General features: G+C 32.8%; 2 protein-coding genes across 3 annotated transcripts; both read left to right on the top strand.

Annotated features, from left to right (window-relative positions):
* The first annotated feature begins 31,786 nt into the window (after positions 1-31,786).
* On the top strand, positions 31,787-34,840 carry LOC108486185 (nucleosome assembly protein 1;2). 2 transcript variants are annotated; one of them, XM_017790078.2, is made up of 13 exons: positions 31,787-31,976; positions 32,114-32,173; positions 32,256-32,299; positions 32,382-32,477; positions 32,821-32,913; positions 32,996-33,083; positions 33,166-33,227; positions 33,323-33,507; positions 33,622-33,799; positions 33,888-33,931; positions 34,040-34,241; positions 34,358-34,369; positions 34,462-34,840. In XM_017790078.2, the coding sequence occupies exons 2-13, from the start codon at positions 32,128-32,130 to the stop codon at positions 34,525-34,527; spliced, it is 1,116 nt and encodes a 371-aa protein (XP_017645567.1). In that variant the 5' UTR covers positions 31,787-31,976; positions 32,114-32,127; the 3' UTR covers positions 34,528-34,840. The 2 variants fall into 2 exon arrangements, with proteins under 2 accessions (XP_017645567.1, XP_017645566.1); XM_017790077.2 differs by having other exon boundaries at positions 31,880-32,173.
* A 500-nt stretch (positions 34,841-35,340) lies between these two features.
* On the top strand, positions 35,341-39,494 carry LOC108486184 (DNA repair protein recA homolog 3, mitochondrial-like). The gene is made up of 8 exons (XM_017790076.2): positions 35,341-35,729; positions 35,919-35,976; positions 36,429-36,646; positions 36,763-36,850; positions 37,123-37,295; positions 37,627-37,773; positions 38,114-38,245; positions 38,499-39,494. Exons 1-8 carry the CDS (start codon positions 35,673-35,675, stop codon positions 38,883-38,885), a joined length of 1,260 nt encoding a protein of 419 aa, XP_017645565.1. The 5' UTR covers positions 35,341-35,672; the 3' UTR covers positions 38,886-39,494.
* The last annotated feature ends 32,595 nt before the right edge of the window (positions 39,495-72,089 follow it).

Genomic DNA, 72,089 nt, shown 5'->3' on the forward strand with positions numbered 1-72,089 from the left:
TTAGCCTCATTCCTCAACGAAAAGGGAAACAGCCAAAAGCGAATGGCATCATCAAAAATGCCATTGATTTTAAAAGTGTCACAAAACTTTAAAAAATTTGCCAAGTAAGCATTGGGATCCTCGTCCTGCAAACCATCAAACTGAACAAATTGTTGTATCATCTGAATTGTGTTAGGTTTCAGTTCAAAATTATTTGCAGCAACAGCAGGCCTAACTATACTTGACTCAGTTTCTATTAAAGTAGGCTTAGCATAATCATACATAGTGCGTGGAGCAGGATTATGATTAGCTGCAATTGCAAGAGGTAGCGGGTTTTCTTGGTTTTCAGTCATCTCATCGGTTGTGGTTAAAGTATCGTCCTCTTGCTCTTCCTCTGTGTATCGTAAGCTTCACCTTATTTTTCTTCGGTTTCTGTAAACTGTGCGATCGATCCCACTATCAAACAGTAATGGTCCCGACGGGTTTCTTCTAGTCATACACTATAAAAACCTACCAGGAACGTATAAAAGAAAAATTTAGAAAATAAAATAAAAATTTAAATTGCAAATAAAGTAAAATGGCTAAAGTAATAAAAATCGAGTGTTCCTAATATCTTCGTTCCCCGGCAACGGCGCCAAAAACTTGATACGTGATATTCACGACAGGTTTTAAAAATTTATAATTAATCGTTCTTGAAACTAACTATTATCACGATGAAGGCAAGTGTATCTATCGAACAGTAGTATAGCTTTAGCAAGACGGGATTGTCGAACCCAAAGGAACCAAGAGTACTAGTAATTACTTCCTTTTTATTATCTAGCCTAAAAATTAAGGGATTTGTTTATCTAAACTAATTAACTAAACTAAGAGTGCACAGAGAGAAATTGGGGAAAAGCTTTTGGGAAAATTCGATTGATTAAGACAATACCCAAGGAAAAATCCACCTAGACTTCACTTGTTATTTGACTCTGAATCAGATGATTTATTCATTTGACTTGATCCGTAGAAATCCCTAAGTTATATTATTATCTCTCTCGAGACTAATAACGTCTAACCCTAGGTTGATTAATTGAAATCTCTTTCTAATTAACGCCTTAGTGTTGCATTAACTCGATCTATGGATCCCCTTATTAGGTTTCACCCTAATCCGGTAAAATCTTATCACCCTATCTCTAGACGTGCAATCAACTCCACCTAATTATGACAAATTTACTCTTAAACAGACTCTATTCCTCCCCTAAATAAGAGCATTAACTTGAATCAATATCCTGGAATATTAAAACAAGAATTAAGAACACATAATTAAGAACAAGTTAAATATTTATCACACAATTCAGATAATAATAACAAGATCTGTCTTAGGTTTCATTCCCATTAGGTATTTAAGGGGTTTAGTTCATAACAAAGAAAGAAAACATCTCAAAAGAATAAAGATAAAAAAAAACATAAAGAAATCCCAAAACCCTTGAATGGAAATTAAAGGGAGATCTTCAGTCTTGACGATGAATCCGGCTTCTGAGATGGACCAATCGGCTTCCCTTGAGTAATTCATTGCTTCCTACTCCGTGTCTCCCTCCTAAGTGCCTCTTCCAGTGTTTAAATAGGCTTTAGAATGCCTAAGAGCCCTCAAAAATGGCCTTTTCCTAATAGGACTATACTTAGTCTCGGCAGGGACACGCCCGTGTGTCACGCCCGTGTGCGATTACTCCAACCCGTGGTCAAGGCTGTTGAATAGGCACGGGCGTGTAGTCTACCCGTGTAAGTCGTGCTTCGATCCTGCCAAATGGACACAATCGTGTGCCACGCCCGTGTCAGGAAGTCCAGGCCGTGTTGATTTCCCACGTGGGTCCATTTTCTCTATTTTTGGCCCGTTTCTCGCTCTTTTTACACTCCTATGCTCACTTAAGTATAAAACATGAAATTAAAGAATTAGGAACATCGAATTCACCAAATCTAAGGAGAAATCATCCATAAATGTGCTAAGCATGGGATAAAAATATGTATAAATTATGGTTTATCAACAACCATGATATAAATTACAGTTTATCAACAACCATGATTCATTTTCTTCCATAAAATTTCAGAAAATAACATGAATACGCTCATGGCAAAACCCTAAACTTTTAACCATCTTGCAATATAGTCCCCTCATTAGCTATCTCATGCTACAAGGGTTCTAAAAATGCAAAAATCATCAATAAAAACTATCTAAATCACTTACTTGCAAGGATGAGAAGTTGCTGAAATTTTGAGCTTCTAAAACCACTAGAATGGTTGAAAATTTCGGTGGAGAGGTAAGGAAGATGATAGCCTTTTTTCTTTTATTTTATTTTAATTTATTAAGTCACCAAATGTCACCTAACTTTGACATTTTGACCAATCTTGTCCTCTATGGTCAGCCAATTCTATTTAAAAGAGTCTAATTACCCTTTAAAGGCCTTAAATTTTGGTTCTCTAGCTATTTAACACATTTGGGTAGTAAAACAAAATTTTTGCCCTTTATGCGATTTAGTCCTTTTTCACAATTAAGCATGAAATATGTAAAATTATCTCACCAAAATTTTCATGCATTCATATAATCATGCCATAACACATAAAATAATAATAAAAATAATTTCTCTGGCTTCAAAATAGTGGTTTTCGAAACCACTATTTTGACTAGCCCTAAAATCGGGTTGTTATAATTTCCCCCTTAGGAATTTTCGTCCCCGAAAATCTTACCGGTGAATAATTTCGGGTGTTGATCTCTCATAGTCCCTCAGTTTCCCACGTGGCCTTTTCGACTCCATGTCTCTACCATAACACTTTCACAAGGGGGATGCTCTATTCCTTAATCGCTTAACTTCTCGAGCTAGAATCTTAACAGGTTCCTCACAATAAGACATGTCTGATCTAATCTCCACTTCAGTCAGAGAAATCACATGTGAAGGGTCAGAGCTGTATCGACATAACATGGACACATGGAACACGTCTTGGATCTTTTCCAATTCTGATGATAAGGCTAACCGATAAGCTATCAGCCCTATTTTCTCTATCACCTCATAAGGTCCGATAAAACGCGGACTCAATTTACCCTTTTTACCGAATCTGAGAACGTTTTTCCAAGGAGATACTCTCAAAAATACTTTATTGCCGACCTGAAATTTGATTTCCTTTCGTTTCAAATCCGCGTAGGACTTCTGTCTATCCGAAGCAGCCTTTAAACAAATCACGAATCACCTTAACTTTTTCTTCAGTCTCCTTGACTAAGTCGACCTCATGAATCCAACTCTCTCTAAGCTCGATCCAATACAAAGGTGTTCAGCACTAATGCCCATACAAAGCTTCATAAGGTGCCACTTTCAAACTCAACTGATAGCTATTGTTGTAGGCAAATTCGACTAGCGGTAGATACTTTTCCCAATTGCCTTGGAATTCTAGAACACAACAACGCAACATATCCTCAAGGATCTGAATTACTCTCTCCGATTGACCGTCGGTTTGCGGGTGGAAAGCTGTGCTAAAATTCAACTTTGTCCCCAAAGCTTCTTGCAAGTTCTTCCAAAACCTCGAAGTAAACCTTGGGTCCCTATCTGAAACAATCGACAAGGGTACTCCATAAAGCCTCACAATCTCAGAAATGTATAAGTCAGCTAACTTATCAAGTGAAAAGTCCGTTCGTATCGGGATAAAGTGAGCCGACTTTGTCAGTCGATCTACCACAACCCATACTGCATCTTTCTTCCTTAGAGTTACCGGTAAACCCATCAAAAATTCCATAGTAATCCAATCCCATTTCCACTTGAGGACTATGATAGGCTGAAGTAAACCTGAAGGTACTTGGTGTTCGACTTTCACTTGTTGGCATACTAAGCATTTTGACACAAACTCCGAAATGTTCCTTTTCAACCCCGGTCACCAATACATTTTCTTCATATCATTATACATTTTCGTACTTCCGGGGTGTACTGACAAACAACCACTATGTGCCTCAAGTAAAATTTTTCAAATCAACCCAGTGTCCTTAGGAATGCAAATCCTAACATGGAACCTCAAGCAACCATCGGAATCAATCTGAAAATCTGACTCAACACCCGATTCATACTATGTTCTTTTGGCTAGCAATTCAATGTCACTCATCTGAACTTCACAAATTTCTTGGAGAAACGTCGGTCTAGCTTTTAACTCAACTAGAATCGAACCATCATCTAACAAGGCCAATTGGGCATTCATTACTCTCAGTGCAAATAATGATTTTCTACTCAATGCATCTGCAACCACGTTCGCCTTACTCGGATGGTAGTTGATAATCAACTCATATTCTTTTAATAGTTCCAACCACCACCATTGTCTCAGATTTAAACCCTTCTGAGTCATCAAGCACTTAAGACTTTTATGATCGGTGTATACATGGCATATCTCTCTGAACAAATAATGCCGCCAGATCTTCAGGGCAAACACTATGGCGGCCAACTCTAGGTCATGTGTCAGATAATTCTTCTCGTGAGGTTTCAATTGTCTCGAGGCATAAGCTACAACCTTGCCTTCCTGCATAAGTACGCATCGCAAGCCATTTAGAGAAGCATCGCTATAAATCACGAACTCTTCTCCTGATTCAGGTTGTACTAATACTGGAGCCTCAGTTAACAATTTCTTCAACTTCTCGAAACTCTGTTGACACTTATCTGACCATTCAAACTTAACTTATTTTTGCAGTAACCTCGTCATGGGAGTAGTAATCATGGAGAAGTCCTTTACAAATAGCCTGTAATAACCAGCCAAACCCAAAAAGCTTCTAACCTTGGTCACATTCTTTGGTGGTTTCCATTCAACAATAGCAAAACATTGATGGGATCAACCCTAATGCCATCATTCGAGACAATGTGACCCAAAAATCTAACTTCTCGAAGCCAAAACACACTCTTACTAAACTTGGCATACAACTGATTGGCTCACAGAGTCTGCAGAACAGTTCTCAAGTTTTCAGCATGTTCTACCTTATCTCTAGAATAGATTAGAATATCATTGATAAATACAACCACAAACTTATCTAAATATGGCCGAAATAGTCTATTTATTAAATCCATAAACACGGCGGGAGTATTTATTAAGCCAAAAGGCATGACGAGGAACTCGTAGTGACCATACCTCATCCTAAAAGTAGTTTTACGCACATCTGACTCTTTAACTTTCAATTGATAATAGTCGGATCTCAAGTCTACCTTAGAAAACCATGCTGCTCCTTTCAATTGATCAAACAAGTCGTCAATCTGTGGCAACGGATATTTATTCTTGATTGTCATCTTATTTAACTGTCGGTAATCTATGCACAACCTCATGGATCCATCTTTCTTTTTCACAAATAGCATCGGAGCACCCGACGGTGAAAAGCTTGGTCTCACAAAACCTTTTTAGGTCAAATCTTACAATTGTGACTTTAATTATTTCAACTCAGTCGGAGCCATTCAATACGGAGCAATTGAAATAAGCGTTGTCCCTGGCATTAGCTCTATACCAAATTCAACTTCTCTATTAAGGGGTAAACCAGCCAATTCTTTTGGAAATACATTCACATATTCACCTACAACTGGCACTGACTCAACCCTCAACTCAGACCCTTTAGTATTCATTACAAAAGCCAAATAAGCCTCACAACCTTTTCTTAAACATTTCTGGGCAGACTTTGAGGATATTACAATAGGCAAGTTCTCCGGTTCATCTGATTTAACCCAAATAGTTTCACCATTTTCACATTTCAATTTAATAACCTTTTGCCTACAATTTACTACAGCATCATGGAGTGTCAACTAGTCCATACCTAAAATGACATCAAACTTATTGAATGGTAACAACATCAAATCGGTCGGAAAACAGTGACCTCTAACTATCAAAGGACATCTTGCATACCTCATCGACTATCACATGCTTGCCTAGAGGGTATGACACTTTAATCATAAACTCCGTAGACTCAACAGGTATGTTCATGCTAGACACCAATTTTATGCACACATACGAATGAGTAGATCCAGGGTCAATCAAAGCAATAACAATATTATCATAGAGAGAAAATGTACCGGTGATCACATCGGGAGAAGATGCATTTTCAAACGCACGTATGGCGTAGGTTTTAGCCGGAGTTCTAGCTTCTGATCTCACTGTGGTGTCTTTCGTCACATTCTTGTTGCTAGCCCCAATTCTGATGTTCTTCTAAGGTCTTCCTATAGAATTTGTGCCACTTGGCCTTGCACTTTGAAATTTTTCTTTCTCGTTTATCTCGGGGTAATCCTTGATAAAATGGTCATGAGAACCACATCAAAAATAGGATCCATCGTTCATTCTACACTTGCCGAAATGACTTCTACAACAGTGCTAGCACTCTGGTCTAGAAGATCTAACATTACCCACACTAGCCACTAATGTAGCCCAATATTTAAAACTCGAATCTTGCCTCTTACGATCTCTGTACGAGTGTCCGGCTAACACATGAGAATGAGAGTAAACGTCTCTAGGTTTCTTAGACTGGGACGAAAATGATTTGCTTGCATGCCTCTTCCTTGCATCTCTAGTCTCAGTCTCAGTCTCAGTTTTCTTCTTTTCCATGATCAACTCCTCGGCTTTACATGCCCAATTAACAAGCACTACAAACTCCTTCAATTCAAGGACGCCCACTGACAACCTAATATCCTCATAAAGTCTGTCCTCAAACCTTCGACACATCGTAGCTTTAAAGGACACACACTCCCGAGCATACTTACTAAGTCAGACGAAGTCCTTTTCATATTCAGTAACCGTCATGCAGCCCTACTTCAAGTCAATAAACTCCTTACGCTTTTGATCCATGAATCTCTCACTAATATATTTCTTCCGAAATTCTTCTTGGAAGAATTCCCATGTGACTCTCTTGCGAGGTACCACTGAAACTAACGTTTTCCACCAGTGGTATGCTAAGTCCCTCAACAAAGATATGGTACACTTCAAGCATTCTTCGGAAGTACAAGATAATTCATTGAATACACTGATGGTATTCTCAAGCCAGAAGTCTGCCTTTTCGGGATCATCATCTTTATTAGCACGGAACTCCTCAGCTCCATGCTTTCAAATCTTATCCACTAGAGGTCTATTCACAAAATCCATACCCTAGGGTACTACAGTGACAGGTTGAGGAATAGGGGGAGGTGGAGAGGGTTGAGCATTCGAGTTCGCTTAGACAAACTCCGTGTACCATTCATTCATCATGTGGAGAAAGGTTTTCCGGGCCCCTTCTCCCCCTCCCTGACTAACTATGGGGGTCGATTATCAGATGGCACTGCCCCTTCAGTAGGAGTCAGTGCTCAGTCATAGTTCAATCAGGATCCATTACTATAAGAAAACATAATAACAAGATCAGGAGCCATCACACTATCACAATTTATCTATAGCATGTATGGCTAGACTCATACACACGCTAGGTTAGTCCAAAAACTGACTAAACCACAGCTCTGATACCACTAAATGTAACACCCCACACCCATGCCCTACACCGAGACGAAATACGAGGCATTACTAAACTTAAACACATGCATTTCCAACGTTTTTAAATATCAAGGCTTGGTCAAATTTAAAAAAATTTTAAACTTTATCTAAACTCCTTAATATGGGCCTACTAGGCCCCAAACGTCCATTGGAATCCATTCGGAACAAATTCGGGTCCTTAACCAACTTAAGAAAAATGGCCTTTGAAATAGGACACACGTCCGTGAGGAAAGGCAACACGTCCGTGTGACTATTAAAACATGGCCGTGTTGATGGCCTGTGTAGTTCACACGACCTAGGCAAAGGGGAACACGCCCGTGCCCATACCTGTGTGAAATAAATTCTAATTTCGAACCTACAGGGGTTTTCACACGACCAGGCACACGCCCGTATCTATGGCCCGTGTCTCGCACACGGTCATGCCACTCCCATGTCTTAGCCCGTGTAAAAAAAAACTTGACATTTTGTTTCTGATGTCAGCAACCCTTAAGGGTTACACGGCCAAGGCACACGCCCGTATGCTAAGCCGTGCCCTTCACACGGCTGAGACACACAGTTGTGTCTCTGCCCGTGTATTTACTACCATGCATATTGACTTGTAAAATTTACGTGCAGGGACACACGGCCATGTAACACACCCATGGGGTTGACCATGTGTCACACACGGCCTAGACACAAGCCCATGTGTCTACTCGTATGGATAATATAAAGCTATTTATCAAGCCCTATGCCACCCTGAAACAAAATTTTATACCAACCAACATATCAAAGTCTAACTTAATATGATTTCTCAACCAACAGCCATAGCTAAGGCCTATATACATTTCATTTATTCAACCATGCCAACAATTTCACATTCATGAAAGACTATCTTGCATTTATATAATGACTTTCAAAATTAGCCATTTTCATGGCCTTATACAAAATGAGTCAAATACTAAAACACATTTGGCCCCAAAACAATGTGACACCAAAATAAAATCAAAAGTTCCTATACATGCCATAATCAAAATGATAAAACTAGTTATACCAAATGCTTCAAGGATAGTGTGGATGGCTTCCCCGATGTAGGTGATGATCTACAAGCTACTTTGGCGGCACTATAAGAAAATGGAAAGGAAAGAGGGTAAGCACGGGAGCTTAGTAAGTACATATATGTAAATAAGTGTAATAAAAAAAAACATATTCATCAAACAATGGCTTATCATACTTAAATGATATATCATTTTAAGCTCACTCTCTTACTCTTCACTTCCTTTATGCATACTTACTACGTCTCATCACACACTAAGGTCTTGTTCATGGGGTTTAGTAGACATACCTGTAATCATCCGTAAAATATCTCAATTTCATTCTTTCTAATAACATACCTCAATGAAATTTTCCCCAACTCGTTCTTTAAACTACCCGTTGAACACTCAAAATACTAATGGATACACAGAAAGTCTACACTTAAGTGCCATATAAGTAGTCAGAGCTACCTCGTACTTTGTAATGCTCACATTTTGAGTTACTCACTGGCTTTTTTGCCATGTCAGTACCCGGACCCCATAACTCTATCATGTAATGCCCGCTCATTGAGCTACTCACGGGTCTGCACTCAAGGTCAATACCCGGACCCACATTACATATAACATTTATCTCATGAACCCAGTGAGTTCAGACCATATAGTTCCTCATGACATACCTTTTGTATCCTATACTATTTCTGAGGTTCAATGGGATTTCATATTTAACCTGATGTTGTCGTACTTATGCATCATGTAGATGACTCTTACATTACAATATTTATGCTTCTATGGAAACAAGTAAGATTATAATACATGATAACGGTAAGACATTTAAAACTAAGCTACAATGACACATTATTTACATATGTACTTACCTCGGCACAAAATGATGGGAACGAGCCTAATCCTCGTAAACTTTATTCTTCCCTCAATCAAGACTCGAATCATGTTTGTCTTTATCTAAAACATCAGAATTTAGCTTATTTAATACACAAATCATTCAATTCAACTTGAGACTCATACTTTGGTAAAATGACCATTTTGCCCTTAAACTTCGCAAAAATTATGATTTTACCCTTAGGCCTAAAAATCGATTTTTATCGAATTTCCTTATTAGCCAAGCCTAACCGAATTCGTTTTATAACTATAGCATCTCAAAATTCTCATTATTTCACACATTTATCACTTATTTCATAGCTTATGCAAAATGGTCCTTAGTTAGGGTTTCCATGAAAACAACTTCACAAAAGTTGTTTATTTCACAACCACGATTCATTTTCTTCTATAAAATTTTAGAAAAAAATGAATACTCTCATGGAAAAACCCTATACTTTTAACCATCTTGCAATATAGTCCCTTCATTAGCTAGCTCATGCTACAAGAGTCCTAAAAATGCAAAAATCATCAATAAAAACTATCTAAATCACTTACTTGCAAGGATGAGAAGTTGCTGAAATTTTGAGCTTATAAAACCTCTAGAATGGCTAAAAAATTCGGTGGAGAGGTGAAGAAGATGATAGCCCTTTTTCTTTTGTTTTATTTTAATCAATTAAGTCACCAAATGTCACCTAACTTTGACATTTTAACCAATCTTATCCCCTGTGGCCGGCCAATTCTATTTAAAAGATTATAATTGCCTTTAAAGGCCTTAAATTTTGGTTCTCTAGCTATTTAACACATTTGGGTAGTAAAACACAACTTTTTCCCTTTATGCGATTTAGTCCTTTTTCGCAATTAAGCATGAAATATCTAAAATTATCTCACCAAAATTTTCATGCATTCATATAATCATGCCATAACACATAAAATAATAATAAAAATAATTTCTCCGTCTTCAAAATAGTGGTTTTTGAAACCACTGTTTTGACTAGCCCTAAAATTGGGCTGTTACAATAGTTCTGACAAGCTTCCAACCCAAACGAGCTTCCGATTCACTAAAATCACGGAAAAATAAAACAGAGTAAGCATTTAAGCTTAGTAAGTTCGTATAACATAGAATTTAACTTACCATTTATTCACGTAAAAGGTCAGTAAACAAAGCATATCCCAACTTATATTGGCCAAATACCTAAACATATATACATCAACCATGTTAGTCATGTAAACACATATATAAATCAAGTCATGGATGAGCTCAACAATTAATCAAATTCCATATACATGTATCATCCATTTTATAAACCTATATACCATGTAATATCATTTTCCATGTAATTCATATGTATACCTGTAATAGTTCGTATCGAACTCATGTCTTATCGTATTAGAACATTTCCCATTGAACCATTTAGAATATCATTGGATACTCGGGATAGCTCACACATAGTGTGCTAAACTGTAATCTTCCAATTCCTGTACATATATGCTCATACGAGCTATGACCGGTAAGCTTTCACGAGCTATAAATTAGTAAGCTCATGCAAGCTGAGAATCGGTAAGCACTCGCGAGCTTCAAATCGGTAAGCTCATAAGGGATGTGGTGTGTCTACAAGACATGCAAGACCTCAACCAAATCGGTAACCCTAATGACATGTCATTTGTATCCTACGAATTTCTAAGGTTCAAACGAGGTTTGGTAATCGTCGTATGTCATCGGATATGCAATCTACATGACAATTACATAAATTACATACATATAATTCAATTAAAACTTATAAATACTCAATTTTGATTACACGAACTTACCTTGACGAGTGTACATAGATATGGAGGTGATTAATCTAAGATTTTCTCTTTGCCTCGATCTAACTTCGTACAAGGTTTGACTAGACGGATAAATTTAACTCAATTTAATATATATTCCATTCAATTATATTTTTGGCCAAATTATTATTTCACCCCTATACTTTTAATTTCTTTACAATTTAGTCCCTAGTTCATAAAAATATAAAGTTACAAAATTTCACCACAACCCGCCATGGCTGAATACCAAGTAGGTCCTTAGCATGTATTATACTTCAATTATTTCATAATTTCACCATGTAATATTTCATATTTTTCAATTTAGTCCCTATTTAACAATTTTACTAAAATTTCCTTTACAAAAGTTGTTATTTAACAGCAACCATTCATTTTCTAACATCAAACTTCAAAACTCAAGCATGTTCATCAATAGTAAAACCCTAATAGTTTAATAGTTTCACAAATTAGACCTCGGGCTAGCTAGATTAAGCTACAACGATCTCGAAAACATAAAAATCATTAAAAATAGATTAAAAATACATACCTAATTGGACCACTTAAGCTTGCCGAAACCTAGCTTTACAAAAAGGGCTTTCTTTTTCTTCACAATCGGTTGAAAAAATGAATTAAAGATGAAAGCTTTATTTAATTAAATTTATTTTATCATTAATTTACTTATTTACTTAATCAACCTTCATAAAATTTATTAATTACAAAATTGCCAAGCCATTATCATCCACTATACTTCCACTTTAAAATTCTATAAACTATTTAATACCATTAGCTATTCAAACTCAACTTTTGCACTTTATGTGATTTAGTCCTTTATATCAAATTAAGTATGTAAACGGTAAAATTTCTTAACGAAATTTATATACAGTAATACTATCATGCTGTAGACCATAAAATAATAATAAAATAAATTTTCTAACTTCGAATTTTTGGTCGTGAAACCACTGTTTCGATTTCACTAAAAACAGGCTACTATAACTCTTGTAGTAGACAGTTATATTGCTAACCAGATTGGTAGATTACGATATGAAAACAAGTGTAAGGCCACGAGTTTGAGATCTATGGCATCATAATATGATATGAATCACTCACGGTGTAGTGTCCAGTAAGATAGAGACTGGCTTGGCAGATCACGATAAATGAATATGAGAAAGACCATGTGGTTGAGACCCATGGCAAGATAAATTTGCATGTATGTTCATAGTGTAGCCTTCGATATGGTATGGATCGAATTGGCAAATCACAATAAATGATTTATGTATAAGTCCATAAGGGAGAAATCCATGACACATTCTGTAAAAGCCTATTGGGACAGTAAAAACGTGATTTTGTTTAATACCTTTATGGCGTATTCTGTTTGGCCCTGGTGGCATACTTTGTAACACCCAAAACCCGTTTCCATCGCCGATATAGGGTCATAGAGTATTACCATACAAGTCAGAACATTGCATAACAAATAGTATTCAATTATCAATTTAATTTCATAATTACATATAATATTCATAATGAAATAAACATTCTATTATGCCATTAAAGTCAGGATTTCAAAACCCTAAAAATAAGTTATGGACATTTAAAGACCAAATCGAAACAAACCAAAACTTTCAAGACAAATTCAAAAATTTTCAAATAAAGGGTTACACAGCTGTGTGTCTAGGCCATGTGACAGAGTCCAACCCGTGTGGCTCCAAACATGGTCGTGTGGCTATCCTACACGTCCATGTGTGACCCCACACGCCCATATGCATGGACCGTATAACTCTCTGGTTTAGATCACACAGCCATGTCATAGGCCATGTGCTAGTCCGTGACACTCGAAATGCCCTCACGTAGCTGTGTCATAGGCCTTGTGTTAGCCCATGTGAAAACTGCACCTATATTATTTTTAAACATATTATGGGCACACGTCCATATAGCCTACCCATGTGTATCACATGGCCATGTGGCAGCCCATGTCCCAGACCTTGTGTGCCCAAAAATGACCAATTTCAAGCTTGATTTCCAACCATATGCATAGGTACTTATACCAATTCATATTACATGTTCACAATGCTGTAACCACAAATAAAAGCAACAAAACCATACCAATTGCAATCACCTAATACCGAAATAAGATGTCATGCTTGAAATCACAAAATGTTATCTATTCCAAACCACTATCATATATAACATCTACAAATCATAACTCATACATCAAATTTATCATGCCATATTCCTTCAACTTACCATTTCTTGAATGAACTCGGGATGAAACATGCATTCTTCATTTAATTACTTCTTTCACAACATCAAATACCCAACGCACACACATTTCAGATACTATGAGTCATAAAAAAACTAATCATATGTTCCTATTACATGCCATATAACCAAGTTATTAGAAATATACCAAAAGAGTCTCTGAGATAGTGTGTTTTTTTTTAACTTGATCCGATCTCCCAACTACAAAACGAAATCTACAAAACAAAGGACAAATAGAGGTAAGCTTACTTGAAGCTTAGTAAGTTCGTAAAAATAATAGTAGAGCTTACCACAATTCAACTTAACAACACAGTTGAATAACTAATAAGGTAATTCCTTGCTGTTCACAATCCACCACAGGTAAGAACTACACGTTTCATTAAATCAATTTTCTCATATGTTATTAGCTTGTCATTTCATAAATGTAGGGTATCGCTCATTCGAGCTAGTTTCTAGAACATTGACAATTTCACAATGTTGCTCACACAAGCTAACAAGGATTTGCAATATATGTAGGACCTAAGCCGTAGCTACAGTTTATTCACTAGAATAGAGTATTCAGTCATTTCACTAGTTCTTAATGTTGCTCACACAAGCTGTCGAAAATATGTAACTTATGTAGGATTCTTAGCCATTGGAATGATCTATACCATCAGAACAAAATATTTAATCATTTTATCATTTCATATCCCGGCCCAAGGCCGAATCACCTTAATCGTTTGCATCACCAACTCTCAATTGATCAAGTATGCTTAGAAATTCCACATCTCAAATATAGAAAATGTATGGAAAGAAACACTAATTATAAAAATTAGAAATACGAACTTACAAGACTGATTTGTAGTAACGGTCCAAAATAGCTCAATCAATGATCGACGTTATGTCAATTTATTATTTTAATTTTCAATTAACATCCATCAATATAATCAAAAAATTATACAATTAAAGCATATAATACATTTAATAATGTACTAAATTTAAACTGTATGAACCTACTAAACTAAATTGTAGTAAAGACAAAGTATAGGAGCTATTTGATAATTTTCTCTTTTCCTCGGTTTTCCACTCGTTTAGGATTTAAAATATTAATTCCATTCAATTCACTAAATTTAACAGAAATATTAATTCATTTTATGCAATTAAGTCATTTTTATATTTTTACAAAATTGCCATAAACATTTCACTTTTATTCAATTTAATCCTAAAGCCCCAAACATGTAAATTAACCATTTTTATTTAAAACCCACCTTGATTGATTATTCAAAGGTCTCCATACAGCCCCTATTTGCAATTATTTCACACCAAGTACAAGTAATTTTACCACATTAACAATTTAGTCCTTAAACGTTAAAGTCAAAAACTACTTTACAAAAAAGTCCTAACTAACAACAAAACTCAATAATCTTTCATAAAACTTCATAAACATCTCAATTTCATCAATGGCATAATCATCAACATTTGATAATTTTAAAAATCCCCAGGTTAGCCAGGTTAAGCTAATACGAGCTCAAAAACATAAAAATTACTAAAACAAAGCAAGAATTACCTACCCAATCAAGGTGCCCTAGCTTGGTCGAAGGTTTCCCCATGTCTCCCATGCCCATTCAGCTTGTCCAACAACAAGAAGAAAGAAAATTGATAATATCATCCTTTAAATCTTTTAATTTAACTTATTCTTTAATTATTTACAAAATTAACCCTTAATTTATACCTTATAAATCACTAAAACAAGTCAAAAAATGTACAATATAAATAAACATGGTATAATTACCATTTAAGGAAGGTTTAATTGCACAATTAGTCCTTTAATTAAATTAAATTCCAACTAAATAAATTAATTACAATTTAATCCTAACCTAATTAGGACTAAATGAGCAAATAGCCAAAAAGTTAGTGGATTTAATCATGCCACCACCTCTTCAACTTTTTGGCCATGGTTTGATTACCATATTGGTCCCTTTACTATTTTAAATCTATAGCAATTAACTTTTACCTCTTTTACAATTTAATCCTTTTACCTTTATTAAGCAATCAGTCGTCAAAATTACTGAACCAAACTTCAATTCACCTATTATACGACTCTGTAAATATTTAATAAAATGGCATTAAATTCCAGAAATGAGGTCCTAATACCTCATTTTAAATAACCACTTGACTTTTGAACCAAACCACTTATATTAACTTTTAATTCAATTGCTTAAAATGATCAAATCTAATTCAATAAAAAAATTATTATTGACTCGTATAATTTAAATACTAATTATACGAACTTACTCATCGGATTTGTGGTCCTAAAACCACTGTTTCTGACACTACTGAAAAACGAGCTATCTCTCCCCCTTAGGAAATTTCGTCCTTGAAATTTTTACCATGCAGTACATGTTTATTCTGAAATTTACCTTACAAACAAAATCATCGCTCATCAGAATATGAAAAATAACAATCCCATAACCATCTCGAATAAAGTGAACTTTATCTTCAGTTTCACTACTCAGGTTTGTTTCATTATTTAGTTTTCGCTCAATTCAAACAGTATAACAGGGTCCTACATTTCCCAGTTATCATTAAACTCGAGTATGCAACATCATAACATGTCCTCCAGAATTTGTATTTCCCACTCTGATAGCCCATTTGCCTGTAGATGAAATTTGTACTAAAATTAATTTTTAATGCTTAGAGCCTTGCAAAGTTTACCTTAAATTTTAGAATTAAGTCTCGGATTGATATAAAAAATAAACAATGATACTCCTTATAATCTAATAATCTCTGTCACATATGACTCGGCTCTTTTTTAAGTGAATAACCAATTCTGATTGGAGTAAATGAGCTGACTTTTTCAATCTATCAATCGTAACCCAGTTCAAATATTTCTTTCTTGGTGATACAGGAATACCATATACAAAATCCCTCGTGACTCGCTCCCCTTTCTACTCAGGAACCATGTCAGGCTGTAATAATTCTGACAGTACTTGGTATTCAGTTTTTATCCGAAAGAATAGAATATGTGTTACTCTAAGTCTTAAATAAAATGTCTTGTTTAGCTCCAGATTATTCAGAACACACATTCTATTACTAAAATTCATCATATTATCGGTATCCACTGAAATTCCTATAGACAGCTCACTCTGGATTTGCTCTCGTTAGGTCACAGCTTTGGCTGTCATCCCAAAATTTTCGGATTCCCTGAAGAAACAATGGTCTTGTTTTTAATTCAGTAAATACAGAATTATTTCTATAATCATCTCTTTCCTTCCCAGATTCAGGATAAGTTGATACAAGAACTCCTAAAATATTTTTTGAAGTTTTCCATATAGCAATAGAAAGATTTTTACCCAAATCTTCATGAAATTCATCTACCAGATTTACATAACCAAGAAAACCAACCTTATTGAATCAAAACTCACCTTTGTTATTTTTCTTATAAATTATTTCTCATACAAAGTCTGTAGTAATATTCTCAAATATTAAACATGCACAGGTTCTATTTGAAGTAGATCAAAATACCATCAATAAACATAACTACGACTATATATAAGTATCCAGATATAGCTGAACAATCTGACTCATCATATTCATAAATTAACAGAAGCATTAGTTAGTCCAGACAATATTACCAGAATTCATAATAATCACCTAAGTTCGAAAATCAGTTTCCAACATATCACAATTTCTCACTAGCAACTGAATAGTTGAATCTGTATTAATCTTCGCGAATACAGATACACCCTTTTAACCGATCAAATAAGTCAGTTATACGAGATAAAAATATATTTATTTTTTGTCTCGAATTTATTCAATTTACACATTTAGACAGAAATCCCAGAAATTCTTCAAGACCATATCAAGAAATCTACTAGCAACCAGCACATGATAAATCTTTGATCCTAATTCTTAAGTATCAAGTAAACAGATATATGAATATACCAAAAATATTTTACAATCGTTCTAAATCATTTATTTGTAAAGATAACTGAAATAACTTTGGTTGTACTATCTAGATTAATCGAACTCAACCATAATCCATTCACCATCTTGACAGTACAGATCAATTTATTTCAGATAGCAATTCACTACAGCATCATATGAACTTTGCCATCTTATTCCTAGACTAATATCACATTCATGAAAAGTCACAGTCATAGATTTTCAATAGATAGTTTTGACATACCAAAATAACCATTGTACTTTAACCCACTGGATTATGACTCTAATATCAACTCAGTTAATTCAAGAAATAGGTCTTTATCCGTTACTAATGCAGTGCGACAGATGAGTAAGTTGATCTAATACCACTCAGTCCATGTACGATAAATAACATCAAAGAGATAGAACATCCCAGGAATATTATCAGGCGCAGTAGCTCCAGATCTACCAATTGTGTCTTTGGTCCCACTACATTTAATTCTAGTGTTATTACTCTGTATATGCTCCTGTCTAAATGACATTTGATGACATTTCTCTTTCTGAATGCAAACTTGAAGAAATCCCAGTTAATTCTATCTCTATATACCACCACTGTTAATGTCAACTACCAATTATAAACCCTGTCTATTTATCAAAGACATAACGCCTGAAATAATCATCAAGGAAGAAAGTCGTATTTTCAAAATTCCCTGGGTGATTTCAAAATAGTATCCAACTCTAGTTGGGTGTTCATCTATTTACTTCTAAATTCTTCATTATTGTGCTTTTTAATCATTAAATAAAAACCATTTAACTTTTTAAATCAGTTAAGGACCCAAATATACCATAGGAAACATAACATGGGGGTAGCGGCTATAAGGTCACTGAATTAGTTTGCACCAGTTCTATAAACTACTGACTCATTAAATTAAAATACATTATGACTTCATTATCAAACATTTACGAAACCAGTAAACTATAGCTTACTTCCTATTCGGAAGCCAAAAATTTACTATCAAGCATTTGCAGAACCAGTAATCTATAATTTACTTCTAGTTTAGAAGTCGTAATTTTACCATTTACCTTTTACCTCATCAAGTTCAATATGATCAGATTCTATTAACATTCAAAATCTATAAGAAAAACAAGGGTTAGATCAGATCAATCAATATCACACTATCTCTGGTTTATATGGCATGTAATTTCAAGACTTCAAACACGCTACGTTCAGTCCGAGAACCGACTAAACTATAGCTTTGATACCACTAAATATAACACCTAAAACCTATTTCCATCACCAGAATAGGGTTACAGAGTATTACCGTATAAGATGGAACATTACATAACAAATAGTATTCAATTATCAATTTAATTCCATAATTACATATAATATTCATAATGAAATAAAACATTTTATTATGGCATTAAAGTCAAGCTTTCAAAACCCTAAAAATAAGTTACGGATATTCAAGGACCAAATTGGAATAAATCAAAACTTTTAGGAAAAATTTGAAAATTTTCAAATTAAGGGTCACACGATCGTGTGTTCAGGCCGTGTGATAGAGCCCATCTCGTGTGGCTCCAAACATGGCCGTGCGGCTATGCTACACACTTGTGTGCATGGACCGTGTAACTCTCTGATTCGGATCACACAGTCATGTCGCAGGCAATGTGCAAGTCCGTGTGACACTCAAAATGCCCTTACACAGCTGTGTCGCAGGCCGTGTGTCAACCCATGTGAAAATTGTACCCATACTATTTTTAAACACGTTCTGGGCAACATCTGTATGGCCTACCCGTGTGTATCATACGACCGTGTGATAGCCCATGTCCCAAATCGTTTGTGCCCAAAAATAACCAATTTCAAGCTTGATTTCCAACCATATGCATAGGTACATATACCAATTCATATTACATGCTCACAAGGCTGTAACCACAAATAAAAGCAACCAAATCATACCAATTTCAATCACCTAATACTGAAACAAGATGTCATGCTTGAAATCACAAAATGTTATCCATTCCAAACCACTATCATATATAACACCTACAAATCATAAGTCACACACCAAATTTATCATGCCATATCCCTTCAACTTACCATTTCTTGAATAAACTTGGGATGAAACGTGCATACTTCATTTAATTACTTTTTTCACAACATTTAATATCCAACGTACACGCATTTCAGATACTATGAGTCATAACAAAACTAACTAGATGTTCTTATTACATGCCATATAACTAACTTATTAGAAATATACCAAAAGAGTCCTTGAGATAGTGTGTTTCTCTGAGCCTGATCCGATCTCCCAACTGCAAAACGAAATCTAAAAAACAAAGGACAAATAGAAGTAAGCTTACTTGAAACTTAGTAAGTTCGTAAAAATAAAAGTAGAGCTTACCACAATTCAACTTAACAACACAATTGAATAAATAATAAGGTAATTCATTGTCGTTCACAATCCACCACAGGTAAGAGCTACATGTTTCATTAAATCAATTTTCTCGGATGTCATTAGCTCGTCATTTCATAAATGTAGGGTATCACTCATTCGAGCTAGTTTCCAGAACATTGATCGTTTCACAATGCTACTCACACAAGCTTACGAGGATTTGCAACGTATGCAAGACCTCAGCTATAGCTACAATTCATTCACTAGAATAGAGTATTCAATCATTTCACTAGTTCTCGATGCTGCTTACACAAGCTGTCAAAAATATGCAACTTATGCAAGATTCTCAGCCACCAGAATGGTCTATACCATTAGAACAAAATATTTAATCATTTAATCATTTCACATCTCGGCCCAAGGCCGAATCACCTTAATCGTTCGTATCACCAACTATCAATTGATCAAGTATGCTTAGAAATTCCACATCTCAAATACAGAAAATGTATGGAAAGAAACACTAATTATAAGATGTGATGCAATAGATCTTCATAAATCTTTTACTTTTACTCCTTTACCTATGTATATAAAACACGTGTTAAGCTATTGAAAACTTAATAAGTACAACCAGAGTTTAATTAACATTTTTTCCACTATAGAAACTTATTATTTTATGATCATTTCCATAAATTTATTCAAAACTTGTACTCATAATTAACTTTAAACTTACCATTCAATTATCACATTTTTTCATCTGTTGCTATTATTTATCAAGTCTCAATTTTGTCCCATTTCAATACATTTAATTTTTTTATTTCTTTATTTAACAGATACGGTATTTCAACATTTAACAGAGGTCCAGTAGACTAAACAGAACATATAAGATATACAAAATAGAACCGGATAGCGCCGAGGCACGTAACGGGATAGCACTGAAGTGCGTAATAGAACAACATTGAAGTGTGCGGCAGAACGCGCGCTAAATCTTCCTTAATAACATGCCATCTATATACAACTAGTTCTTATTTTGTCTACTTGGGCAAGTATATCATAATCAATTTCTTTATCTTATTTCAGAACAAAATCTCAATACTTTAGAATTATTTCAATTTATTTCACTTGTAAAAACTCAAAGACAACATTTCCAACTTTCCTTAATTCATATGAAATATTTCACTACTTAGTATTATTTCCATAAATCACTATTAATTCTTATTATAACGTTCACACGTCACTTTTACATATTTTATAATTTAATCATTTTCTTTCTCATAATTCATCAAGTATTATCATAACAGTTCCATCTCATTTCACATATCACTTATTAACATATTTCACTTCATTTAGTCATATACTCATTATAATTACAATTTCATCAATTTTTACAACTTTTACAATTTAGGGTGGGTTTGGATAGGCAGTGTGTTTACCTGTGGTTAGTGTAAAAACAACGGTGGCTATGAGATTAGATATTGTAGCATGAGACAAAAAGTAAGCTAAACACACCGCACCGCACCGCACCGCACCGCACCTCACCCAACCAAACCCACCCTTAGTCTTTTTTATCACTTTCAAGTTTTCTCACTTTTCTTTCTTTTTCTCTTAATTTAACTACTGAGTAAACAAAATTAAATCATCACTTTCTTATTCTTAATCATTATCATATCTTATTCTTCATTTATGTAACGTGTAAGCTTATATTTAAATATCATGTAAAGACTTTTACTCATCTAATTAAACTTAACAATCAACAACTTATTTAAAGTAAGTAGAATTCTAGTTGTACTTACAACCAAAGCTTTGAAATCAAACTCTTTTCTTCTTCTTCTTCTTCCTTTGGCTCCTCTTTTTGCTTTAATTCTCCACTTGTTTAATCATAATAAAATATCATAATATATGTTCTTCAATTAAAACTAACATGAATTCCAAGAAAACTTTTTCTTACCTTAATCACTTATATTCACTACTAATCCTTATTTTCTCTCTCCTCCAAGACAAGCATGGATTCACTTCTTATGACATTTAGGTAGTTACTACACTTCTCTATTGATTTTACTCACTAATCATGAAAGAAATTGGAGGATTAAGCTTAATTGGCTTGATAATGGTGGAAATGACCTATTTGTAAAGAAAACAATAGTTGGAAATGGTGATTCTGGATGGTGATGTGAAAGACATAAAAAGATGGATAGATTTTCTCTATCTTTCTTCATTTTTCTACACATTTCTACATAATTATCTATTAAATTAATTATTTACATTTTGACCCTCCAATCATTATTTGACACAATTTAGTCCATAATCATTACACTTTCCATAATTATCTATTTCAAATAATTACCATTTTACCCTTTAGCTTTTTCTATAGTACCATTTATGAGTCACAATTTCTTTTGGTAAAATTTCACTTCTAGTCCCTCCACATTTTTCCTTTAATTCAATTTAATCATTTCAACTCTTACTTTATTATTTTGGCTCCAATACTTTTCACTTCCTTGCAATCTAGTCAATATCCCATATTTATTTTTCTCAATATACAAGCCTTTCCAAATGCCTTTAGTATAAGCCTTTCCCAGATTCAATATTGATTTGACACCATTTCTAATTCATGAAATTTTAGGGATGCTACACATTTTGAGAGCTAAGCTGACTTAGGAGGATATAAAGCAAACAAATTGCCTAAGGTCACGTGGTTTGCCAGACTTAAGTTTTAGCCCCATATGATTTGCATTAATAAAATATTAATTTTACCATTAAATCAAAATTTTATTTTAATATAATAGTTATATTTTAATTGTATTATGCATACTTTATTACCTCTATCAATCGTATATATTGATAATGTTGTTAATTGAGTTGGTGTTACAAGTCAACTTGACATTAATTTGTAATTGATGACAACACCTTAATAAATAATTGTAGTGCATTTAGTATTCTTAATGTGATGTATTTAGATCTTTAAATTTCATTTTTACTCACAATTTAATCTATTCTTAATATCATACATATTTCATGTGTTATTATTAGCTTCAAACCATACGTTTCATTATTCATTGTATGTTATTTTTAAACTAATTTCTATATTTTAAATATGTAGTTTTCATACACATATACACATTATAGATTTTCTAGTTTGAATAAAAGATCCTATATGAAAATTCATTTGCAGAGAGACCTTCAAAACTCTCAAAATTAAAATTAGAATTTCTAAAATTCTTAAAATTTAAATGAGTAATTTTAGAAGTCTCAAATTTCTCTAGTAACAACTCTAGAGATGAAATTCCTTTACATTTATTAGGACATTTATTTTGTCATGCTCTTTTTAAATTTGTTTTGGTATTTTCTATTTTATTTTGGTCTATATTCAAGGTTCATGGGTGCCTCGTTCAACAATTTCATTTTAATTTGAACATGTATTCTACTTTAGAAATGCAATGTGACTTACCATTTCACTCATGATCCTACACTTATTGATTTTATTTTTATAAATTTAATGGTAAATTACACCATATGCCATTAAATGCCATTAAACTTTGGTTAATTTTTATTTTTACCATCAAACTTTTAAAATTTACAAAGATGCCACTAACATTTTTGGCAAATTACAAAAATGCCATTTAGTCATTTACTAGTAAAGGAAATTGTTTAATCATAACGAAAATATGATGTAGCTTTATTTTAAGGGGTTAGTACCAATAAAGGCCCATTTCTTAAATTATTTACGGAAATGGGTTGTTTCAAAAAACAATAACGGGAATGGACCGAAAACCCAAAAATGCGCTGACGTGGACGCGTTTTCAGGGGAAAACCCAGAAAAACGCTTCCACGTCAGCACTTTTTTCCCTGTGTCAGGCAAAAGTGTGTTAACGTGGACCCCCTTTAGTAAAAAACACTGACGAGGATGCATTTTTTGCCGTGTAATCCCCAATGGGTTATTTGTAAATTAGGGCTTATGTTTAGGGATTTGTGGTTTGATTAGGGTTTAGGAAAAATTAAATTAGGGTATTATGTTTTTAATTTTTTAGGGTTTTGGTGTTTGATTAGAGTTCAGGGAAAATTAAATAGGGTATTAGGTTTTTAATTATTTAAGGTTTTAAGGTTTAATCTTTTTTAATTAGTAAGTACTGTTTTGGGAAATATAATTTTGACGAGATGGGTTTTGAAAAAATAAATTTGGCGTGATGTGTTCTGAAAAAATTATTTTGACGAGATAGATTTTATTTTATTTTTTGAAAAAATGCTCTAAGTAGGATGCACAATCAGTAATATATTTGTACAAAAATATTCAAAAGAACTTCTATTTTATTAAATGAAACAATATAAAACAAATTGTATAAAAATATTCAAAAATAAATCAGTGCATGCACCGGTAGGAATCAGTGCCACATGGGGGTGGTCGACGGTTATGCTCTGGATTCCTTTTTGGTTTAGCTTCCAGCCGAGATTATGGTTGTTCAGGATCAGCTTTTAGTTGTGGGTGTTGGAAAGATGACCCACCTTGATAGAACAAAGATCGTGGAGGTTTTTGCACCACCCACAGCGAATGAACGTAACCAGCTTGAATCCCATAAGGCGATGGGAATTGGAAATGAGTTGAGCTCCTCAATGGTGCCTCGTGCGATCCCTCCTATGACAATGGCCTATATATCATCGGTTGAGTCGGAGTCATCAAGAAATGAGATGCACTGGGCCATACATTCCAACCTGTCATAGGAGTGGAAAACATATTCACATAAGGGTTAAGATACATACCTTGCATAATCTAAAGGGGTTGTGGTGTAGGCATTGTCACTTACTCTGTTGGGGCCGGTGATTGCATAGGCGCTATTGATGGGCCTGCCTCACCATTCATTGTCCTTGGATTTAAAGGGCTCTTTCGTTCCCTTTCGACATGGATTTGTCGATGTCTCTCCTCTTCTGAGAGCAAATATGGCTTGCCATGGGTCCTAAACCATGGCATATAATTCGGATCATACGCTAACTCTGAAATGATAATTGGTTCGCAAGTAGGTATATTATCGTACCGATTTTCCCATATTTCGATCTATTCTGAGTGGAAGAGCAACCAATGCATATCCGATCACTGTAAGTCGATTTTGTGCTCATCATCGAGCACTTCAAGTGCCACAGGAATCAGCTGTCAAAATTCGAATTGCCGCAACACTCTATTCGTCTGGTGCATCTCGACGGTAGCGTAGCTGACCAATGGAACCCTAACGTGCCAGATGTTTAGATGCTGTAGGAATTCATCCGTAATTACTGCCCGAATTGTCGAATCCTCGTATTATGTCCATTAAAGCTATATGAATGTGATAAAAATATTAGTTATATACATAATACTAAATACTTACGAAATTGACTATGTTATGTATATATAGTTCAGAATGAAATAAATACTTACATACGCTTCTGACCGTTGGTCTAATAGAAGTAGTATATCTTTAAGAGCGGTAGGTATTCCCCCGTAACTCAGCGAATTGTTCCACCTATTTAAATAAAATTTTAGCATAATATTTTATTTTAAATCTATTTAATAATTGTAAAATCTAATATAAATTTTACCTTGTTACGAGTGAGAATGTATACGGATGGTCCACTCGAAAACGTAAAAACAGAAAACGAAACCGAGTCCATGATTGTAGCAATGAGAGGCAACCTCCAATTTTAATTTTATTTGGATGCGCCGCATGACACATCTCTCGATACAATATCTCCAACACGGCAGACCCCCAACTAAGTTTGCCAGCTATTCTAAAATCGATGAGTTTCAGCAGCCACCTCAAATTACGAGGTTTCGTGACTTGTTCGGCATTGGATAACCTCCAATGATCTGAAGGATGTACGCCTGAGCATATCATACTCTTTGTACTTCAGTCAAATCATCTCTCAGCACTGAGAATGTCTCTCGTAACTAGCCCATATCGATCCGACCTCTGTAAATAATATCCGGAATTACACCTATAATATCGTAACATATGGCTCACCAATCAGTAGATTGAGCGGACCCGGTGAGTACAGACCCATCCACTGGTAACCCCAACTGTAATTGCACATCTTCCAAAGTGATGGTACACTCTCCACATGGAAGATGGAATGTTTGTCTCTCGGGTCTCCACCTTTCCAAAAACGCGCTGATGAGGTTCGAGTTCAACTTGCACCCTCGGCCTATATTGGCCACGAGCCAAAACCTGCTTCCTTCAAGTAATTTTCAATCAACGGTGATAGAGGACCAGGTAGATTACGAATAAAACATTGTAACACTCAATCTACAGGCTATTATAAAAGCAATTAATTAAATTATAAAAATGAAATAAAAAATTAAATAATATTAAAAAATAAAATTAACCCTTACCATTTGCATTTGGTCGACGAAGATATGTTTATCATCGAGACGAATTAATTGCCGGGCCATTGTTAACACGATCAAATTTCTTAGAAATTATAAAAAAATAAATAATACAAATTCAGAAAAAAATAAAAAATTTAGGGAGTTTTGAAAGCTTTTTTGAGAAATTTAGAGAGAAATTTGGAAAAATAATAAAATTGGTGTGAAAAAATGTGTTGAGAGGGGATTTTATACTTTTTTTTCCTGACCGTTGGGCCTAACGGTCAGATTTTTAAACGGTTATTGGAAGTTATCGTTTGGGGATTACACTGCCAAAAGCGCATCCTCGTTAGCGCTTTTTACTAAAGCGTGTCCACATCAGTACGCTTTTGCCTGACACAAGAAAAAAAGCTCTGACATGAAAATGTTTTTATGGGTTTTTCCCTAAAAATGCATCCATATCAGCATGTTTTTAGATTTTCGGTCCATTCCCATTATTATTTTTTGAAACGGCCTATTTCCATAAATATTTTCGAAAATGAGCCTTTATTGGTAATAAAACCTTATTTTAATACTAAAAAATATTTCCTTTTATTTTTTTAATATTAAATTATGTATTTTTTTTCCCTTATTTTTCCACTCTTTTCCCTTTCTTCGTCTTCTTTTCATCTCATTTCCCTTCCCCAGCCAACCATAGTTGCCATTGATTCCACCACCGTTGGTGGCTTTCGTCGGTTGCTCTCTTCATGCTGCTCTACGCACCATCCTATGTCATTTTGTGCCTAATGGATTGAGTCCAACGACCTCCTCATTCTTCATCTCTCTTAAACAAATTTCAGTTTATTATTTTTTACTTCTCTAATTTCAAAGAAAACAAGCAAAATTAATTGATGTTTGTGATTCACTGGGTTTGGGTTGCCCAAAGGGTGTGATTTGGTGGCAGTTGTTGCACTCCCTGTCGCCTTTCGAAAAAAGCTAAAGAGGAAAATGAAGATAAAAAAAAAAAAAGTTATGGAGATCTAAAACAGCAAAAAGAAAATCAAGAAGACATGAGTCCTTCAGAAAACAAAAAACATTTCGAATGATCTTTTTTCTTCAAAGAAAAGTCATGCTTCATCTAGAGAGAAAGAGAGAAGCACAAAAAACATTTTGAACGAACTTTGGAACTGTTAAACCGAGCATTGCAAGTTAAGGTGGCTTCTGTTTTCCAGGAAGGCAACAAGGAAACTGACTTTATGACTCGATTTGCAGCGAATAAAGCTTTGGGTTTAAAAGTATTTTTAGAAACACCAGCTGCGATGCTGCAAATATGTATGAAGACAAAGTGGGGAGGACAACTACCAGGCTAATTCGGATGTAGTTGTTTTTACGTTCGTGTTTTCGCTTCATTTACTAAAAAAATGAACCTTAAAAATGGGTTGCATAATGCTTCCATGTTTCTTCCCCTAGCAGTAACAAAAAACAAATTACAAAGTCTGCAATAATAAAAGAAAAAGCACATAGAATCCCATGCATTACTTATAAACCTTCTTCCTCTGGGTTGTCTTCATACTCTCAAGTCAATCCTTTTCTCTTCATTTTGATGGGATTAAGGGTTGAGGTTGGGCTTTTAAGAACTAAGGGACAGGCTTGGGAGATCCATTGGCAAGTTTGGTGTACGGAGAAGCCACTGGCGGTGGCAGAATTGGTGGCGGCTGCTATTTGCTGGGAAGAAGAAGAAAGTGACAAGAGAGGAAAAAATAAGGTGAAAAAAAGCAATAAATAAAGCAAAAAAAAAATGTTAATATTAAAATGAAAAATAAATAATTTTTTAAACAGGCACATTTAACTTATCAAGTCATAAGCACTTTATCAAATAACGCGATAACGTTAATAGCATTTTCTAAAAATTCAGTGTCAAAATGAAAAACTAACTAAAATTCGGTAGCATTTGGTATAGTTTACTCTAAATTTAATAAAATTGATTTTGTATAATTTTTTTTATTTTGTTTTGATTAGGGTAAGTCATAACAATTTTTAGGGTGAATTGAATTTTAAAAGGTTAAATCAAATTTTATAATTTTAGGGACTAAAATATAATTTTAAAATTTTATAATTTTAGGGATTAAAGTATAATTTTATTTTATTAATTTAAAATTTTAAAAAAATTAAAGAGTTTAAATGACAATTTTTATTTTAGGCCCAGTCCCTAAATTTGTCTCTAGTTTTAATAATACCTTTTATGATTTTAATTCTAATATTGAAATTTTCTTTCTAAAAATATTTATCCAAAAAAATAGTTCCAAATATGTTAGAATTTTTAAAATTTTCCGTATAAATAAAAGTAATCTTATTGATCGTAAAAGTGCGATATGGTGATTGTTTACATAATCCTTTAATTATATGATGAAAAGTTCAATCTCTATTCATAGAAATATCATAGAAATAGAATAAATTTCATGTTTAATTTTTTACCTCTTCGAAAAGTATGTACGGAGAAAAGATTAATCACTATGACCGACTATAAATAGCCTAATTATGAAAAAAAAAAATGATTAGTTATGAAGAGAAAAATAATCAGTATTGTTATGTTGATTAAAGAAAAAACATATGAGTAGTGGAGCTGCGAATTTAATGTTGAAAGTAGAATTAGTTAAGGTTAATTAGAAATTCTACTTGAAGAGCTTGGAGTGGTATAATATTTTTAGTTTCCATAGAAATCTGATAATTATCTTTAAACTATAAATAGTAAATCATGGTGGCAAATGTTGTGGCAAGTATATATAGTAGATTTTTCTATTTGCACACTGTCATCTTTAAACTTTACAAATTAGGGAAAAGTATTATACTTATATGGTAATAGATAGAGCAATTCATCCTAGCAAAAGCTTTTTGGCAAGTAATTGTGTAATTTTTTGGTAATATAGTAAGGATATTGTACTAGACATTTTTGCATGAACTTTCCAAATAGCTGGAAAAATTATTTTAGAAGAGAAATAACAAACCCTGTAAAATAATATTATTGAATATAATTAAAATATTACAACCATAAAAAAAAAAAACTTAATTTGTTTTTCTTTAATGATGTTTAGCTACTATAATGCATCTGTTTGATAGTGGTAAGCATTAGTTTTATAATATTGAAGTGTAATTCAAAATTAAATAATTTAAATTTGGAAATATAATTTAATATGGATACAAAGAATAATTATTTTAATGACAATTTAATAAAAGAATGGAGAGTAAAAGCTACATTTTATGGTGTAATTTGATAGGATTACAAAATACAATTTCATCTTTAACAAACTAATTTTCTTATATTTAAAATTTAATGATAAAAGTAAATTATTATTCTAATGTTAAGTTAATAGTATAATGATCAATAAAAATATTTTCATCCGTATAAAAGTTTTTCTAAATTTATGATTTTTTTTATGTATTTTATAGTTGGACGAAAAAATGATTTTGTGTTATAATCTAGACTTATTCTAAATTGTCGCATTATATTTAAATCTAAACCTCAATTAATTCCATTTATATTTTTTATAAATATAAATTCCATTAAATTAAAATTAAACCTCAATTATATTTAAATCCTATTTATATTTAGAACTTTACATAATGAATGATGTGAATTCAATTAAAAGATTTATCTTAAATTTCCGCTTTATTGTATCATTTATATTTATTATGTTTTTCATTGAGTTTAACATCACAAATGACATTAACTCAATGAAAAAGAATTACTAATTTTTTAATTATTATAATGATTTCAAAATAATCAACATCGGTGTTATAAATTTTAGACTTATCCTAAATTATAGCAATTTTGCTTAATTTTGAACATCAATTTCGTTTATGCTTACTAAGCCTTTCATTGAGCTTAACATTTAGAAATATTGTAATTATTATAAAATAGTGAATATTGACTCCATAATTTAGACGTATCCTAAATTATAGTGTTATAACTTAAATCTAAATATTTTGTTTATTTATCTTTACTAAATCTTTCTTTAAGCTTAACATCAAGAATGTCGTAATTCAATTGTAAAATTATTAAACATAAAATTGAAAAAGAATAATATTATTGTTTAAATCTAAACATTAATTTTATTTTTACTTACTAAATTTATCATTAATCTTAACGTCACCAATAACCGTCAATTAAATTTTAAAAATATAGTAAATTTATAAAATAATAAATAATTATGTCATAAACTAGAGTTATCCTAAATTATCACTTTCTTGCTTAAATCTAAACATTACTTTCATTTATACTTACTGAATTTTTCTTTAAGCTTTAGATCATGAATCACATCAATTCAATTGTAGAAATTATTAAACATTATTTTTTTTAAAAAATTATTGTTTAAATCTAAACATTAATTTTATTTTTACTCACTAAATATATCATTTAGCTTAATATGACAAATGACGTCAAGTATATTATAAAGATGTAGTAATTATCATAAATAATGAATATTGGTGCCATAATTTAGACCTAACCTAAATTATACTGTTATAACTTAAATCTAAATATTACGTTTATTTGCACTTACTAAATCTTTCTTTAAGCTTAACATCATGATTGACGTTAACTCAATTGTAGAAATGATTAAACATAATTTTTTACTTACTAAAATAATATTATTGTTTAAATCGAAACATTGATTCTATTTTTACTTACTAAATTTATCATTGAGCTTAACATGACCAATGACGCCAACTAAATTATAAAAATATAATAATTATCATAAAATAATGAATATTGGCGCCATAATTTAGACCTATCCTAAATTATAGGGTTCTAACTTGAATCTACATATTCCATTTATTTACACTTACTAAATCTTTTTAAGCTTAACATTATGAATGACATCAATCCAATTGTAGAAATTATTAAACATAAATTTTTTAAAAATATTATTGTTTAAATCTAAACATTAATTCCATTTTTACTTATTAAATCTATTATCGAGCTTAACATGACCAATGACGCCAACTAAATTATAGAGATATAGTAATTATTATAAAATAATGAATATTAGCCCCATAATTTAGACCTATCCTAAATTATAGCATTATGACTTTAATCTAAATATCACTTTTATTTATACTTACTAATAAATCGCGTCAATTCAATTGAAGAAATTATTAAACATAAATTTTAAAAAATATAGTATTATTGTTTAAATCTAAACATTAATTCCATTTTATTTATTAATTCTATTATTGAGCTTGACATGATGGATATAGTAATTATTATAAAACAATAAATATTGGCGCCTTAGATTTATCCTAAATTACAACGTTATAATTTAAACCTAATTATTATTTTTATTTACACTAACTAAATCTTTCTTTACTTACTAAATTTATCATTAATCTTAACTACATGAATAACCGTCAACTAAATTTTAAAAATAGAGTAATTTTATAAAATAATAAATAATTATGCCATAAACTAGACATATCTTAAATTATTGGTCCTTACTTTCATTTATACTTACTAAGTTTTAAATAAATTTAGCATAAAAATGACGTCAACTCAATTGAAAAATTTTTAACAGATTTTGTTGTTAGAATTTAAAATAAGTAAAACCTTAATTGAAAATTGAATAAATATATTTAAAAAATAGTTAAAGGTTAAGTTTCAAGTATAAAATAAAAATAATTTTATAGTAAAATTAAAATTATTAAAATTTAATAATAGAAAGACAATATTTTGAAAAATATTTAATCAATAAAATTTTAAAATCTCCATTTACGGATATGAAATGAACTTTTGGGTAACCATGATAAGGCTGGGATTTGCTTACCATTTTAAACAAATTCAAAAGCGGTGCGAGCCCTATTTATAGCCATCAAGGAAACGAAAAAAAAAAAAAAAACAAGTGAAAAACAAAAAGTGCTTTGCTTACGCGATAAAAACTAGTGTCGCGGATTTTAGGTTTTCGTAAGGTAAAGGGGGAGGATTGTTAAGCGACACGCCTCTCTCACTCAAACCCTATTCTTTTTCCCAATTTCTCGAATCTAGGGTTTTACATTCTCCTTTTCCTCTCCAAATCAACCTTATTTCATTTTTTTTCTTCTCTTAGAAATAATATCGTCAATGAGCAACGAAGGAGTTAACTTCAACATGTCCGGTCTTGGCGATGGTATTGATATTTTTCTCTTCTTTATCTACAATACTATCGCTTCACTCTTATCGCTTCTCTCAGTTTCTATTTTTGGTTGCAGCTCTTAATGCCGAAGCACGAGCTGGTCTCGTTAACGCTCTCAAGGTGGGTGACACCCATAATTGTTTTTGGTTTTCTTTTTGTTATTTTTTTCATTATTTTTTTTTTTTGATATTTTGGTTTGCAGAATAAACTTCAAAGTCTTGCTGGGGATCACTCCGATGTGCTGGAGAGCCTATCACCGATTGTCAGGAAGCGTGTCGAGGTTCTTAGGGAGATCCAGGCATGTTCTTTCTCCCTAAGCTTTTTCGATGCTCTGTTAAGTTTTACTCTGATATCACTAATGGTTTAGTTGTTTTTGTAGCCGGGTTTACTCTATTATGGTTAAGAAACTCGAGTATCTTGGATGTATGGGGTTGTTAATGTGTTGAATTTCTAAGATCATCTATGCACATTTTTATTGGATTTACTTTTGGTATGGTAGAAAGTTCATTGTTCTTGCTCGGCAGCTACTTTCCGTTCCCAGCTAGATTGATTTAGATTGTTGTAATCTAACTTTTATTTATCTTAGCTGCAATGTGATTGGAAGGGGAATGCCATTTTTGATCCCTATTTTTCTTTAACAGAGCCAACATGATGAATTGGAGGCTAAGTTTTTTGAGGAGAGGGCTGCACTTGAAGCTAAATATCAAAAACTATATCAACCCTTGTATGCAAAGGTTTGCATTTTCAATTTTGCTTTAGTTATTGGCTAATCAGTTACTGTCGCCATTCACCTGACTTATTACCTTATTTTTGTAGCGATATGATATTGTGAATGGCCTTGCTGATGCTGAAGGAACAGCAAATGAAGCTGCCAAGGACCAAGGAGAGGAAAAGGATGCTGAAGGTATGATCTTATTGAGTCATTTCTTTTCCCATATGCATCTTTCTTTCTGTGGACGATATTTATAAAATTATGCTTTATGCAGAGAAAGGGGTGCCTGATTTTTGGCTTACTGCAATGAAAAATAATGAAGTGCTCTCTGATGAGGTGAGTATCCAATTACTATTATTTTTATAACTCTTTTTGTTTTTTTGGTTGGAAATGGTTAAGCTTATCTCTACATCCTTTGTGTTTGGAACCAGATCACTGAGCGTGATGAAGGAGCTCTCAAGTATCTCAAGGATATTAAGTGGTACAGGGTAGAGGAACCCAAAGGATTCAAGCTTGAGTTTTACTTTGACACCAATCCTTATTTCAAGAATACTGTGCTGACAAAGACATATCTCATGATTGATGAAGATGAACCTATTCTTGAGAAAGCAATTGGGTAAATACTATTACCTATCCTTTTAGAGAATTCCCTATTGGATTGTTAAATATGTCCAGATTACAGGAGGTTCTTACTTCTTTTAACTAAAACTTCTTTACACCTAATTTGTAGGACTGAAATTGAATGGTATCCTGGAAAATGCTTAACTCAAAAGCTTCTTAAAAAGAAGCCTAAGAAGGGTTCAAAGAATGCCAAGCCAATCACTAAAACAGAGGAGTGTGAAAGTTTCTTCAACTTCTTCAATCCTCCGCAAGTTCCTGAGGATGATGAAGACATTGATGAAGATACTGTAAGCCCAACCTCACCAGATCTATATAAACATTGATGATTGATTACATTTCTTCTGCTATTCCAATTGTTTTTACTTTCTTGCACAGGCTGAGGAGCTACAAAATCAAATGGAACAAGATTATGACATCGGGTATGTTCTCTTTTCTTCTTACTCTAGTTATTGAGTGAGACATCATTAATCATTGTTACATGTATTTGAAATACCTACTTATTTTATGCTATCTGTTTCTTTTTGCAGATCAACAATTCGGGACAAGATTATTCCACATGCTGTGTCATGGTTTACAGGAGAAGCTATCCAGGGAGATGAGCTTGATATAGATGACGATGAAGAAGATGACGATGATGATGATGAGGAGGAAGAGGATGATGAGGAAGAGGATGAGGATGCTGACGATGAGGATGAGGATGATGACGAAGGAAGTAAGACCAAAAAGAAGGTATGAGATGCTAAATTTAGGGTGTGTTATAATGTGTGCTCAATTGTTTGTTCAAAATCTGAAGTGATGCTAATATTTCTTTTGTTTCTTGCATATTGCTTGAAAATGTGCTGCAGTCTGCTCATAAGGTACACCAATTCCATATCATTTAGGTCTCTCTTTTGGCCCTTCTATTGAAAATTTATTCTTAATTATGTTCGTTGTTCGTTGTATATTGCAGAAGAGTGGTAAAGCAGTAGGGGATGGGCAGCAAGGTGAGAGGCCTCCGGAATGCAAGCAGCAGTAGAAATTAATTGCTGCTGTCGGAGTGTGGTTTATAAGATTTTGATTGGAAGAAGCGGGAGAAAGGGAGGGTTTGCAGTTTTGGTGGTTATTTATTTCTACAGTTTTATGTTATTGCTATGAGTATGATTGGTTTCTACAGTCGTTTTATCCTTTTGGTCTGTTGGTGTTGGTTTGGTAGGATGGTCTGGTAATGGTAGTCTAAGATGTTTTGGGATTTTGTTTTAATGTTTAATGTTTAATGTTTCCAGAAACTCTTTAAGAGTTCTTGTGATAGCTTGTTATCAATTATTTAATGGCCGGTCTGATTAAAGTTATTTTTTATTCTCTTTTGCATATTCCTTTTATATACCGAGTTCTCTTGCGCATGGCTTGTGGTTGGACGGCAACAATTATGATCACATTGTATTTCCATGTATCTTTAATTTTATTTCTAATGTTGCAACTTCAAAAAATTATGGATGCAAAAATAATACAAAATAAAACATCTGTCGCAGCCCTTTCTCCTTGAAATTAATAAAGGAAGAAGACCCAAAGTATTCTCTACGGTTATTGTAGATTTTGTTTGAAAAATTAGATTTATTTCACTGTTTTAATTATTATGCCTTAGTTCATATTTATTAAAAATTTTCTTAATAGGTTGATATGATTTTCCTAAATTCTCATAGCAATAAAAAAGATCAAAGAATTATATGTCATTATTTTTGTAATTTTAAAAAAATTCGGCTCAACTTCATAGAAAAAATCTCAATAATTAACCCTTTTTTAACGATATTAATGATTTGGAATAAGAAAGCGTTACATTAATAATAAAAACGGAATATAATACAACAAAATATAATACAATATAATAGGAACACCAAATTTGATTAAAATTCCCTGGAGGCCCAGACGGGCCAACCAGCAGGCTCCCTCTCCCCCGCCCCTGGGGGGTACCAAACCACTGTAGTGCAAATCTCGAAAAGGAGGGAAACTCAAACCCTAACATCCCAGACCCACAGCAGCAGACCTCAGTGTCTGTCTGTTTGTCTTTCCATTTCTTTACTCTCTTTTTAATCCATGGTACTAAGTAACATCTAATCACAACTAGTTTGTTCTTCTTTTCCCACATCTTATACTTCTAAACAAAGCTCCTTTCCCTTGCATGCTATGGCCAGCTTTCTTCGAAATGTTTCATCTCTTAAACGTTCTCTCTTCGCTCCACAGGTTTTAAAAACCTTACCCTTTTCTTTATTTTCTTCCATAACTTCATATCCTTTGTTTTTCTCATGTTTAATCTGATTGTCTTGCACTATGTTCATTTTTTTATATAAAAAATGGTAGTTTAGGAACAGTAGAAATATATATATATATTCGAAGCCGTGAATCAATTTTTCTCTTTTTTCCTTTTTGCAGGTTTGTAGGGGAGGGGTGTTAAGGTCATCTTCTCAGCTGTGTAACTTTTCTTCTAAAGGTAAATGAAATTCCATTGAAAAGCTTCAATTTGAATGTTGGTACTCAAATATTGTTATTTGGGTATCTGGTATTCTAATTCTATGTTTGGTTAAATCACATTTTGGTTTTTGAGTAGAATTTTAATTCAGGTAATCATCTGAATGTGATTGTAGAAGAGTGCTTTGTCATGGGATTTTTATTAGATTAATAAATGTTTGAATTCTTTAATATTTAATTGAAACAAGTCAGCTGTACTGTAAAGCGCAGTGCTTAACGTAGTGTCATCTTTTATCCAACAATAAAAATTATAAATTCATGCCATTTAATAGATGGAGTTCTCTGGCTATTTTTCTTGAACTGGATTCATTTGAGTTAAAAAGTGAAATCTAATAATCTTTTTTTTTTTTTTGAATAAATGAAATCTGATGCTTTCTTGTGTTCGGTTATTTCTTTGTTTGTGTCCTATTGAAGGTAGAAGGAAATCCAAGTCAGATTCAAGTGATTCGTGCGATGAGAATATGTCCAAGAAAGATTTAGCTCTAAAACTTGCCTTGGATCAGATTACGAGTTCTTTTGGAAAAGGATCTATCATGTGGCTTGGTCGTGCTATGTCTCATCGAAATGTTCCAGTAGTTTCCACTGGTTCTTTTGCTCTGGACATAGCACTTGGAATCGGTGGCCTTCCAAAAGTACTCTAAAATTCTTGTTTCAGTTCTTTTACCCTTTATGCTGCTAGTCTGCTACTAAGTAATAGCTGCTTGTGATGCTTTTTAGTTCCTTATACATCTCTGTTGGAATTTTACAGGGCCGTGTCATAGAGATATTTGGACCAGAGGCTTCTGGGAAAACGACACTTGCTTTACATGTAATTGCTGAAGCACAAAAGCAAGGAGGTCACTGAATGTATTTTAGCTTAGTACTGTGTGATTTATGATTGATTGTGCTGACTCGTTATGAAATCCATTCTATGTAAAGGTGGTTTATAATAAGGCATCTGAACTATTATAAAGGTTTTGTATGCAGCGTATAACGTTAAATCTATTTATGAGATGATTGCATTTGGAGGGTGCACCAGATTTTGTTGTGGCTATCTTCTGTGCTGTTGAGGTTGTTTCTGTTATCTTTCTGCTGAATGCTTACATATGGCTATAATATTCAAATGCAGGTTATTGTGCTTTTGTCGATGCTGAGCATGCTCTTGATCCTGCTCTAGCTGAGACAATTGGGGTGAACACTGAGAATTTGCTCCTTTCGCAACCAGATTGTGGAGAACAAGCTCTCAGTCTTGTGGACACCCTTATACGTAGTGGATCAGTTGATGTTGTAGTTGTTGACAGCGTAAGGTGTTCCTAGATTCATTTTTTTTCCATTATGGAGTTTGGTGTGATAAATACTGCTGATAGTTGGTAGAATGTGCTTCTGCCGTGTTTGTGACTTGTGAAATATGCTTTGTTTTCCTTGTCTGCATCTTCCCTTGGACTGCTTATGTAATTAGGTTGTGCTATGATGCAAATTTGAGGGAGGACTTTTCAAATTAGTGTTTGTGTGCCAAGAGTATTGGGTTCTCATCCTTGAAGGATTCAAATTCTATAATTTTATCTGTGTGATACTGCTGTTTATCATATCTATTTACAGTGAGCTCCTAATAATAGCTTAATTTTCATCTCAGGTAGCTGCCCTTGTGCCTAAAGGCGAGCTTGATGGCGAGATGGGTGATGCTCATATGGCAATGCAGGCTAGACTGATGAGCCAAGCTCTTCGTAAAATATGCCATTCCTTATCATTGTCTCAAACCATATTGATTTTAATAAATCAGGTTTAAGTTTGATTCCCGATTATCTCCTTGATGAGTTTTGATGATGAGCTCCATATTAGCAACATAGACCTCTAAAGCTTTAGGTGGCCAAGCAGTTGTTAAAGTTCTTGCTTTGAGTTTGTTTGATTAATGTTGTAGCCTCTGACTCTGTGTACATTGTGAGTTTTGCCCTTAGGTCAACTTTTTGAATTTTGCCCCATTTAAAGGCTTTATTAATAATTCTAACCACTAATTAGTTGGTTGTTTGATTGATGCAATATTTCCTAGCTAAATTGTTACCGCTAATTAAATGTAGCTTGTAATATTTTTTTAGTACATACTAACTATTTAAACATATCAGGTGAGGTCAAAACTTTCGACATTTGGATTTGGTGGGCCAACCGAAGTTACCTGCGGTGGTAATGCCTTGAAGTTTTATGCTTCAGTGCGTCTAAATATAAAGAGAACAGGGCTTGTCAAGAAAGGAGAAGAGGTATCAAACTCACACCCTTTCCTTCCTATTCAGTTTGTTGGTTGGATTTATGTGTTGTGGGTAACGCATATAAATGGTTTGTTTATTTACTCTTAGCTTGATTGAAACTTCTTGAGCAACTTGTTAAAATTTCCTTTGAACTCTCTTACATTCCCAAGCAAGTTAAACATGTAGCTTTATCTGCAATCCAGCAGATCTCACTCTTGCATATGTTCTATGTCTCATTGTGTTTTTTGAAATGTCTAATCTGTAGACTATTGGAAGTCAAGTTCTTGTGAAGGTTGTGAAGAACAAGCTTGCCCCTCCATTTAAGAATGCTGAATTTGAGCTTGAGTTTGGCAAGGGAATATCCCGGGAAGGGGAGATCATAGATTTGGCAACGAAACACAAACTTGTTACAAAGTCTGGCGCATTCTACAGTTTCAACGACAGGAAACTCCATGGCAAGGAAGCCTTCAGAAGGTTTTTGGCTGAAAATGGAAGTGCTCTTGACGAACTTGTGATGAGACTTAGAGAAAAGCTACTAGATGCTGAGAGAAAGAAGGAACGGCAAACAGATATCTCGGATGAGAATACTTCAGAAGAACCAGTTCCAATTGAAACTAATGATGAAGAAGCTGTAATCGCCATTGAAGCTTAAGTGTGCTTAGATTTGAACTGCAACTGCCATTGCATATTCTGTTGGATAAGTAGTAGATATTTCAGAGGATACAAGGATGGAAGGATTTGGAGGTCCTCTAATTCATAGCCACATTTGAACCCTTGTTAAGGTCGACATTAGGGGCTTGGATTGACAGCATTGTAGCTGGAGTTTATTGGCCGTGTTTGTGCATGTGGGGGTAATTGTGGCGTTGGAAAGTTTTGTGTATTCAATGGATGGGAGAATACAGGATCTTGTTTCAAATTTCCAGGGGCATCCGACTGTCTTCCTCTCACATTGTCCTATTTCCAGCCATATTTACCATGTTAACGAGGGAGCAATTTTTATTTGAAAAATTGCGTTGTATAACTTAGATTCTTATTTAAATTCTGAGAAAATTTTCTGCTATCTAGCAAATCTGTTCTCTGCAATTATGAAACCATAAAATCACAGATTCGTAGTAGTCCATTGAGGATTTGAACATCATCATCATTATCATTTTGTTGCACATAAAATTCCCAAAGAAAACTTTTTACTATCGTTCCTTTTGTATGAATTTGTAAGTGTGATTTTTATATTAAAAATCGAATATCGTTCCTTTTGTATGAATTTGTAAGTGTGATTTTTATATTAAAAATCGAATATAACGGTAATTACCTAAAAGACCTGAAACATTTGATCGATTATTTAAGTCAAATTTTAAAATAACCAAATTAAAATTTTGGATTTTATCAGTTTCATTGGTTTTGAATTTTTTCCTCAACCTAAAAATCTTTTGTCAATTCACAGTTTTTTTTTTCCTAAGTTAACTTTGATAATTAATGTTTAAAAAAGGTGATTATTTTTTAACGGAAATGTTGGTTAAAATATTAATTTGACATTCGAATGATAATTTATATGTACTTTATTTTAACATAACATTATTTGTCTTACACACATCAAAAATAATTTAAAATTCATAAAAATATTCAAATAAAATCAAAATTATAAAAAAAAAAGAAAAAAGCATGAAGTACTTGTGAATTGTCATTTGCCATAAAAATTGTCATGCTTAAAATTTTAATGTTTTAGTCAATATAAATAATTCAACTCTTTTGGAAGATTGATGGTCAAATTCAATTCTTTTAAAAATGTTCAAGGTCAAATTTAGTTAAAAAAGAATAAAGATTAAATTAACAAAATAGGTAAACATTGAGAGTTAAATTTAATATTATACCTATATAAAAAAGACAAAGTTTGAAACAACTAATTTATAAACAAGTCAAAATTTAATAAATTAAAAATATTTTTATATTTACTTTTTAAAGATTTTAAAATATTTTTTTTATAATTAGGGCTAAAATAACAAATCTTGTAAATATTGAGAGCGAAATTTGTTAAATTTTTAGATTTAGGATCAAATTTATAAAATATGAAAATATTGGAGGGTTAAACTTTTCATTAACCTAATAAAATAAAGTCCACTTTAGACTTCCATTAAGTAACTAATGAAAGAATGACTAAAATTTATTATCTACTAGTTGAATATATCTTACAAGTTACTTTATTATAATCTTTATTAAATTAATTTCTCGTTCTTATATCATTAAAAAAATTAAATAAATTTAAATATCAACTAAATAAATTTAAATATCAACAGCGTTAACATTTATAATTTTTTTAAAAATAAATGACATTTACTTGCTCAATAAAATTCTACTTTGAAAGTTTTTAGTTGATAAAATATTTTATTTGAAGTTGAATTGTAAATTTAAAAAAAGAGCTTTCATGTCTTTTTTAAAAACTAAAACTAGTAAATGAAACTCTATTCTAATTTGATCTTATTTGGTTCTTTTTAATAGTACAAAGATTAAATTAATCTATTTAATATTAGAAGAACTAATTTAATCCATCAATGATATAAAGAGACTTCATATGTAGATTCACTTTTGTTTTATAGCCATTAAACCAACCAAGCTTTTGGTTAACTTTATTTGGTAAGTGATAAGTACTGGATTTAGGCTTAGCTGAAGTATTAAATGAATTTTGTTTGGATATAGATATTGAGTTTAATAATTATTAATAAAAAATGACAATTTGTTCAATTTGAAAAAAAAATTCGAGAATCTAATGATTTAAGCTATTTAAATTAAAGTCCTCAAACAATTAAAGAGTTAGTAGTATTCAATCTTGCCCCATTAGCTATGCAATGTTGGAGATAGCTCCATGAATTTGGTACTTTATGGGTTAGAGTAATAAAAAGCATGTATTTCCTTAATTGTTTGTCCTTTGAAGCTAGAAAAGGAAGTAAAGCATCATGGGTGTGGAGTAGTCTATTGGAAGGTGAGGATTTCTTGAAGGTATCTTTTGTCTAACAGGTTCTCAATAGGGGAAGAGCTCAAATATGGAATGATAGGTGGGTTCCAAATACTATAGAGGGTCAACCAATTCATTCTTGACATCTTGATGTTCCTTTGGATAAAAAAGCTATAGAGATTGTGTGCAATGAAGAAGGTAGATGGGATTTGTAACAACCCTCACTTGACCTGATCGTTGGGTCCAAACTACAAGATGCTACAATCGTTTCCAGAACAACTACAATCAATTATATAGTAAATAATCATTCACACATGCAATTAAGTGTCAATCACATTCAAATTATGTTAAACAATCATTTCTGGGTCTTAAACAAGCTTATGGAAGCTCTTTTGTCAACCCAAGCATGAAGAGGACCAAATTGTAAAGTTTTGAAAATTTAGGATCGACGTCACGACTTCATCACTTCCACGTCACGATGTCACCAAATCCAAAGTTTCCAACCAACCTTTTCAATATGTTCACCAAATACGACTTTCACTTGGTTCAAAGCATACCAAAACATGCCAAACAAATTCAAACAACCAAATTCAACTTCTTGTCAAGACATACAATGCTTATACATCAATTGAACTTAAACAAATTAATGTCATTAGAACATAACATCCAAACCATTCAAATACCAGCCTTCACCTATGCCATACCACATTGAAAACATGTCATTTCACTTTAATTACCTACACTTATGTACCTATACACATCAATAACTTTTTAGACTTTAAACATGAATTCCAACAATCAAGAATAAGTCACATTTCTTAACCATTCTTCATTTAAGCATATTTTATCCCAAATTTCTATCCAACTATGTCAACCATGTTTAGCCTAACTCAACATTTGCATACATATATAAATCCATCATCAGAACCCTTATGGAATTAACAATAAACCAAATTAACCATTCACCAACACATACCTCAAGCATGGAAATCAAACATTACCATTTTCAACTAGGCATTAACTTAACCAATTCACATGCCATGACCAACATTCAAAATCATCATTATATGCCATATTCATCACAAATTTTCAACTCACCAAGACTTTTATACATTAAGGTATACACTAACACACTTATATACATGCCACAACCCTAGACCCAAAATGATCGCATAACTACCGATTCAGTGATAGTGTGAGCTTCGAGGCGATCCGACTTGACGAGTTTTGCAAGGTGACGATCTACAAGGAAAAAAGGGAAAATAAACAAGGTAAGCATATAAGATGCTTAGTAAGTTCATATGTATTATACAAAAATTACCTTATTCATGCCTAACATTTTAAATTTACTTTAGCTTGGCGCAATATTTGGCTAGACATGGCAATAAAAAACACCAACATTGTAAGCATTTGCTTAAAATCAATACCATATGATACTATAAGTACTTAACATGCCAATTCATGTCACATTAGGTAACAATCTCAAATTCACAATTAATCAAAAGATAATACAATTACATACATGTCAAAGGAATTACTCCAATAAATTTTTCATGCTCAATTCATTCGACAACTTTCCATTTGAATTTAAATTTCATCTCATTTCAATTTCTTATTTTCATATAAATTTTTTCACCCAATGAACCCTAGTAAATAGACTTGGATACACAAGTATCTACACCACTAGCTGCTCTTCCTAGCTGAATATATATATCAGGTTACCCGTTCGAGCTAAACCTTTAAAATTGACACATCAGGTTACTCGTCCGAGCTAAACCTGTGTCACATAATACTTGAGAATTTGCAACAAATATTGGACCTCGATGACATCCATAATAAATCCCGTACAAGTGCGCACAAGACTCTATTGGCATGCCAGTTGTATCCTAAACTTTACTAAGTTCACCTAGGTATATTTTACACATTTAACTGTTAGAGTATGCACAAAGACCAGTCATGAGATGATTGTAATTGTAACAGCCCGTTTTTCAGTGGTGTTAGAAAGTGGTTTCGGGGCCACAAATCTAATGAGTAAGTTTGCAATTATTATTATATATTATTTACAAGTCAAATATGGTTTTAAAAAGGTTTTTAATATGGTAATTTATGTTATATGAATGATGGTTCAAGTGGTAAGACCCTAAAGTCAAGTGGTTTTAGAAAATAAGGTATCGGGACCTCGTTTCTACAAATTGAGCCCTAAATATTTTTATAATATTTACGGAGTGTTTGTAACATCCCAAAATAGGGCCTAAGCGGAACAGTGGTTGCAAAACCATGAATCTGAGATAGAAAAGTTTATTCTGATTAATTTTTATAATTTACCGAGTGATTAGATGCATGTGTTAGAGTATCGATGGAAAATTTTATAGATAGCATGCTTAATTTACCTACTAGGGCTTAATTGCAAAAGTTGATAAATATGAGTTTTAGATGCTAAAGGATTAAATTGAAGAGTATAATTGAAGTAGATGTCCTTAAATGGTAATTATACCATTAGGTTTTCATGGACAAAAATAGACATACATAGATAAAAATAACTAAAGTTTTAATGAAGGGTATTTTAGTCATTTGGTAAGTAAAAGATTAAAAAAGGGAAAAAGATGGCAAAATGTGCCCATCTTCTTCATTAGGCTGAAATTTCAAGGGTTCTTCGTAGCTAGGGTTTTTCAAGCTTCCAAGCTTCATAGTAAGTGATTCCAAGCCCCGTTTTTAATGTTCTTTACGCTTTTGAAGTCCTAGTAACTTGATTTAGCTTATTCTAGCAATAAATTAACCTAGGGTTCATATTTGGAAAAATACCCATAGGTGAAATGTGTTTATTTTGATGTTTTATGATAGAATATGAAGCTTGAAATTATGTTAAACGACTTGAGCTAAGCGATTTTAAGCGAAAATGAGTAAAACAACATAATCGGTAAAAATACCTAATGGTCATAAGTACATGTTAGAGTGAGAATTTGATGTTTCCGTAGGTAAATAAATGATCATCATGTCATAAAATATAATAATTAGGGATAAAGTTTCATTTCCGAGCCTTGGGGAAAAAGTGTAAATATGCAAAAGTTTAGGGGTAAAATTGTAATTTTTCCAAAGTTAGAGTTAAGGATTGTTTTGATAAATCTGATTATTAAATAAGTTAAATTTGCTATTATAGATCAAGAAGAACGAAATTCGGGGTTAGACCGAGGAAAGAAAAAGGTTGAGGACTAAATCAAAATATTTGATCGTATTTTGTATCGAGGTAAGTTTGCGGTAAATAAATGCAATGTTTTATTATTTATAATTAATGATGTTATTTTTCAGCATCTATATATTTATTTTGTAAATTTATTCCTTGATGATTCAAGTAAGAATTGACGGAGAAATGATACTTAAAAGTCCCGGTTGAACCTTAGGAATGTGTAGGATACAAATGTTATGACATTAGGGTTTAAGGATACCAAGTAAGACCATGTCAAGACATGGCATTGATAAACTATGATAAGGCAAATATCCCATGTAAGACCATGCCAAGGCATGGCAATGTGAGTTCATAAGGCAAGGATACCACTAAAGACCATGTCAAGACATGTCAATGGTAAGTTTAAAAAGGAAAGGTACCTGTGTATCCTTAGTATTCCAAGTGGTTCAACGGAAAATTTAAAGAGTGTACCAAAGGGAAGGTAAGATAAGTCTATGTTCAAAAGGTTCAGGTTATCTTGATAATTCATTTAGAATGTTTTTATTTATTTACATGCAAATTTACTAAGCTTTATGCTTACTCCCTTTCTTTTCTCTCTTTTTTATAGTATCGCAAAGCCAACTCGGAAAATCGTAAGGACATCAGAGATCGCCTCACTCTATCAACGAGCTAAGGACATCAGAGATCGCCTCACTCTATCAACGAGCTATCTCGGTATTTTGTGACTAGAAATACTTTAAGTTATGGCATGTATAGGGACTTGGCTATTATGTGTGTATGTCCTTATGATATGATTAAAGAATGGCATGTGAATACTTGGTAATGATTAGCTTATGATATAGCTAAATAAGAACATGTTCTGGTATTATGTATGCCTAAATGTGGTTTGATGCAAAGAAATTATGAAGGAGTAAGAGTTGGCCATGGAACAGTTAGGAAACAACAGTAGTGATGTGGATTTGAAAAATCACTAAAAAATTGTAGAAATGGAACTAAATGATGAATGAGATATATAATTAAAGCTTATTTAGTCTATTTTCATAGGAAAGAAACAGAGTAAGCAAAAGGAAGTCTATATTCTGAGATATTTAAATTTATGTAAGATTGGTTCAGAGTGACTTCGTGATCCCCTATTCCAACTTTGGAAAATCACTAGAAATTGTAAAAAAAATAATTATAAGTCAAAATTTCTAGATTCCTTAGTGAGTCTATTTTCATTAAAAACAAATGGAAACATTATCTGAATTCTATATAATGAGATAATTGATTTTTAGTGAAGAGAGGTTAGGTCCTCTGAACTGCAAAATAGGGGAATCTTTAAGGAATAAACTATACTAATTGGGAAAACAAAAAATTCTGGAAAAATTATGATAAGAACATATATGAGTCTAGTTTCATGGAAAATTTACGTATTTAAATTTTGAGTTTCGTAACTAGAGTTATAATTAATTTAGTGACTGTCATGCAGATGGACAGTTTTATTATAAATAGTGAAATAAATTGTTTTGATTTGTGTAAGTAATTGGAAAATTTTTAATGTTCCCGGTTTGGTCCTGAACCGTTCCAATTGTACGTTTTAGGGCCTCAAAGGCCCTTTTTAGGGATTTATTGGATGAATACGAGTGAATTAATTTAAAAAAAAATTTATGCCCCGAGCAAGTACGATAAGTTTGGTAACGCCTCGTGCTCGACTCTGGGACGGTCTCGGGTGAGGGGTGTTACAGTGTTATTAAGGTTGTATTAAAGTTTGGTTAAGAATTTTCATTGTTTAGATAGTTAACTAATTTAAAATGACCACATTGTAAGAGTTGTAAAAGTAAGTTTTTATTAGTAATAGGTATTAAATTTTTAAGGAAATAAAAATTTATGGAGTTAATCGATCAATATACCATGTGCTTATATATAGTGGACGGTTATGGGTGTTGAATGTGTAAATTGAATGTACAATTAATGGCAATTTGGTAATTAACTAATTAATGTGAAAATTAAATAAAACAATTAAGGCAATCATCTTTCTCTTTGATGTTTTGTCTAATTTGAAAATGAAAGAAGCCATGGAAGGGGGTTTGAGCATTCGGTCTTCTTTTGGAGCATGCATGGTATGCTTTTTGAGTTTATTTCTAGTAAATTTTATGTTTTTGAGATCATTGCAATTAGGTCTAGCTAGCTCGTACCTTCGATTTTGAAATTGTTAAAGATTTTGAATGTTTTCATTGATGAATATTTGTGATTTTAGATGTTAAATGATGAATTTGAAGTATTAGTTGTTATTTATAAGTATTTTGTTAAGTGATTTTGGATGAATTTAACGATTAGGGATTAAATTGTTGAAATAGTAAAAATACAAGGACTTGATGTGAAATTGTTGCAAATATGGGCTGTATTGGAAGCTATGAACATCTGGCTGACATGAATTTTCAATAAATTTAGTTTATTTGCATGATTAGGACATAGGGACTAAATTGAATAAAAGTAAAATGCTAGGGGCAATTTTATAAAAATGTCAAAAAATGACTAAATAGCATAAAATAAATTATTTTACTATCTAAATTAATAAATTGAATGAAATTATTAATTTAGATCAAGACTGAGTGGAAAATTGAGGAGAATAGAAAATTACCAAAAAGCCCCTGTACTTTGACATTTCTGCAATTTAGCCAGGTAAGCTCGTAACTTGATTAAATCAATTAATTGTGGTTTTGTTTGTTTAATATCTAATTGTTTATATATGATTTGAGTTGATTGGCTTGAAGGAAAATGATAAAGGCCATAGTTGAAAAACACTATAGCACTATACCGGAGAATAAATAAGACCATAGTTGAAAGATACTATGTCACCATACCAGAAATGAGTAAGACCATGACTTAAAGACATTATGACATCATGATTCTAATGAGCAAGACCATGACTGAAAGATGTTATGGCATCATGATTCTATCGGGTAAGACCATGACCGAAAGACATTATGGCATCATGATTCTATCGAGTAAAACCATAGCTCAAAGACGCTATGGAATCATGAATCAAAGAAATAAGACCATGGTTGAAAGACACTATGGCAACATGACGAAAAATGAATAAGACCATGGTTGAAAGACACTAGGGCATCAAGACAAGAATAAATAAGACCATGGTTGAAAGACACCATGACACACTCCGATAATTTGATATTCAGTTAACACGTTTCAAGTGAGGTATGTATCGTATGTATGAATACGAGTTGAATGTTTGACTAGTATAGTATGATAATGTATGTTAATGCCTTGGTGTAATTATATATTCTCATTATGTCTATAAATACATTAAATTATGATGTTGTAGTGCGTTTAGAGAATTAAATGGTTACTTGAGTGTTTGCCTAATATTCGATGTTATTTCATTTGATTAAACGGGCGTGAAAAGGAAAGGAACTGTTTATATCATGAAAACTATGAAAAGGAATGAAAAGGGTATGTTAAATGAAAGTATGTCTATGTTTATGAAATTGATGATTTCAAGTGAACTTATTCATGTTTAATGACTTATCTTAATTTAATTCAAGTGAATTATGAATTGTTGCACTAACATGTGTTGTTGGTGATGCTTAGGCTTGTGCCAAACTATTGGTTGTGTAATACCCCTCACCCGTATTCAATGCCAGAATAGGGTTACGGAGCATTACTGAACTTACAACACATTCAAACATACATTTCACATACATTTAGTCAATTCATATACAATTCATTCACAACCAAACATTTCGTCCCTAATACGAGCCTACGAAGCCCAAACATACATTAGGGGTGGTTCGGGACTAAATCGATAACTTTGGAAATTTTTTGAACGCTTAAGAAATTTTCTCAAAAATAGGGGACACATGTTCGTGTGGCCCGACCGTGTGTCTCACATGGCCAACAGACACGTCCGTGTCACAGGCTCTGTGGACACACGAAATGGGATCACATGGCCGTGTCCCAGCCCGTGTCCTACCCCGTATAACTCTCTAGCTTGGGTCACACGTCCAACATACATTCCCGTGTGGCTAGCCCGTGTGCCCTAAAAATGGCCATACATGCTCGTGTGTCAGGGTGTGTGCTAGGCCGTGCCAAACCTATAGGGTATATTGACTTATGCCACAAGGCCAAGTTACACGCCCGTGTGTGAGGCCGTGTGGAGCATACTGACTTGATTTTAATTTCAACACCAGGGGACACACGGCCGTGTAACATAGCCTTGTGTCACACACGGCTAAGACACACGCCCGTATCTCTGCCCGTGTGGACAAAAATAGGCTATTTACCAAGCCATTTTGCCACCCAAACTTGTGCACACATATATTAACCCATTTGACACCAAAAAATAACATTAATAGGCATTTTAATCAACCAATTCAACCATAATTCATGCACAATCTATTCTCTCTTTCTCCATACACACAAATCACAAAAACATGCCATACAATTTATACCAAATTCACATTTATAAATCATCTAATTATACACTTCTAAACTTGCATCATTTTGCATCAAAATCACAATCATGTAACTACTCTAAAATCAACCACTTAACATCCTAATCCTTATAATTCACAAGCATTATATATTCATCCATGAACTCACAGCAGAAAACATATATGCACATATTTATACATAATCAAAACAACCAAATTAAGCCAACTCTCATGGCTATATTTAAAAATCAAAACATAAACATTTACAAGCCATTTCACATGACCAAAATCATTATCAACCCATAATCAACATGACTCAAAATACCTGTAACACCCTTAACCCATATCCGTCGCCGGATTAGGGTTACGAGGCATTACCGATTAAAATACAACTCAGAACAAAATTTCATTTCAGTAATAATCATCTAATAAAATTTTAAATCAAACTAATATACTTCGATTCTATAATTCATATAATTTCCAATGTAATGCTTAATCAATACAAACTAGAGGTGTGCATTGGCTGGGCCGGGCTCGAAATGTGGGAAGGTTTGGGCAAAAATATAGGCCCGAATAATGGGCTTGGGCAAAAAAATAAAACCCGTTTAAAAAATGGACCGGGCCTCAGGTAAGACATTTTTGGCCTGGGCCCGGCCCGAATTCACTAAATGACAAAAAAATCTATTTTTTAATATTATTTTCTCCCTATTTTGCTACTATTTTACTATTATGTTGCTACTATTTTGTTGTTATTGTTTGAATATTGTATAAAACTTATTTTATTATTAATTTTTTATTATTTTAAAGACATTTGCTAATTTTGTTATTATTTTAGAGGCATTTTCTTGTTAAGTTGCATCTATTTTAATGTTAGTTAAATATACATATTTTTAAAATTTATTTTCAATTTGTTGAGTAATATTTATTTTGATGTTTTTAGTATTTTTGATGGTTTATATATATTTTAAAATTATATAAAAAATAATATAAAAATTAATATGGGCGTCTTGGGTCAGACTCGAGTTTTAACATTTTTATTCGGCGGGCTTGGGCAAAATTTTAGGCCTATTTTTCGGGCCGGGCCGGGCCTGGGCCTAGCGAACGGGCCTAAATTTATAGTTGGGCCAGGCCCGAACCCAGCCCGGCCCGGCCCATGCACACATCTAATACAATCAAAGAATCATGAAAATTGAATGTTAAATTCATATCCAAGTATATGTCATTTCACATACCAATCATATATGTATACTATAACATTTATGGCATTCAAATAATTTAAATATAAAATATCTTATTATCTTACTAATTTCATACGCATACTTTTTAACAAGCAAACATACATCATTTTATTTCATATAAATAATATATTCCGCTATAGCATTTGTTTACCTAAATACAACATTTGCATATCATAAATACATATAAGTAATGATCCACTTAGCATATGCCAAATATATCATCAACTTAACCAATTAAACCACTCAAATAAATTAATCAAAACATTCAAATAATGTGCCATTTGAAACCGATACAAAAATCATATTCTTCTCTTATCTATTCAGCTAACAAAATTTACTTGTACATATTTATTGATTTTCAAATAACTATCGAATCCATATAGCCATACATATCATTATTTTAAACCATAAGCATATACCAATATACCATATATAAATGATATGCATTTTACTAACTAATGCATTACATATTATAACTCAATACTGAATCCATCATTTACTCCATAACCAAACACCACCATATATAAATATATACCTTGAGATAATATATATGTCATACTAATACATCATGTGCAATATATATATATATATATATATATATATGTATGTGCAAGTGCCGAATCACAAAGTTGATTATAACCATCTCATATATTTTCATCATATACCCAAATACACAAGTACATTATAATAACTTCCAACTCAATTCAAGTTACAAATTTATACTTCACAAGAATAAATCATTAACCAAATATAAACATATATCCAAAACACAAATCTTACCTACCATGTACTAAACATATCAAAATAAACTCTTTCTATGTTTGAATATAACCTAATATCCTTTAATACCAAATCATGTATAACACCTCATCCAAATATAATAACCAAATTCACATGTATATTTTATTTATAAATGAACCATAGCCGAATCATTTTAACCATGAATAGCATAACAAGCATAAATCATACTTATGGATATACCATGGCCGATTCAATCTAAAAATCATCCACCATTTTCAATGCATATAACACATATAAACATGAATAAGTTTCATATAATCACTTAACACATTAGCCATTTTCGCATGGCTTAATATATATATACACATTCAAAATAAACTGACTCCAAGTCTAGCCTATACATGCCATAAGTTCAAGTTCAACTTATAAAAGTACCAAAACAGTTGATAGTGTGATAGACTTTGTTGACGATCCCCGAGCTCGTAACTTGATTCCAAAATCTATAAAACAAAGACAAACATATACACACAATAAGCTATCATAGCTTAGTAAGTCATAAACAAATAGGTAACTTAATGCTAATATCAACTCAACTTATCCAACTAATTTATGTTATCATGGTCACACTTATTTTCAAGCTCACTATTTCATATATAACATATGTTATCACATACCAACTTTACCTTGGCCGAATATACATGTATCTATATTCATTCATATACAAATGCACATATATTTACAATTACAAGATCACATATAATTAACATTTGGCCAATTATAAATTTATAAATTTTCATATACGCATACACTATCATTTGCATCATGAATACATCATTAGACAAAATGTATACTTTCACATATGCATACTTATAATTCACTTCATCATGTAATATTTATCCCATCAATTCAAACATTCAACTTACCATAATTTCATATCTTAGTATGAATCCATACCTGAGCCTTTTAACTCGATTTTTCATTCGGTCTTAACTTATTATTGCCCGTTGAACCATTGGGAATTGAATAGGTACTCAGATAAACACATATATCATACAATGCCAACATCCCAGACATGGTCTTACATGCTACCTCATATCGATGCCACTGTCCCAAACAGGGTCTTACATGAATCAAATACGATGTCGATGTCCCAGACATGGTCTTACACGTAACCACATATATCGATGCCAACTTCCCAGACGTGGTCTTACACGAAAACACATATCGAAAATTCTATGTCATGACATATGTATCCTAGCTATTCCTAAGGTTCGTACGGGGCTTTCGGACGTCGTAACTCGATCAAAACGAATTCGTAAACATAGCTCCCAAGCTTATTTACATTCGGCTAACACATATATATTTTCACATATTTCATTTCAGCTTATAAAACTCATATTTTTTTTTAAATAACAACATTTATTTGCCTATAAACTAACCTTGGACGATGAAAATCGGAACAGGACGGCTAATCGACAACTTTAGTTTTCCCCCGATCCAAATCTGATTTCTTTGGTTCTTGATCTAAACATATTAAAATTAAACTCATTCAAACATATTTTCACTCATTTTAACCCAAAAACACATAAATGGGTAAATTACCATTTTACCCCTAACATTTCACACTTTTTACAATTTAGTCCAAATTGCACAAAACACAAAACATGCAAAATTTACACACACCATGCTTAGGCCAAATGTTCCATGTGTTCATAAAAGTCCATACATTTCATTTATTTCACATTTTAGTCTCTCAATTTATTATTTTTACAATTTAGTCCTAATTACTTAAAATCATTAAAAATTCCAATACAAAACATGTTAATCTAAAACATATCTTTCATATTTCATCAACTAACATCACAAAGCTCAAATATTCATCAATGGCATAACTCAAAATATTCGTCAAAATAAAAATTCAAGCACAGGCTTTGTACATTACACTGTAACGATCTCAAAAATGTAAAAATTATTAAAAGCCGAGCTAGTTACATACCTTAATTGAGCTTGAACAAGGCTAAATACCCTAAGCTTTTATTCTTTTCTTTCTTTTTATTATTCGGTCATAAGAGAAAGTATGAATATTAGCTTTTAATTATGTTATATTATAACATATATTAACATATTATTTAATTTACATAGTTAACCTTTATTACATAGTTAACTTCAATCCCGTGCTTTTTCCATAATACTTTCACCAAATTTATCTCTTTATTTCTGAGCTCCTTTGTCTCCGAGCAAAAATCTTAACTGGTTCTTCAGTGTAACTCATATCTGAAAGAATCTCTATTTCTGTCGGAGAATTAATATGTGAAGGATCCGATCGATACCGTTGTAGCATAGACACATGAAAATGGATTCTATCAAGTTCCGGTGGTAATGCCAATCGATAAACGACCGGTCCAATTCTTTCTATGATTTCATATGGCCCGATAAATCTGGAATCAATTTACCCTTTCGACCGAACCGAAGAATTTTCTTCCAAGGAGACACTTTCAGGAATACCTTGTCACTGACCTGAAATTCAATCTCTTTTCATTTAAGATCGGCATATGATTTTTGATGATCGGAAGCTGATTTTAGACTATCTCGAATAACCTTTACTTTTTCTTCTGTTTCCCGGATCAAATCAACCCCATGCATCTTCTTTACACTGAGCTCTGTCCAATATAACGGTGTTCTACATTTTCTACCATACAAAGCTTCATACAGAGCCATTTTAATACGGAGCCTTTTATAATTAACCATTAAATTTTCATTTTACGCGATTAAGCCCTTTTATTTAATCGGGCACTCAAACGACAAAATTAAATCATGAAAATTTCACACATATAAATTCACACATAATAAACATAAAAAATAATTTTAAAATATTTTTCTGGCTTGGATTCGTGGTCACGAAATCACCGTTCCAAATAGGGTCTAAATCGAGCTGTTTCAATACCTATGCATGCCATATACTCAAAACATAAACTTAAAAGAACCAACTTTATAGCTTGATAGCGTGATGTAGTCTTTGACGATCCCCTAATCCGAGCTAGCTTAGAAATCACTATAAAACACAGAAAAATAAACAATGTAAGCTTTATAGCTTAGTAAGCTCGTATGAAAATAAGAAATAAATATCACCATTCATTTACATTTCAAAATAAATAACATAAATTGCATTTAAACATTAATTACCAAGTTAACATAGAATTTAACCACATAAATGATCGTAAGCTCTCAACTTCCTTTAACTCATTGTTCAAATAGTTTTTCGTATATACTGTACCAATACGTATCTATTTCTCACCAATTCACATCTTCAATATACCCGTTGAACCATTAAAAATAGAAGTCAGATACTCAAGAGTTTCACACACTAAGTGCTAATATCATGGCCCGAAGCCAAATCAATGTATCCTCCAATGACATGTCACTAGTATCCTAATCTATTCCTAAGGTTCAACTGGGATTTCGAATGCCGAAGTGTCATCAAATCACTATCGAACATATCTGTATCTGTAGTCTCGTATTCACAGTTAATGCAATATCAAAGCATATAAAATACATTTGCAATGAAACTTATAACATACAAACTTACCTCGAATGTAAAAACGACAACACGAGTCAACTAATTTGAGACTTTGTTCTTTCCCAAATCTAAGTCCGTATTTCGCTTTTCTTTATCTATATAATATCAAATTCAACTTGTTTAATTATCTCTCTATTCAATTTAATCCAAGAACTCATTAAAGAATATTTATACTTTTGCCCGTAATATTTTAACATTTTTACAATTTAGTCCTTAGGCTCGTAAAACAAAATTCATTCAATTTCATCACAACCCAAGCCTAGCCAAATATTTATCATGCTTATAGCAGCCCAAAATTTTCATTTATTTCACATTTTAACCACAAAGTTTCCACATTTCACAATTTAATCCCTAATTTGCATTTTCACTAAAATCACTTAACAAAACTTGTGTAACTATCATCAAACATTAAAAATATATCATTAAACATCAAAATACTCATGTATTCATCAATGGAAGCATCTAAAATCTTTAACATTTTTTCAAAATAGTCCTTAGGCTAGCTAGACTAAACTGCAACTATCTCAAAAACATAGAAATCATTAAAAACGGGACAAGAACTACTCACGTATTGAGCTAGAAAGCTTGGCCAAATGAAAAGGATGAAAACGAATTCTCTTTTCCCTAGAAATCATTTGGAGAAGAGGATAATAGGTGATAACATGGTTTTGTTTTATTTAATTAACCTTTAATTACCAAATTACAAAATTAACCTGAATATTAATTCAAAATTTCAATTATGCCAAGCTATTATCATCCACTATTTAATTAATGGTCTATTTATCACATAAGGACCTCTAATTTAAATTTCTATAGCTATTAGGCACCTTTAGCTAATAGAACATCACTTTTTCACTTTACGCGATTTAGCTCTTTTATCAAATTAAGCATTTAAACAATAAAATTTCTTAACGAAAATTTCACACAAACATATTATCATGCTGAAAATATTAAAATAGTAAGAAAATAATTATTTTGACTTTGGATTTGTGGTCCTAAAACCACAGTTTCAATTTGACTAAAAACGGGCTGTTACAACTCTCCCCCTTTAGGGATTTTCGTCCCCGAAAATTTACCAGTGAATAGGTTAGAGTATTGTTTTTTCATAGCTTCCTCGGGTTCCCATGTAGCCTCTTCAACCCCGTGACATTGCCACAAAAATTTTACTAAAGCTATGCTTTTATTTCTCAACTGTTTAACCTCTGAAGCCAAAATTATGATCGGTTCTTCGTTGTAAGTCATGTTAGGTTGAATTTCAATCTCTGCTGGAGAAATTACATGTGAAGGATCTGATCTATATCAACACTACACCGACACATGAAACACATTGTTTATTTTCTCTAACTCATCCAGTAAAGCTAGTTGATATGCCGCTGACCCTATTCTTTCAATGATCTCATACGGCCCGATGAAACGCATACTCAATTTACCTTTACGACCAAATCGATGGATTTTCTTCCACAGAGATACTTTTAGAAATACTTTATCACCATCAAAACATGAAACACATTGTGGATTTTCTCTAACTTATCCAGTAAAGCTAGTCGATATGCCTCTGACCCTGTTCTTTCAAAGATCTTGTACGACCCAATGAAACGCGTACTCAATTTACCTTTACGACCAAATCGATGGATTTTCTTCCACGGAGATACTTTTAGAAATACTTTATCTCCGATCTGAAATTCAATATTTTTACGTTTCAAATATGCATACGATTTTTGTCAATCTGAAGTTGCTTTTAGACTGTCGCGAACTACTTTCACTTTTTCTTCAGTCTCTTGAATCAAATCAACCTTGTGAATCTTCTTCTCACCCAGCTCAGTCCAATACAATGGAGTTCGGCATTTATGACCATATAAAGCTTTGTACGATGCCATTTTTAAACTCGATTGAAAACTGTTATTATACGCAAATTCAACCAACGGCAAATATATCTCCCAATTGCCTTCAAACTCTAATACACAACAACGAAGCATATCTTCGAGAATCTATATTACTCTCTTAGACTGACCGTCAGTTTGCGGATGAAACGCTGTGCTGAAATTCAACCTCGTACCCAGAGGTTCTTGCAATTTCTTCCAAAATCGCGATGTAAATCTTGGGTCTCTATCTGAAATAATAGAAACTAGCACCTCGTGCAATCTAACAATTTCAGATATGTACAATTCAGCTGATTTATCAAGTGAATAATCTGTACGCAGAGGTATGAAATGTGTAGAATTCGTCAGTTGATTAACAACAACCCAAATAGCATTTTTCTTTTCCAGATACAGGGGTAATTCCGATACAAAGTCCATTGTAACCCTATCCCATTTCCACTTTGGTATTATCACAGGCTGTAGTAATCCCGAAGGCACTTGATGCTCAGCTTTAACTGGTTGACACGCCAAATATCTCGATACAAATTCTGAAATGTTTGTTTCATTCCCGGCCACCAATATAGTTCCTTCAAATCATTGTACATTTTGGTACTCCCTGGGTGAACAGATAAACAACCACTATGTGCCTCGTGTAAAATATTCTTAATGAGCTCGGGATTCTTTGGTATGCAGATTCTACCTCGGAACATTAAACAGTCATCAGATCCGAGCTGATATTCTGAATCATTAGTCGACTCACATTGCACTATTTTAGCTTGCAACTCATTGTCACACCATGTATTCATTGCTCGCAAAGTAAATAAACATTTTCTACTCAGAGCATCAGCAACTACATTTGCTTTCCCCGGATGATAATCAATTACTAACTCGTAATCTTTCAATAGCTCGAGCCATATCTGTTGTCGTAAATTTAGATCTTTCTGAGTCATTATATATTTTAAACTTTTATGGTCAGGAAAGATATGACACTTTTGACCGTACAAATGATTCCACCAAATTTTCAATGAGAAAACAATAGTGGCCAATTCTAAATCATGTATCGGATAGTTCTTTCATGCAGTTTCAACTGTCTAGAGGCATAAGCTATGACTTTTCCTTCCTACATCAAAACGCAACCCAAACCATTCAATGACGTGTCTCTATAAATCACAAATTATTTACCTGACTCAGGTTGAACCAACACTAGTGCCTTAGTTAACAATGCTTTCAACTGATCAAAACTTCATTGACACTTCTCGAGCCACTCGAATTTCACATTTTTTTGTAGCAATCTAGTCATAGATGTAGCAATCATCGAGAACCCTTTAACAAAACATCGATAATAACTAGCTAACCTCAGAAAGCTTCTGACTTTAGATACATTTCTCGGTGGTTTCCAATCAACAACTGTAGAAATCTTGCTCAGATCAACTTGTATACCTTTCACTGAAACAATGTGTCCCAGAAATCCAACCTCGCGGAGCCAAAACTCACATTTTCTGAATTTAGCGTACAATTGCTTATCTCTCAAGGTTTGTAACACAATTCTCAAATGTTCGGCATGCTCAGACTCATCTCGTGAATAGATCAGAATGTTGTCAATGGACACAACAACAAGTCTGTTTAAATACAGTCTAAAAATTTGGTTCATCGAATCCATAAAGGCTGTAGAAGCATTAGTTAATCCGAAAGGCATAACAAGAAATTCATAATGTCCGTACCTCATTCTGAACGTAATTTTTGACACATTTTCATCTTTAACTCGCAACTGATAATAACCAGACCATAGATCAATCTTCGAAAACACTGTTGCGCATTTCAACTGATCAAATAAATCATCTATTCTCAGCAATGGATACGTATTATTTATTGTAACCTTGTTGAGTTGTTGATAGTCAATACACATTCTCATTGACCTGTCTTTCTTCTTTACGAATAATACTGGCACACCCCAAGGCGAAAAACTAGGTCGTGCAAAACCTTTATCTGTTAACTCTTGCAACTGAGATTTCAACTCTTTCAATTTTGTCGAAGCTATTCTGTTCAGAGCTATTGACATCGGAGAAGTTCCAGGTACTAACTCAATAGGAAATTCAACCTCTCTTATCAGTGGTATTGATTTAATCTTCGATTCAGACTTCTTTCTATCCAATATATAGGCAAGATAAGCTTCACAATCTTTTCTCACACATTTCTGAGCTGACATAGATGAAATTACAATAGGTAATCCACTCGACTAATCTGATTCAATTCGAAGGATTTCACTATTCTAACATTTCAATTAAATGATCTTTCATCTACAATTTACAATGGCATCATACAGAGTCAACCAATCCATACCCAAAATTACATCGAACACATCAAATGGCAAAAGCATCAAATCAGCTGGAAAATAGTAACCCCGAGTCATTAAAGGACAGTTCTTGCAAACCTTATCAACTAGAACATACTTGCCTAAAGGGTTTGATACTTTAATCACAAACTCAGTAGACTCAACAAGAAAATTCTTACTAAACACTAAATTCATATAGATATACGAATGAGTCGATCCAGGATCAATTAATGCAATCACATTAGTGTCAACAAGAGAAAATGTACTGGAGATAACATCAAGTGACGATGCCTCTTTGCGAGCGCGAATAGCGTAAGCTCTAGCAGGTGCTCTGGCTTTTGATCGCATAGCAGAGTTTTTTGTTTTACCTCTACTACTAGTCACATTTCTCGTATTTTTGGTGGCCTCCCTCTAGTGGCTGTGTTACCAGGTCTTGTATTTTGAAATTGATCTTTCTCAACTAACCTAGGATAGTCACGAATAAAATGATATGGTGAACCACATCTGAAGCAAGCTTTATTACTTTTATTCCAACATTCTCCAAAATGTCATCTCCTACACTATTGACACTCGGGTTTATTGTTTCTTACATTTCTAACACTTGATACTGATGTAGGTTGAGTTTTAGGACTTGAGTATTGTTTTCCACAATCTCTGCTCGAATACCCGATTGAAGCATTTGGACGATTGAACGAATCTCTGGATTTCTTTGACAAAGACTGATATGGCTTATTCATCGATCTTTTTCTCGAATCTCTAGCCTCTGAATCTGCTTTTCTCTTTTCTTTGCTAAGCTCCTCGGCTTTGTCAGCTCTATCAACCTGGACAACAAATTCTTTTAATTTTAGAATTCCGACTAGAAGTTTAATATCCTCATTCAACTCATCAACGAACCGTTTACACATAATTTCTTTGGTAGAAACATACTCCCGAGCATACTTGCTCAACCGTACAAATTTTTTTCATACTCAGTCACAGTCATACGGCCCTGTCTTAATTCTAGAAACTTTTTGTGCTTTTGATCGAGAAATCTTTAACTTATATATTTCTTTTAGAACTTAGTCTGAAAGAATTCCTAGGTCACTTTTTCTCACGGTACCACAGTGTCCCTCAATAACGATATGGCACACTTTAAACACTAGGCTGGTTGAGATGACAACTCATCAAATACCTTAATAGTGTTTTCAAGCCAAAATTCAGCTTTCTCGGGATCGTCATCAACAATAGCTCTGAACTCTTCAGCCCCGTACTTACAAATTTTATCAATTGGTGGCTTATTCAATCGTTGAAGTTCCACAACTTGAGGAGCTACAGGAACCGATTGAGGATTAGGTGGGGGTGGAGGTTGTTGAGTAGCTGGATTTGTTCGTATAAACTCCGTAAACCACTTACTCATAATTTGGAAAAAGGATTCTTTAGCCTCTCTCCCGTGACTACTTGATATAGGTCATGAATCAGACAGCGCTACCCCTTGAGCGAGAGCTGGTGCATTCTCTTTACATCATTAGATACAGCTCGATTGGGATCCATTTACTATATGAAAACACAGTTGAAATTGTCAGGAGTCATCACACTATCACATGTTATATATGGCATGTATAGCTAGACTCTCACACATGCTACATTAGTCCAAGAATAGATTAAACTGTAGCTCTGATACTAATAAATGTAACACCCCTCACCCGTATTCAACACCGGAATAGGGTTACAAAGCATTACCAAACTTACAACACATTTAAACATACATTTCACATACATTTAGTCAATTCATATACAATTCATTCACAACCAAACATTTCGTCCCTAATACGAGCCTATGAAGCCCAAACATACATTAAGAGTGGTTCGGGACTACACTGATAACTTTGGAAACTTTTTGAACACTTAAGAAATTTTCTCAACAATAAGGGACACATGCATATGTGGCCCGACTGTGTGTCTCACACATCCAATAGACACGCCCGTGTGGACACACGAAATGGGATCACATGGAGGTGTCCCAGCCCGTGTCTGACCCCGTGTAACTCTCTAACTTGGGTTACACGGCTAACACACAAGCTCGTGTGCCCTAAAACTGGCCATACATGCCCGTGTGCTAGGCTGTGCCAAACCTATAGGGTACACTGACTTATGCCACATGGCCCAGTCACATGTCTGTGTGTGAGGCCGTGTAGAGCATACTGACTTGATTTTAATTTCAATACTGACTTGATTTTAATTTCAACACAAGGGGACACATGACCGTGTAACATAACCGTGTGCCATACAGGCTAAGACACACGCCTGTGTCTCTGCCTGCGTGGACAAAAATAGGCTATTTACCAAGCCATTTTGCCACCCAAACTTGTGCACACCTATATTAACCCATTTGACACCAAAACATAACATCAATAGGAATTTTAATCAACCAATTCAACCATAATTCATACACATTCTATTCTCTCATTCTCCATACACACAAATCACAAAAACATGCCATACCATTTATACCAAATTCACATTTATGAATCATCTAATTATACACTTTTAAACTTGTATCATTTTGCATCAAAATCACAATCATATAACTACTCTAAAATCAACCACTTAACATCCTAATCTTTATAATTCACAAGCATTATATATTCATCCATGAACTCACAACAGAAAACATATATGCACATATTTATACATTGGACGACATCTTAAAACTAGGATGTGTGTAAATATTTATTTTAATTAATGACCGAAATTGGATTGTACTGACTGGTAATGTCTCATAACCCTGTTTCGATGACGGTATAGGGTTAGGGGGCGTTACATACATAACCAAAACAACCAAAATAAGCTAACTCTCATGGCTATATTTACAAATCAAAACATATACATTTACAAGCCATTTCACATGACCAAAATCATTATCAACCCATAATCAAAATGACTCAAAATACCTATATATGCCATATACTCAAAACATAACTTAAAAGTACCAAATTTATAGCTTGACAGTGTGATGTAGTCTCTGATGATCCCCTAATCCGAGCTAGCTTAAAAATCACTATAAAACACGAAAAAATAAACAATGTAAGCTTTATAGCTTAGTAAGCTCGTATGAAAATAAGAAATAAATATCACCATTCATTTACATTTCAAAATAAATAACATAAATTGCATTTAAACATTAATTACCAAGTTAACATAGAATTCAACCACATAAATGATTGTAAGCTCTCAACTTCCTTTAACTCATTGTTCAAATAGTTTTTCGTACATACTGTACCGATACGTATCTATTTCTCACCAATTCACATCTTCAAAATACCTGTTGAACCATTCAAAATAGAAGTCGGATACTCAAGAGTTTCACACACTAAGTGCTAATATCATGGCCCAAAGCCAAATCAATGAAGCTCGCACCCGAAGTACTAATATTATGGTCTGAAGCCAAACCAATGAAGCTCGCAGCCGAAGTGCTGATATCATGGCTCGAAGCCAAATTAATGTATCCCTTAATGACATGTCACTAGTATCCTAATCTATTCTTAAGGTTCAACTAGGATTTCGAATGCCGAATTATTGTCAAATCACTATCGAACATATCCGTAGTCTCGTATTCATAGTTAATGCAATATCAAAGCATATAAAATACATTTCTAATGAAACTTATAACATACAAGTTTACCTCGGATGTAAAAACGACGACACGAGTTAACTAATTTGAGACTGTTCTTTCCCTGATCTAAGTTTGTATTTTGCTTTTCTTGATCTATATAATATCAAATTTAGCTTGTTTAATTATCCCTCTACTCAATTTAATCCAAAACACTCATTAAAGAACAGTTACACTTTTGCCCCTAATATGTTAACATTTTTACAATTTAGTCCCTGGGCTCGTAAAACAAAATTCATTCAATTTGATCATAACCCAAGCCTAGCCGAATATTTATCATGCTTATAGCAACCCAAAATTTTCATTTATTTCACATTTTAACCACAAAGTTTCCACATTTCACAATTTAATGCCTAATTTGCATTTTCACTAAAAATCACTTAACAAAACTTGTATAACTATCATCAAACATTAAAAATTTATCATTAAACATCAGAATACTCATGTATTCATCAATGGAAATATCTAAAACCTTTAACAGTTTTGCAAAATAGTCCCTGGGCTAGCTAGACTAAGTTGCAATGATCTCAAAAACATAGTGATCATTAAAAACGGGACAAAAACTACTCACCTATTGAGCTAGAAATCTTGGACGAATGAAAAGGATGAAAATGGCTTCTCTTTTCCCTAGAAATCGGTTGGAGAAGATGATAATAGGTGATAAAATGGTTTTGTTTTATGTAATTAACCTTTAATTACCAAATTTCAAAATTAACCTTAATATTAATTCAAAATTTTAATTATGCCAAGCCATTATCATCCACTATTTAATTAATGGTCTATTTATCACATAAGGAACTCTACTTTAAAGTTCTATAGCTATTAGACACCTTTAGCTAATAGAACTTCACTTTTGCACTTTACTCGATTTAGTCCTTTTATCAAATGAAGCATTTAAATAATAAAATTTCTTAATGAAAATTTCACAAAAATATATTATCATGCTGAAAATATTAAAATAATAATAAAATAATTATTTTGACTTCAGATTTTTGGTCTCGAAACCACTGTTCCGATTTGACTAAAAATAGACTGTTATAGGTTGGATTGTATTACGCTAGTTTTAAAGTTATGCATTGAAATGGTAAGTGTTAAAATGGAAATGTGCTTATGTTCATGAAAGGGTGGCAAGGATCAATATATGTAATTTCTTATAAAATAGTTTATCATGTAGTTGATTCCAAAAAAGTTATGTTTAAAAGCACTAGCTTGTGGCCATGGTAAATGTTATGCTATTGTCTTGTGTATTATGCATATAAAATGGGTGAGGGAAGGAAATGAAATGGCAAGTGCATAGTTGAAATGTAATATGATAAAAAGGGAATGATGAGTTGAATGATATACTTATTGATAAATCGTAATTTTTACATATTTTTACCCCATGCGTAATGCATTTATGGATGGTTTCTCCTTAGATTTGGTGAATTCGATGCCCCTAATCCTTTAATTTCATGTTTTATACTTAGGAGAGCATAGAAGAGTAAAAAGAGCGAGAAACGGGTCGAAAACAGAGAAAATAGACCCACATAGGAAAACAACGCGGCCTGGACTTCCTCATACGGGCGTGTCACATGACAGTGTCAATTTGGCAGGATCGAAGCACGACTTACACGGGTGGATCACACGTCCGTGCCCATTTAACAGCCTTGACCACAGCCTTCAGTAATCACACACGGGCGTGTCACATGGGCGTGTCCCTGTCGAACCCAACTTTAGTCCAATTAGGAAAAGGCAATTTTGAGGGCTCTTAGGCATTCCAAAGCCTATTTAAACACTTGAGGAGGCACTTAGGAAGGGGGATGCAGAGTAGAAAGTAAGAAATTACTCAAGGAAAGCTGATTGATCCATCTCAAGAGCCGAATTCATCATCAAGACTGGAGATCTCCCTTCAAGTTCCTTCAGGAGTTTTTGGTTTTCTTATGTTTTGTTATCTTTATGCTTTTGAGACGTTTTATTTCATAAGTATGAACTAAACCTCTAACTACCTAAGAGGAATGAAACCTAAGACAGATCTTGTTATTATTATCTGAATTGTATGATAAATATTTGACTCGTTCTTAATTATGTGTTCTTAATTCTTGTTTTGATATTCCAGGATATTGATTCAAGTTAAGCTCTTATTCAGAGGAGGAATAGACCCTGTCTAAGAGTAAATTTGTCATAATTAAGCAGAGTTGATTGCGCGCCTAGAGATAGGATGACAAGATTTTACCGGATTAGGGTGAATCCTATTAAGGGAATCCATAGATCAAGTTAATGCAATTCTAGGGTGTTAATTAGAAAGAGATTTCAATTATTCAACCTAGGGTTAAACGTTATTAGTCTCGAGAGAGATAATAATATAACTTGGGGATTTCTACGAATCAAGTCAAATGAATAAATAGTCTGATTCAGAGTCAAATAACAAGTGAAGTCTAGGTGGATTTGTCCTTAGGTATTGTCTCAATCAATCAAATTTTCCCAAAAGTATTTTCCCAAGTTTTTCTTTCTATGCATTCTTAGTTAGTAATTAGTTTAGACAACTAAACCTTTTAAATTTTAGGCTAGATAATAAAAAGGAAGTAAATACTAGTACTCGTAGTTCCTTTGGGTTTGACAATCCGGTCTTGCTGAACTATACTACTGTTCGCTAGGTACACTTGCCTTAATTGTGATAATAAGTTAGTCTCAAGAATGTTTCATTTATAAATCTTTAAAACCTGTTACGAATATCACGCATCACTTATATGTGAGAAATTTATGTATGCTATGGATGAATATACCTACTTTATGAACAAATATCCTAATTAGTGAATTGATTTTGTTATTTAAGCTAAAGTAAGTAAATGCAATGGAAAGTAAGTATATGAGTAAATGCAATGGAAAGTAAGTATATAGAAGGGTTCAAAGTCTTATTAACTCCTATTATGTTAGGAATGAAAAATATATGTGATATTGATGAACTTGCTCATTTATGAGTTGATGGTTATAAAGTTTGATAAACTTTGTGAAGATGGTATAGGTTTATAATTACCCCATAAATTTTATTATTAAAATGAAATATTATGTTTAAAGTTTATACGAGATTACTAAGCATTCATCGCTTACGTAGTTATTTTCCCTTTACGTTACAGATTATCGAAAGCTTGATCAATTTGAAAGTTCGTCGGAGATCTATCACACTATCCAATTAATATATTGGTAGATTTTGATGTTTTGATCAATGTTATAATGGCATCTATAGGTGGATTTGTGTATAAATGATCTAGTTATTGTTTTGGTATGTATAAGTGTCATTACGGTTAATGTACTTATGGTATCTTGATGGTTGGTGTTAATATGGTTAAGTTGATGCATGGTTTTATGACCAAAGAGGTAAGTTTGGCACGTTTTCAATATGATTATTTAAGGAATGATTGAATATGGAATTTAGTTAAGTGTGTTTGTATGAAAAATGACCAATTGGGTATATGTTTGTGTTGTTCAATGTGGTTAGTTATAGTATAACTTGGTATGGAATTAAGCTAAATATATATGGATGAGTTATGGTCAAATATGTATAAGTTTAGGTATATGTGTGTTTGAGATGCATGAGAACAATAGTTCAAATGGTAAGTTATATTGACATGGTGTAAGTTAAGTATGGTATGTTTTAAAATGGTAGTAAGGTGACCAATTATGCATATGTTAGTTAAGTTGAATGCTTGCTTTTGAGGTGTCATATATGGCATATTGGTTGAATGAAATTTGGTCATTTGGATTGGTCATATGTGCAAATGGCTTTTAAGGGTGTGCTTGAATTGGGTGAAAGAAATGGCTTGAATTTAGCCTATTTCTAGTCCACACGGCCTAAGACATAGGCGTGTGTCTCAGCTGTGTGTGAAACATAGCAATGCGACACGGTCATGTGTCCCCTGTAGGTATTAACGGTTGCATTTTGAAGGTTACACGGCCTAGCATACGGGTGTATGTCTTGGCCATGTGGTCCAAGTCAGAGAGTTACACAAGCATGGACACGGGCTGGGACATGGTCGTGTGTCCCTATTTTGAATGTTACGCAGCCTGAGACATGTGCGTCTGTCTCAGCCGTGTGAGTCACATGGCCGTGTGACCCCTACAATGTGAATTTTTCTAACTTTTTCCTTAAGGTTTCATATGTTCTCAATTTAGTCTCGAATCATTTTAAAAGTGTTTTTAAGGTCTCGAGGACTCGAATAAGGGATGATATGCATGTGTTTGAATGAATTATGCTATGGTTTATATAATGTTTGGAAATGAATGTTTTAAGTTACGATTTTACGGTAATGCTCTGTAACCCTATTTTGGCGATGGATATAGGTTATGGGTGTTACAGTAATCACGTACTCGTTTTACCTTGTTTGTTATATAAGACATTACTATTGTTATTTCAGTTTATTTTTCTATGTGTACAAATAAACTGGTTAGTAATAAAGTTTTGAGAATAATATGATTATTCTTAAAAGGTCCTTAGTCAAGTATTATATGGGCTTGGACAATGATAATGCATTGAGACTAATGTGCAGTTGATTGACGACAAAATGTTGTCATTGACATAGAGATGTCAAAATCAATACAAAAGTATGTGTTAGAGAACAACTTACCGGACTAACGCACTATGAGTATGTTTCTTAGATTATTATGTAATAGTCATAACATTACTCATAGTGATAACTATGTATATGATCCTCAGACTTGAGATCATCATTGTCCCAACATCGTGAGTTAAATATTTTGACACAGTTAAACGTCTACCATAACAGGTTATACTATAAATACTGATATTGGGTATGCCACAATCTATGTAGTGGGAGATGATTGATCAACATATGATTTGTCTCTCCTACATAAGGAGAGGAATATCTTAGGCTTCTTGATAAAGTGGGAGTAGAAATGTATGACCATGCTCGAATAAGTTGATATGAGATATCGCATTTATTTGTTTATTATAATCTACTTAGAATATCAAGAAATATGATATTAGACAATGCAAGTGTGAATATTCCATGACTTGTGCCCAATTTAGATATTAAGGGTAAAAGTATATAATACATGAAAAATTGTCATAGAAAGGTTATGTCAAATCACAACTTCTTATAACTTGGGTAGCAATGATGCATTGCTAGATGCCGCTCATTGCTTGTAATATTAGAAATGTTCTAGTATTTCTACTAATATTACAAGAGCCTATAGGTTCACACCCTATAGGTGAAGCAAACAGAATCCAAAAAAATTTCGTATTGTATTTAATTGTCACATGAATAATTTAATTTCATGGTTAAATATTGAACACATTATATGTACAAACTTGTTGTACAAAAATAGAGAACTTAGTTAAAATTAATATATGAATTTGATTTGTATAAAATATTAATTGCATGTAAGGAATTGCACTCAGATCTCTATGGAAAAAACATCATCGATTGTAATTTTTTTTAATAAAAAACAGAATATTTTCAAACTTTCGATTTATGAGTGTTCTTACTGGAACAACTTTTTTTTTCCTTATTTTCGAAAATTACCAACAAGTTAACTATTAACTTCGAATAACGAAAACCCCATCATCCTAAGACAGATCTGTTAACACTTAACAAATAATATATTAGATCTAGTAAGCATTAAACACAATGATTAACACTTAATCAATAACTGAGCGGAATATGTTATCACATATGTTAAACAGATTACATTTATTAAATTGATTACATGTATCAAATATACATAAAATAGATCAAAAAAATCATATTAAACAACATGTATCTCATACAATTGCATCAACCAATAAATTTAATCTTGAATCCATATTGTACAAGTGGCTTTGATACCACTGTTGGATCGCCAATACACCCTGTGGCGCAATAGAAAAAATATTCCGGCGATCATCAGCCATGGATCCATGTACGAGAAATGAGTCAGCTTGAAACAAGGGTTGAAAAATATACCTTTCTTAGTTGAAAAACAATGAATATCATTGTTGATAGGCCCCCTTCGAAGATGTCAATTCCAAGACGCAACAGTAACATCTCAACCTCTAAGTAATCCACCCAGTCAAAGAACAAACACCAATAACCTCTTGAACTTTTCAGTGAGTCTTATTTTTAAAATGGTTGCTAGACCTTCTGTTTTATATTTTCTCTTGGTAACCCTAACACATTAAGGGATTCTATTTCCTTTTATTTTCCTTAATATCATATATATCCAAATGGGATTATTCCCTCATCCCCACAGAAAAAAATTTCGACGATCATTATTAACTTCACATTTTCAAGCCAGTTCAATTCTAGCCTTTCATATCAATTCACAATCAAGCATATATAAACAAATAAAATACATATAAACCTAAGTTAATAAATACCACATGAACTTACCTAATCAAAACACCAAACAAGTTGATTCCTTAGGGACTAATCAACAATCTTAACTTTTCCTCAATTAAATCCGCTTTGATCCGGTTCTTTATCTAAACAATTATTTTATACAATCCATGAATACTAAACATTTTCATATTATGCCATGACATGAATGAACCTATATAATTTCACTTTTCAATACCCCTAAAATTTTACATTTTATTCAATTTAGTCCCTGAATTTGAAATAGCCATAACTTTCAATTTTTAGCCTTGATTTAAAATCTGACTTCGCATACATTCATTAAGGACCCTCTACTTTCTATTTATACTAAAATTTCATGATAATTTTATATTTTATTCAATTTAGTCCCTATGTACAAAACTAACAATTAAATGATACAATCTAGTCCTTTTCATAATCTAAGCTTAAAATATATCAATTTCAAGCCTAATTATTTTAGAAATCAACAATGTAAACTTTCAAAAAAATTAACAGTTTTACAAATTGGTAAATGGGCTAGCTAAATCATGCTCCCATGATATCAAAAACATAAAAATTACAATAAAATGACTTGAATTCACGTTAAAATTGATAGTTGAATGTTCAAAACTTTGAAAACCATTCTCCCTTTTGTTTTCTTAAGTTTGGATGGTTGAAGAAAAGAAAATATGCACAAATTCCACTAGTGTTTGTTATATAAACTTTAATTAAATTCTTAATCACCTAATTAAATTAATTTAATCATAATTTATTAAATTAATCCATAATAAAGCACTAATTCTTATTAAAAATGATTTAATTACCATTTTGAACTTTTGGCTAATTTCTATTTAAGTCCCAAAGTTTTGGCCAATTAAAAATCTATAGCGATTGAACTTTTACAATTTAGTCCTTGTACCTTAATTAAGAAATGAATAGAAAAAATTGATGGGCCCAACATAAATATTATTTTATACCATTTTCTTAAATATTCACATTTAATATTTATGAACTCGATTTATGGAAACGGGGTCCGAAACAACATGTTTCCATACCACTGACAATTGGGCTGTTACAGGATTTGTCTACTGTTTCTTGTTGGATTGATGATAGAATGCTTGCTAAAAGATTGAAAATCCTAGTTTATAACATTTAGGAGGATGATAGATTGGTAAGGTCGTTTAATAAAAAAAAGGAGTTTATACTGTCAAATCGGGCTACCATGTTTTAAGGAAGAGCAGTAGGTGTAAGTTGGTGGTGAAGCCTTCAAGTTCTCATAGTGTTGATAGTAAAGTATGAAATGCCCTCTGGAAGATGAAAGTTCCTAGCAAACTGAAAATTTTCTTTTGAAACTCTACTCCAACGCTATCCCATCGAAAGTCAATCTTTGGAGAATAAAATGCTTGCAAGCCAATTATGCTCTCTATATTAGATTGAGGAAGAGACTATTGAACATATCCTTTTTGGTTGTGATGAGGTTTGGAGCATTTGGTTTCAATTTTGCTTTGGTTTACGAATTTGTAAAGAGCATATTCATTCTTTTGATTGTTGGTTCATTAATATTTTGACGAATGCAGGTCACATTGATGGTTTAATTATGACTGCTTTTATATGCTGGATTATTTGGAAAAATCATTGTGATGTCATCCTATGTGGTAAACAGGTGGATATTAGTGGTGCTATTTGTAGAATCAGACTTATGACTTAGGAGCATTTGAACGTTAAGGATGAACATGTGGTTGGGATGGATAGTAAGCAATCTGTTATGGAATGAGAAGTTTGGGTTAAACCACCTGAAGGATAGATTAAAATTAATTATGATGGTGTGATGGATATAAATGATGGGAAAGTTAGAATTGGTGTTGTTTGTAGAGATTGCAAAGGGTCTGTTCTTGATGAAGCTAATGAAAAGGTTGTTGCTGATGAAACTGAAATAGCAAAAGCCTTGGCTATCACTAAAAGGGTTGAGTTTTCTATTAAAAATGAATGGGAAAATGTGATATTAGAGTCTGAATCTCTAATTGTTGCTAATTAAATTAAGATAAAGAAGACTGATAGAAATTGGAAGCTGTAACTGATTCTTAGAAGATTTGATGATTTGAGGAATCAAATCAACAATATTTTAATCCAGGGGATCTAAAGTGATGCTGAAAAATCTTTGGATTAGGTAGCTAAGCATGCAAAAAAGGATGATTAGGGTTCGGTTCACCAACCACCATCTTCTTTGGTTTTCATTTTAGAAAATGATGACTTGCTAGCTCCGCGTAGTGCCTAGTCTTGTTTTGCCTAATATCTAGAAAGTCGACTAAGTGTTTGCTCATATAAGATTACTAGGTTTTGTTTTGTTAAGTTGAAAATTCTTTATGTGACTCTTTGAGATTTTATGATTAATATAACACCCCTCACCCGACTTGATATTCAAGTCCGAGTTATGGAATGCTACAGTCGTTGTTGAAGCAACTACGATTAAATAACATGCAATCTAAACATAGATCATACAAACATGTAATAGCCCGTTGTCTATTTCACCAGAAATAGTGGTTATGAAATCCCATATTCTGATGATCGAGTCAGTTAATATTATTATTTAATATTTAAAAGTTTATTTTAGTATAATATTGAATTTTGGTACAGTAATCTATTTTATTATATAGTCCATTAAGGATGAATAACTAAATCGTAAAAGTTGAAAAAGTTTATTTGCTAAAGAATTTAATTTATTGAGTGCGAAAAGGAAAATTAAAAATTTAACTTATTGAGTGCCAAAAGAAAAATTAAACTTATTTTAATCAATGGCTAGTGGATGATGATGCCATCATCCACCAACTTTGGCTTAATGAAGATTATGTTAAGTTAATAAAGGTTAGTTAAATTAAACATGCTTAATTAAGGGTTAAAATTAGTATAAATACTAAATAGAAAAAAAATGAGCATAGCGCTCATATTCATCATCCATATAAAAGGGAGAAGAAAAAAATTAGGTTTTCAATTTTCAAACTTTGTTATTCAATTTGGTAAATGACTTTTAGCCTGTTTCTTGTAATTTTTATGTTTTTGGAATCCCGAGAGCTTGATTTAGCTAACCCAGAGACTATTTTGTGAAATTTTTAAAGTTTATAAAAGTTTCCATAAGAGTATTCTTGAAGCTTTTGTGGTTATTTTGTTAGTTTTCAAGCTTAGATATGTTAATGGACTAGTTTGTAAAGTAAAAGTTGCTAGTTTCGAACTTAGGGACTAAAATGTAATAAATTTGAAAATTTGCATGAAAATTCTAAAAATGTAGGTTATAATGGACTGTAGAACGATGGAATTGAGATCGATTTCAAAATCGAAGCTCAAATTTGAGAGTTATGACATTTTCGATTCTAGGGATTAAATTGAAAGAAATGAAAAACTTGAGGATTTCTTCCTTAAATGAAATTGAACTATTACATAACTTTATTATTCTATTAAATGATGTTTAGAATGGATAATTGAGTTAAATTATGATTTAGATCAAGATTTACAATAGTCGGAGTATATACGAGGAAAAGGGAAAATCATTGAATAGTCCCTAACATTTAAACCGTT

The sequence above is a fragment of the Gossypium arboreum genome, chromosome 6 (assembly GCF_025698485.1).
Source record: "Gossypium arboreum isolate Shixiya-1 chromosome 6, ASM2569848v2, whole genome shotgun sequence".
Taxonomy (NCBI): domain Eukaryota; kingdom Viridiplantae; phylum Streptophyta; class Magnoliopsida; order Malvales; family Malvaceae; genus Gossypium; species Gossypium arboreum.

Excerpts from the sequence above, each read along its gene's own strand:
- LOC108486184 (XM_017790076.2), top strand. The coding sequence starts at position 35,673 with ATGGCCAGCTTTCTTCGAAATGTTTCATCTCTTAAACGTTCTCTCTTC. Across the intron at positions 36,647-36,762 it reads GAATCGGTGGCCTTCCAAAA|GGCCGTGTCATAGAGATATT; the intron begins GTACTCTAAAAT and ends GGAATTTTACAG. Across the intron at positions 38,246-38,498 it reads TTGTCAAGAAAGGAGAAGAG|ACTATTGGAAGTCAAGTTCT; the intron begins GTATCAAACTCA and ends TCTAATCTGTAG.
- LOC108486185 (XM_017790078.2), top strand. The coding sequence starts at position 32,128 with ATGAGCAACGAAGGAGTTAACTTCAACATGTCCGGTCTTGGCGATG. Across the intron at positions 32,300-32,381 it reads GTCTCGTTAACGCTCTCAAG|AATAAACTTCAAAGTCTTGC; the intron begins GTGGGTGACACC and ends TTTGGTTTGCAG. Across the intron at positions 33,800-33,887 it reads AAGACATTGATGAAGATACT|GCTGAGGAGCTACAAAATCA; the intron begins GTAAGCCCAACC and ends TTTCTTGCACAG.